The following is a 62,201-nucleotide window of genomic DNA, read 5'->3' on the forward strand; positions in this document are numbered from 1 at the left end:
AAACATAATTGCGAAGCTGTGAATCATGATACTCTAGTAGACATAGTGTTAAGGAATTAGAATACGAGGTATAACACTTATCTTTTGAACTTCGTATATAAGACATCGACATAATAATATGAATGCTATTGTGATTATGTGTATGGGTAAAAGTGAATTTTTCATCCAAAAAACAATGTTTACATTTGTTTAAAGGAAGTACATTCATGAACTTGTTTTATGAATCGAAAGGGAAATCACTAGGCTTATTGGTATTCTTATTAATTGCATATCTTTGGATTACCATTATGTGTGAGTTAGTAGAACCGATCATAACTTGTTATATATCTTGGTAAAACTAGTCATAATGCCTGACTTATGTATTGGTATGACTTTTCTTAGTATAACCGATCCTAAGTAATCACATAAGATGGTATGATCGATATTTGTAATTAGTGTAACCAATCCTGGTAATTGTTATGATCAATCACAAAAGAGTTGTGTAATCGATCCTTGTAATTGGCGCAACCGGTCCTGGTAATTGGTGTAACCGATCCTAGTGACTAGTGTAACCGATCACAAGTAATACCATGAGAATATGGTAACCGGTCTTGGTAATTGACGTAACCGATCCTGGTAACTGATGTAACCGGTCCTAGTAACCATATTAAGGTAGAACCGATCCTTGTGTTTGGTAAAACCGTAAACCCATGATTAGTATATTGATATTTGATCAATCACATAGTTGTTTTTGGAATACAGATGAACCAATTATAAACTTGTTTGGAAGTGTGATATAATCGGTTCCAAGATTGTAAATATGAAAAAGGATTTACGAAGAAAAAGATGTCGACGTACTTTTAACATGTTCAACAACTATTATCTTTTATTTTTTAAAGATCCTTAATAACTCAAGGAGATCTTGTACCGAAATAAATTAAGAATCTTTTAATTAAGGTTATTAATTTTATATGCTTTTAATTACCAGCAACTAAAATGCATATCTCTGGAAAATAAAAATTGGTAATGTGCATTTACTAATCGGAGATTTTCTGGTGAGATTTCGGTAATATTGGACAGAGCATTTCCAGGAATTATGAATACCGATTTTGGGCATTTATTGCATATCTTAAGAATATTTTGGTTTTAGAAATTCCTTGGTGTCCAAACATCCTTGGTCTATAAATACCCAAGTTTGCAGTTCGATAAAACTATCCTAAGAGCCAGCAAAACTACCTTGTTGTGTTGTTATTGGTGGAGCCATCTATTCCGAGAGGAATGTACCCTAATTAGGTGAAATCTCTTACGACCGCTCGTTTAATGACTTCTGTGGGGTCAAGAAGCTCTACGAGTACCGTTGTTTGGAAACTAGATAATTGCAGTATTATTAGTTTTAGGTTTGATTTGATTGACTAACGGTTGTTGAACTTTGATTGCACCTAGTTTGTTTATTCTTGAGAATCTTCTCTTCTAATATAAGATTCACTCAAACTAGATCAAAGGGTCGACGGGATCTTTAGAACTGTTTATAGATCTAAACACATCTTGTGATAATCCATTGTTAACAGACTCCGTTCTGTGCGTGATTGATCACAAGAGTTTTAAGTTGTCGTGTGCAGGTGTTTATTGAAGATTTAATAAGATTTGAAGACAAAGAATATTTCTTATTGGTTTCATATCTTTGGTGTGCACAAAACTTGATCGGCTGGGACCCAACTATAATCGGTTTATCCTTGATAGATTTGATTGATTAGTTGTGTAGATCGGCATCACTATATAATATCTTCGTAGATTTTATATTTGATTGCAAAATCTAAACTCTTCTACTTTGGTAGTTGTTGGATATATAGATCTATACCCGAAAAAGGGGTTTATTGGATTAAACAAGAGAGCCTTTGTCTAAATCATATCACTGAAATTGAATAGAGTTGTTACCGAACAGATTTTTTGTTCCTTTACTGTTTGGAATAAGAACCAAAAGAATTGTTCAAGTGCGCGCACTTATCGAATGTCGGAAGCGCATGGATACTGAAGAAACTAGGTGAACTATAGGTTTAATTGCTTGGTCTCAACTATACGAAGTTGGTTTGATTTTGTATAGCGTCTTAATTCTGAGAGTATTCAATTCTGGATTAGGTCCCAAGGTTTTTCTGCATTTTCGGTTTCCTCGTTAACAAAATCTTGTTGTGTCATTTACTTTTATTTTCCGCAATTATAATTGTTGTTATTATAATTTAAAGTAAATTACACAAACGTTAACTCCTTTTTACTTGATAATGATCCTATAGAGTTTGGTTAAGTCCGAACCTATTATCAAGTAATCACATTTTGATTGTTGTATTGTCTCGATCTCGTATCCATAGACGATCACAGAAAATGTGAATAACGATTTGTTGTATTGTCTCGACTCAGTCCATAGACAATCACTTTCGGTAAGAGGACTTATAGGTGGAAAATTTTAAGATTGTGGTATATTTGGGTACCCTCGTCTTTTCACATTGAGTCAAGTTATTTTTTGCTTCTTTCGAACTTTTTTAAGTCCGTTTTTAGACCCACGTTATCTTTTTCCAACGTTTTTACCTTTTCGAAAGCATTTTCTAGATCAACTTTAAATTTTTCGATTTTAACTTTGAGATTTATTTCAAATTCAGGAGTTTTACTTACCTTAATGTTCTTCAGGTTCTCTAGCTCCGTTTGTAGTTTCACTTCTTGATCATGACTTTCTTCGATTTGGTCTCTGTAATTTTTCATTGCATCAAGATTTTCTTGCCCATCGCTGATAAGTTCTATATCCTTGTACATATCATCAAGTTCTTTTTTCATACTTTCATTCTCCATACGAAGTCTATCACATTCAAAATCCTTCGACTCCGGAGTTACTTCAATATCCTTTTTCAGGCGTGCATTCAACAATTGCAGTGAAAGCTTTGTTCTCTTGATCCTTAGAACAATTAGGACTATCACCATCATTCTGATCTATCTTCTCTACACATTTCTGTGATTGACGAGAAGGAGATGATGCATCTTTAGAATAACTTCTTTTATTTTGTGTTAATAACTTTCTAAACTTTCGTGCAGTCGGATTGACACAACAATTCTCAGTTTTTGCATCACAAAAAATTTCTTCCGAAGAGATGGTCTTAGTTACAGATTTAAGGGTAATACCCACTTCATTCTTGGATTTGGTATTCAAGGTCAAAGATCTTTAATTTACCAACTAGAGCGCTTCTAGATAGTGTAGAAAGATCATTTGTTTCTGTGATGGCATGCTTTTTAGATTCGTATCTTGGTGGTAAAGGACTTAGAGTTTTACAAACAATATACTTATCTTAAATAGTTTTTTCTAAATCGTAAGAGGCATCCACTATTTCAGAAAGTTTTTGGTCAAACTCATCAAAAGTCTCTTCTTCATCCGTACGAAGGTTTTCCCATTTAGAAGATAGTGTTTGAAGCCTAACTTCCTTTGCAGAGGCATTCCCTTCAAATACGACATTAAGAATATCCCAAGCCTCATTTGATGTTTTATACGTGGTTACATGATGATGGAGGTCCCGAGTTAAAGCATGAATAACGACATTCAATCCATCGTAATTTTGCTTCTAAAGGAATTTTTCTTCATTATTGAAATTCTTTAATTCCTTTAGTCTAAACTCAGTGGTTGAGTTTTTGACAAGTACTTTTGGTTGTTCATATCCATCAATAACTAAAACACAAGTGTTAAAGTCACGAGATTGAAGAAAAGATTGCATTGCCATTTTTCACCATAGATAGTTTGAGCCATCAAACCCTGACGGTACGTTAACTGAAATAACCATTTGATTCAAAACTTATAGGTTGGATCACGCAAACAAAGATTTTTAGATATTTTGTGTTTGGCTTCTCTGATACCAATTTAAAAGATGAGGGTACCCAAATACACCACAATATTTTTGTTTGATCACAACTTATTCAATCTTTACCGTGTATAATTCTCTTGGATCAACAATCACCCAAGGAATATTTCAACATGGTGTCCACTTGAAATAGGGTTAGTCCAAACTGTTCTAATTAACAATGTGATAATATCAAAGTCAAATGGAGAAATCCAATACACTTTGTGTGATCGTCTATAGATATGTAATCGAGATAATACTACAACAAAGTATTCACTTGAAAATAGTTACGGTACAAAAACGAAACACTATAAGATCAAGATCAAGTGCCTAGTTAAAGTAAACGTGTATTTACTTTAATTATAATATAAACACAATTATAATGCGAAATAAAGTAAAGCACGCACCAGAATTTTGTTAATGAGGAAAACTACAATCTTGTAGAAAAACCCCGGGACCTAGTCCAGTTTTGAATACTCAATGAATTAAGACGCTACAAAAAGTAAACCCGCAACTTCGTGTAGACGATACCAAGCAATCTAAAATCCTAGTTACTCATCTTCAACAGTGTTCCTGTTTTGATAACATCTAGTAGAACCAAAGTTCTCGATAGACGTTTGATACTAGATATCCTAGCAAAACATGCGTTCTCTTTAAGCCTAAATCTAGTATATCTTCTTAATGGTTCACAATAACTTTTTCTACAAATCTTTCAACTGGAAAGACAAGATTCCTTTGGATCGTATTCCATACAATAAAGGGTCAAAACTGTTTGGTAACCAAACTCACTTTCTAATCACAATACCGAAATATATGATAAAGGTACAGTTACAGATCTTGTATTTTTAAGACCCGTTACCAGATCTGACGCTCCTAGGTTACGAGATCAAACAAGACAATGATTACCTAAATAATCAATCTTGATTACAAGGTTTATGATAAAATCACAAACAACTTGTTGATCTCAAAAGGCTTATGTTTATCGAAAATAAACAACCTTTTAATCCTGGAAAATCAAGTCACATAAAGTCACACCAAGATCAAAACACAAGAATAAAGTCTTCAAACTCTCCAATCTTCGATTTAATCTTCAAAGTAACAACCTGAAAGAAGAGACTTGATTCCTTATTGATTTGTCGCACAAAACAGAGTCTGTTAACAATGGAAAATCAATCTATCTTACAGATCTAGAAAAACTTAGATCCATATAAATGCTAAACCTTTGATTTAGTTTGAGTGAGCCTTATATCAGAACAGAAGGTTCTCAAGAATAAAGAAACTAGGTGCAATCAAAGTTTTAACAACCGTTAGTCAATCAAATCAATAATCGAAAACTAATAACACTGCCATTATCTAGTTTCATACCAACGGTACTCGTAGAGCTTCTTGATCCCACAGAAGTCTTTAAACGAGTGGTCGTAAGAGATTTCTCCTAATTAGGGTACTTTCCTCTCCGGAAAGACGGCTCCACCAGAAACAACAAAAAGATGAAGTTTGTATGGCTCTTATGATAGTTTTCTAGAAATGCAAACTTAGGTATTTATAGACCAAGGATGTTTGGACACCAAAACCGAAAATATTCTTAAGATATGCAATGAATAGCAAAATTTGGTTTTCCTAATTCCAATAAATGCTTATCCAAAATTTCCGAAATCTCCCAATAGAAAATCTCCAATTAGTAAATGCACATTACTAATTTTTATTCTCTAAAGATATGCATTTAATTGTTGGTAATTAAAAGCATATAAAACCAAAAACCTTAATAAAAGATTCTCAATTAATTTCGGTACAGAATCTCCTTGAGTACTAAGGAATAGCTTTGAACAATAAATGGGATTTATGCACATGTTCAAATTACTCATTATGTTGATATCTAGAAGTTTCCTATCTTAGAAAACCCTAATTCCAAAATTACATAAAACATAAAGAAATATGTGAATATTGGAAACTCGGATTTTTCTCTTGGGATCGGTTATACCAATCACATGGATCGGTTATACCAAAACACATGATATTGCTTGTGATCGGTCACACCAGTTACAAGGATCGATTACACAATACTTGTGATCGGTCAATCCAATTACTAGGATCGGTTACACCAATTACTAGGATCGGTCACACCAATTACAAAGGTCGATCATACCATCACATGGTGATTACTTAGGATAGGTTACCCCGATTAATAAAAACCAGTCATACCAAATCATAAGTCACGCATTGTGATTAGTTATACCAAGATACATAACAAAGTTAATATCGGTTCTACTAACTCACACATATTGGTCATCCAAATATATGCAATGAATAGCCAGACCAATAAGTCTAATAATTTCCCTTTCGATTCATAAAACAAGTTCATGAATGTACTTCCTTTAAACAAATATAAAATATTGTTTCCTAGGATGAAATCTTCACCGTGACCCATGCACATAATCATATTTATATATATATACATGATTATTTCGATGTCATACCTATGAAGTTCAAAAGATAATCGTTCCTAATTATATGACCAATTCTATAACCTCGCATATTATTTTTTCAATCTAAAAGACTTGAAAGAAACAAGATAGAAATGGAATAAGTCAAGTATGTAGTTACTAACCTCAAGCTGAAGGATAATGTCTTCGTTGTCTTCAATCCATCTTCAGATCTTTGTGAGTAACTGGAGCACAATATTTCTATCGTTTCTACCTAACCTAACGAAGTTGACTCTACTTCACTTATTAAGCGACTCGAGTTTTGGAACTAAATATGACAACCAAATTTGACATACCAACGCTTGGTGGGTTCAACTTAGCAGTGCTCTAACACAAAATAACAGGAACATAGGTGGAGTGTTTTGAATCGTTATCAAGGTGTCTGAAATGGGATGAGTCGGGTTGAGTCGGCATGGGAGTTTGAGGAACAGGTTCTGGAGCTGATGAAGTTGATGATAAAATTGATCTTGTCCATATCTTGATGATGATTTCTATCTTGAACTTGATCCCTTTAGGAAAGCTAGACATGCCATTAACAAGGACTATAAACAGATCTAAAAAAACATAATAAAACATGAAATAATACACAAACTACAACATAATGGTTGCACACTACAATAAAACAAATCCCCTTACACTACAAGCTAAAGTAAAAGTAAAGCAATCACATAAAACTAAATCAAGAGAAAATATATTCCAATCTCCATCAAAATCCAAGAAGCATTTAGATCTGGCCGGACTTGGTGGAGATGATGTAGTCGCCACAACTCTAGATATTGCTTCAAGATGATCATAAATCATAACGAAGGAAGAAGTCATGTTCTGATTTCTTCTCATTGATAGATCACATACCCCAACAATTTTAGATCCAGAGAAAAAAACCATAAAAATTCAAGCGACTGCAATTGAAAATAACCTAAACTGAAAGGAAAAAAAACGAGAATCAAAAGATCAAACTAGAGAAACCAAAAAAACAAGAGCATGGGTTACTGATTGATCTACTCAGATCGGCTTCAGGCTAAGAGGGTTTTCGTCAAATCTACCCATTTACAGAAAATGCAAGATGTCCCACACAACCTTCCACCATAACCTTCCCTCGTGACATGTCAGCTCCTTATTGGTTTATGCCTACTACTCCCTCAAAGGGTTCAAGGCTTCCTAATCCTAGGGTTTTGTATGGGCCATGTCATGCGAGAAGATAACGGGGGAAGATAGCGGGGGACATATAACACTTCCAAAGATTTCGATCGTGAGTTCTTTACTGAGTTGAACTTGAATCTGTTTTTTTTTATGATTAACCATATATGAGTTACCTTAAAACTTAGGATAAAAATAGTCTAAAAAGATTGCCATATCACTCATTTGAGCTAATCTGGGGGGATAGAAATAAAGTTGTACATTTGAGGCTCAGTTAAAGTGCATTTTCAAACGGAGTGCAGCCAAAATTGCCAAAATTTCCTTTGTGCTGGTTGTGACTAGGCAAGCATGCCGGCATATATTTTTTTGCCATACTTTAATGAGATTAAATCTCTAGCTTATTTGGGGCCTGCTGCTGCTGGACAAAAGGCTTTTATTATTGGTTATTGGTGCAGTTAAAATGGCCCTTATTATTGTTTGTTCAAATATGGAAGAATAGAGATAATTATTTTATTTTTTTTGCAGTGAATGAAACAAGTGGGAGGATCCCCTCACACTCTTTATTTCACACTAACACTTTTTTTGCAGTGAATGAAACAAGTGGGAGGATCCCCTCACACTCTTTATTTCACACTAACACTTTGAGAGACATTTTTCTTAATAAAACTTCACTAACACTTTGAGAGACATTTTTCTTAATAAAACTTCACTGGTAGTGTATGCGGAGTTAATATTCTAGGTGTATATCGTTTTGCAAAAATATATCCACGAGAATGAAAACATTTTGGAAAAACAAATCTCATCATCCACTAATTTTAATTTTTTAATTTAACTGCTAAAAGTACGTTGATTTTTGACGATCAAAATAAATGGCAGAGTTACACGTTTTCGGATGTGCTTATTTTTGTGTGGGGTAGGTGGAGCTTTACGAGACTAATATGTGTTACAAACGCACTACCTTATGGTTTTTTGAAAGAAAAAAGAATTAGTGCCCAAAACGTATAATAGTGTGAAAATAGGTTCATGAGAAGATCCTTCCTCATGAAATAAACATTGTAGTTCCTCCTGAAAAGTAAATAATCATTGTCATTTCTGAATAAATCTTATACTATCGTCAAAATTCAAGACCTTGGGTTGGTTGAAATTGTTGCAGACGTTTTGGAATAATTTTGTTTTGAAATCAGACTTGGAACTAAAAAAAACCAGTACTTTTGTTGACCAGTGCCGAAGAATTCAGTCACATTGAAGTGTTTGTCTCGGTCAGATCCAAAATGTTACCTTGTATTTAGTATTCAGCCAGCCAAAATGTAAGTGATTCTCCTCCCGTCCCAAAATAGGTGACCTAGTTCAAGTTTGCACAATTCATAAGATAAGGAGAAGAGGGGAGTATTTTTAAGTATATTTTTAGTTATAGTCTTATGGATGTAATCGTAAACTTTATATAAATACAACGCATTTTAAAACATGTCTATCAAATTATACATATTTCTTATCCTACTAATAATCAACTAAAAAGATAGATTTAGAAATATCTATTTTTTTAATGATATAGTCTCTTATTCGTGGGACAAGTTTAAAAATGAATAGGCTATTATTTAACTAGGGCTTATTGTGGGACGGGGATATAACACCCAAATGTTTGAGTACCCATCCCCGCATGTAACACACGGCCAACGATGTTGTAGTGCATTCTACTAAGCGAATCTTCCCATAGAATTCTTTTTAGCTCTCGTGGAAAATCATCTGGTTGAATCTCAGCTGGTCCCTCATCCTCAGGTGCAATCCTTTCTTCCTTGTTCTCAACTCCAAGTGTATTCTTTTTTTCCATTTTGGCCAGATAATGTGCAGCTTTATTATTCAAACCCGATGAAATTCCTAACACATCTCCTAGATGTCGGCCTTCAGGTGACCGAGCTTTAATTTCCCGCACATGAGGCACCAAGCTCAGATCAGAACCCTGTAACTCAAAAAAATGCATCAAACACCACCTGCAAATAGATAAACCATCTTCGGTTCTACATTTAACATTACGGCAGTTCCATAGTTGACTAATAAAATCTGGAACTATCATTGAATTGCATTGACTTTAAAATCAAAAAACCCTTTACGCCCAACATCACTTGAGTGAAAAAATATTTTCCTTGTGCTGAGAACATGGCTGAAGCAATGATTGGCTTTGCGTCTATATCGCGTAACATAATTCCATATCCTCCATAGCCTTTATCCTTACTATGATAAGCATACACATGAGCCGAGTGATAATTTTTAGCTTTCCAGGAACCAACCCATTCTTCAAGGGGTGGCGAACGGACGTCTTTACAAAGAGAAAATTCATCTTCGTCCGAGTCAGTATCCTCCTCATCTTCAGATTCCAAGGAAAAGATAATTTTCAAAGCAGGCTTGTTTCGATCTTCCGCTCCACATGTACAAGCAAAATCTTTCGACTTCGAGCCAGGAATAGGTTTTGAGGAGTCCTCATCTTCCGACTCCGAGTCAGAGATGAGATTCACAGAGTATTTCAGAGCGAGATCCTACAAAAACTCTTTATTGTTAACATCATATCTATAAATAAACCAGAAAGATAGATAAAGTTTTGGGCTGCAAAGGTTTCATATATATGTTTTTTTTATAGGAAAAGCTTAGGCCTAGAAAGGTACTAAGAGCTGTACAATAGAGTTGTATTGGCATTGGCTGTGGATGCACCACTCAGCCTGCCAGCATTGTTCTTACAAGAAAGAGCTAAACTAAAGGCATCCATATTTCGACTACATTGGATGATGCTAAGGTTTAGTAAAACAAAAGATATGGGATTTATGACCATATTTCTACTGTCGTCTTTTTGACTGTGTCTTCTTTCATAGTAATTAAGATGAAATCTTCCTTGAGCATCTTCATGGTAGAGCAACTTAAAGCGAACTAGAATGTCCATTGATTCAGCAGATTTTGCAATGCTTGTGTGCTGCATTTCTTTGGCCCACTGGAAAGCTAGGTCTTCCCCTCCTGTGGCTCTCCCTTCTCCATGGTGTCCTGGATGTCCTCTAGCGCCAATGAAGTTTCCTGCAAAATCTGTCATAGTTAGAGCAGTATAGTATAATGAATTCTCAGAGTCTTGTAGTGTGCATATACTGATATGCTTCCCAAACCTTTCTTTTGCATTCCAAGAGTGATTTGTTGCAAAGCAATGTCAGTTTCCTCAGGTAAAAGAGGGAAGTTGTTCATGATATGATCCTGCACATCGTGTATTCTATTATGAGTGCACAAATGCTGCTTAATCCTGAGAGTAGTAACTTCCACATTAAGCTGAGTTTGTTTGAATATAAAGTCACATCTAGCTTTCCAAATATACCAACACGTGGTGGCATAAATGCTGCAGGCAGAGCTAGTGTTTCAAAATTGGAACCAGGAATTCAACCAGTCAATAAAGATGGTATTGTTATCAAAGAGAGTACGAGAGGAGACAAGAATTTCCTGCCACACCAAAGTAGCAGCGGGACAATTTAGGAACAAGTAGACATGGTTTCTTCTTCCCCACTATTGCAAACAGTGCATATATGATTGATGTAATGAAGTATGCTAGCTGTTTTGGCATTAGTGGGAAGAATTCCATGTGCACATTTCCAGATAAAGATTTTGATGACTGGAGACACTTCCATGTTCCAAATGGCTTCCCAGTTGCCAGTTTGAGTGTCATTTCTGTAGAGATGACCAATTTTTTCCTTGTACATCTTCTTGACAGAGAACACTCCTGTATCATTGAGATTCCATATTATTCTGTCTTCTTCATTTGGGTGTGTCTGCAGTGTAACAATCACAGAAGCCTCCTCAATGCTGAAGTAGGTAGAAACTTGAACTTCATCCCAAGTTCCATCTGGAAGAAGCAGAGATTTTATCTTTTCAATGTACTGCAGTCAGTTCTGAGGTTTTGGTAGTCTTGAGTTGGTATTTGGAATCCATATATCTTCCCAGATTTTGATCTTCCTACCATTACCAATCCTCCAAGAGCAGTGTTGTTGTATGTTGCTTATGCCTTCCAGAATTTCTTTCCATATCCATGAATCCCCATCCTTTGATTTTGCATCCATGCTAAGAACATTTCTTCCTAAGAGATATTTGGCATCCATGAGCTTGTACCATTGGGAATCCTTATCCTTCTCAAGTCTCCATCCAATTTTTGTTATCATAGAGCTGTTGAATAGTTCCATATTCATGAATCCTAGTCCTCCCATTTCTTTTGGCTTGCACACTGCTGTCCAAGATTTAGGGTAATAACCAGAAGGATTTTCTATATTCTTTCCCCAGAAGAAATCTCTTTGAAGATTGTCGATGTCTTTGCAGGTTTTCTTAGGTACCTTAAAACAGTTCATTTGGTAAATACAAGCTGAGGATGTTACAGATTTGATGATTACCTCTCTGCCAGCAGGATTTAAAGGTGTATGTTTCCATCCAGTAAGTATCAGCTTCAATTTTTCTACTCCAGGCTTGAAATAATTGATTTTTCTTCTATGTGTGAATAGAGGTGATCCTAGGTATTTATCATCCAACTGAAGCACTTGAACTCCCATAGAATAGATGATTTGAGGAATGAGTTCTGGGTTAGTGTTTCTGCCGAAGAAGACTCCAGATTTATGAAAGTTAATTAGTTGCCCAGATGTGCTTCCAAATATCTGCAACAGCTGCATTATATTTTGAGATCCAGTAGTGTTTGCTTTACAAAATATCATGCAATCATCAGCAAAGAGGAGGTGGATGATAGATGGTGCTGCTTTGCAGATCTTGATTCCATTGATAATACCCATCTCCTCAGTATGCATGAGAGTCCTTGAGAGGGATTCCATGCAGAATAAGAAAAGATAAGGTGATAAGGTTTGAAGAATTTGTCAGGGGAACCATTGATGAGGACAGCTGAGGTGGAGGTTGAGATGCATTGAAAAATCTTGTTGCACCATTAGTCATCAAAACCAATTTTCTTCATAATGGTCATTAAGAAACCCCAGTCCACTCTGTCAAAAGCTTTTTCCATATTTTAATTTTTATCCCCATTGTACCAGAGTTGCATTTTTTTCTTCTTTTAGACCTCATGGTGTGTATAATTTCATGAGAAATATCTATGTTGTCAGATATTTTCCTTCCAGGGATGAAAGCAGATTGGTAAAGGGATATGATTTTATTTAGGAAGGGATTCATTCTCTGAGCTAGGAGTTTAGATATGATTTTGTAGGTGGTGTTACAAAGGATGATTAGTCTGAAATGACTAGGGAAAGTTGGATTATCAATTTTGGAGATGAGAGCTATGAAGGTGGCATTCATATCCTTTAGAAGATGGCCAGAGAGGAATAAGTGTTGAACCAATGAGACAATGTAATTAAGAATGATATCCCAGTTGAGTTTGAAGAAATTTGGTGGGAATCCATCTGGCCCTGGAGCTTTTTCGTTTTCCATACTAAATAAGATAACTTTAATTTCTTCAGGTTCAGGTTTTCTGCTGAGGGTTATGTTGTCTTCAAAGGTTATGGATAGAGGTATAAGGTTGATGATTTCAGAAGTGGGGTTTGTTGTTTCAGCAGTTGCCATCTGAGAGAAGTGATTGGTAAAGCAGTCTTTAACCTCTTGATACTCAGTGATCTAGTTTCCCTCCTCATTTTGGATAGATTCTATTTTATTCCTTCTTGTTCTACTTTTAGTGGCTCTGTGGAAGTAACTTGTGTTCTGATCTCCCATCTTGATGAGTTGGTCCCTGCTTTTAGTTTTCCATAATTTCTCTTCTATGTCTTGCCAATTTTTGAGCTGCCTTCTAGAATCAGCTAGGGCCTGTCCTCTGTCTTCTCAAAAGTATGATCTTTTTTCTTTGCCTTCCAAGCAGCTTTTTTCTTCTTATTTGCTTCAGCTTCCATATTTGATTTGATCTGAGCCAAAGTAGGTAGGGAATGAGAAGGGAAATACTTTGGGGTATTGATGACTGGGAAGAATTGTTCAGCAACAACTAGGTCAGCAGCAGTAGTTTCCTCATCATTCTTTCTCAGAGTGTTGTTGTTGTTGGAAGTAGTTCTTGCAGCAGCTTTCCACTTTGGAAGTTTTTTCTTGTAAGAACTATCTATCTTTTTTTCCAAGTCTAATCTTTTGTTTCTAATTTGACATGCTAAGACATTTGGGTGTGGAGACTCATTAGCTTTAGCAGTAGAGGGCTTGGCACCAAAGATGATATGGTTGTTTGATGTAGATGCAGTGTTTGCTATTGACTTTTCAAGCTCCAACCTTTTATCAATCTTCATTTTTGCTTCAAACACAGCAGCTGCATCTGCATCAGAATACTGTCTGTGAATGATATCCTTTTCAGCTTGAACCATTTTTTGTCTAGGAGTTATAGGTTCAGTTGTTGGTTGGGGGGCTGGTAAGTGGTGATAATCAGGATTGTTTTGATTTGGAGGTGATGGGAATGGAGGGCTTGGGTGATCAATAATTCTACAAACTTTGCAGAATTTGATGTCATTGAGAGCATAGGAACATTCTCACCAGTGAGATAAAGTAGGTGTTTCAAAAGCTTCTATTCCAAATTTGAGAGACCTAGTTACATTGATTGTAACTTTTACTTCCACATTTTTTTTTCAAATTTGTCTCTACCATAAGGTTTTTTTGAGCCATGGTACACACCAATTAGTTTTATGACGTTTGGTATGTATGGTATTATGTAAGTAAGGATACTCTTGACTAGAAGCCAGATCATAACCTTAGAGAACAGTTCTTCATCAATGAGTTCAGGGACCTTTTCAGGTACTCCCAAAAGTATCATCAACTTATCAAAAACCCCTCTAGTGCCTCCATTCCTCAATGTAGAATAATTTGCTTCATTTGTAGTTTTGAGGATGTAGAAGTTTCTTATTCTGTTCCAGATTTCAACCTCAATTCTGCCAATCATTTCCCAGTGAGCGTTGATGAAGTTGCTAACTCTGGATGTTTGGAAGCATATATTACTGCAAAGTTTTCCAATGAAACATCCTTTCCAATCTTGGGATTGCTTAGTTTTGATGTTCTCAGAGTTGATAAAAACTTTTGGAAACAAATCCTCAGGAATGGTTAAAGTTGTGTTCATTTTCTTTACCAGATTCTCTATGGATTGAGGATTTGAATTGGAAGAAGAGGCCATTAAGCTTATTTTTTAATACCAAAGAAGTAAAGAGGTGTAAAGGTTATGTTCACTTGGGGTATTATAGGTAAGATATAAGACAGTGAGGGTGATGTTGATGTGACTAACTTTAATTTGAAATTTTATTACGGGATGACACTGATCCTTGTCATAACTGAAATGGATAAAAATTTCCGTGAAAACATTGTAGTAGTTGTACTTGTGGTTGGTGCGGTCAGCTAAGGACTTGTTGACTTGGTTGACCATATCTAATGGCATTTTGAATCTCAACCTGTCATGTATCATATCCCTGGGCACTAGATCGTTATAAAAAACTAAATTTAAGTGAGGTTGAAGTTTTTTTACCCGTTTGCTGTAGTTGATGGCTGCCGCAATGAATAAAGAGTGCAAACTTACCTCGTTACTGAATCCTCTTACCGTGCCAAAAAATGACAAGAGGGGGGGAAATTTGGCTTTGGTACTCCTTTTGGAAAATTGTGTGTCTGCTACCAAATTTTTTTGGGCTCGACCAATGTGCAAGGAATTGTATCCCAAATAGAATACGACTCAGCTTGCGTCTGAAACTGTACGTATAGCGTAATCAGATGAATCAGAGTTGTATGTAACGCCTTGCTACGCTGAAATGGGTCCCCAAGTTGGACAATTCTCAAGAGAATAAACCATTTAAATGTATCCAAGATCTGACCCGATTTTTTGGAAGATTTGCAACTACCAAGTGTTTGATACCGCTTCGCATGAGCCAATAACATGTAGTTACTTTTACTAGATCATTGTAAATAGCCAGTAGGCTTTCCACTTTGTAAAATCAAGAAAAACCAATCTCTAGAAAAAGAGATCGTAATACCACAAGAAGAGATTAAAGGTTGTGATGAGAAGGCTGTTGCTCTTCCCAGCCAAAGTAAAAGCAAAATAGGGAGCAGTTCTTTCAGTCTCTCAGTCAGTTTTTCCCAATCAAGAATATTGTTTTTTTATGTCGAGAAAATTTCAAACCATGAATCAGGAAATGAATTCCAAAGAGAAGAAGAACGCTCAACAATGTCCTGAAGGTATTCAAGAATAGAAGAAGCCTAGATTGAGTCTTCCTAATTTCCAGGTAATGAACGTTGATATTAGAGAATAAGATGTTAATCATAGGTGTTTTATGGGTAGATTTGCTAAAGTATGCTTTGTTATTTACTAATAAGAATCTGATGTAAGGTAATGAATTTTTTTTTCTTCCACCAATCTTCTAGGAACATGCAGTTGGAGGAATCAGAACTTCTCCAGGAGGGGGTGGTGACGAGGTGTAGAGAAGCATGCATCGAGGTGGTAGTGGTATTGGTACTAGTGATGAAGTTACAGGTGGTGGGTCTGGAGATGGAGAGAAAATAGAGCAGGGACTGGAGATGGAGGTCAGAGTCAGCAAAGATAACCTTCTCATCCTGCTAGATATCAGCATTGGGGAGTTAAAGATGGATGGTTGTTGTATGCACTACATCCCCGTCGAGGCCTCTTCATTGTCAATGAGGGGGTGGTTCTGGTAGGAGATCAGCGTATTGTTTGTGGAGGTGCACGTCAGGGGTTCTTTGCAGCACCAATTCCTGAGGATGTCAAATCCCAAATTCATGAGAATGATTTCATCCCTCTCCCTGTTGATGCAGTTATCTTTCCGAATTTGTTTATGCTAGCGCCCGAGATAAGGCAGATGGTTGCATATGTTGTTGTGATAGCTAATGCAGGTATGGGAAAGGTGACTCCGCATGAGGATGTACCAGCAGATGAGCCTTTGCCAGTGACAGAAACTAGATCCACCGCACCAATACCAAAATCCACTGCACCAATGCCTGCAAAGAAAGCTACAAGTGCATCTGGAGATGCAGATACTTTCTAAACAGATAGGATTCAAAACATAACTCTGAGGGATGTGAGGGTTATGTTGAATGTAGGGAACTAAAGTTTTATTTTGGATAATGATTATCAGGGCACAGGATACTTTTTTGATGTTAAACAAAGTTGTGGTATTTAAATTTAGAGTTGATTTTCTGGGTTTAATCATGAACAAATTAAGGATGCTAAAATTATTAGTGCTTAAGGAATTAGTGCACTGCTTTCCCAGATTGGTTAGATTTGAATTGCAAATATCCCTGTAGGTAGTCCTGTAAATACTAACATGTCTGAGATAGAAAGTGAATTTAGAATGAAAGCTTTTGGTATAGAACATATTGAGGTTGTAGAGAGTTTTTAGGTGGAAGACATTGAGAATAGGGAGAGAATTATTGAGACTTTGGGTATGGTTTAGGGGGTGTAGGTCACTTAGTTTTATGAACAGACAAGAGCAATAGAGATGAGATAAAGTTATAGGGAGAGACATACCAAAATGATGAAGAGGGGCATCCAAGAAATTCACCCATTTAAGCTTGTGACCTAATTTTCTCAGTAAGAATTGAAGAAGAATGCAATTGTAGCTAGCCTGATGCCCAGAGGTTGAGCAGGAGATAGAATGTTGTAAAAGTTGCAGCTGCTGCTGAGTGTTATCTTTTGAGATTCATAACTTGTGAGATAGCATTCGTCAGTCTGGACTTGTACAGGGAGCTTTGTGCTTGAAACCTTGTAATTGATGTAGACATTAGAAGGTTAGAGTTTAATTTGCAGGGGGAGAAGTTTCTTAGACTCCTTGTGATTGAAGTAAATTCTTAATCTTTTTGTATTTGAGACAACTTCTGTGAATTGATCCTTGGTAAAGAAATTGTGTGGAGAATTCTTCTTGGAAGGGGAAAATCCATCTTCCAGACTAGAGTAATTAGTGATTTGGGAGAAATTGGTGTTATGTGTGATGCGTGTGATGTGTGAGACGCTCCTCATCTCTTTTTTTCCTGTGATTTTGTTATGAATGTGATTTGAGTGATCGGTGCAGTTGCAGTAACACTAATGTGGGTGATTTGAGGTCGTCATTGAACTCAGATAATGGAGAAATTTAGCATTTGGTTAGGAGATTTAGCATTCGAGTGATTAGTGAAGTTCCGGCAAGAGGTCCGGTGAAAGATGACCGTTGAAATAACCGTTGAGAGAAGTAGACAAAAAAATAACGGCTAGGTTTGGTCGGGAAGAGAGAGAAGAGAGCTCATGATTCTGCTACTTTCTACAAACCTTTTAAAAAAATCAAAAGAAGATTTCATATATGTGAGCAGCTAGATTCTTTGCTATAATAGTATCAAGAAAGCACTGAAAAAATTCAAATGAGTATTTATTACTTACAGATATTGATATGAATTCTTCGTTGCCCTCTGTTGCTGCTGAATTTGTCATACCTACTTCTCCGTCATCTCCTGAGCAATAATAGCCTTCTTCTGAGTAACATAAGTTGACCGAGGAGGCATCTTCTTCAGAATCCACATCCCTTTCTTCACCATAGGATAGTTGCAAAGCTTAATATCCCCGGAATAAAATAGGCATTTATAGAGAGAAAATAAGCATATAAGGAAACATGAATTAATTCCTAATATTTTGCGTTTGGGTTCCGTACGCCTTAGTTTTCGGGTCCCAAGTTTATCCAATGTGATAATACTTGCCTTAACTGGCTTAAGCCAACATATTACTGACAAGAGAGTGACAAAGAGTCCACTGTCAAGAGAATGAAACCAATAGGAACGCCTGTAAGCCAAATCCCGGAGCTGTAGCTTCTTAGCAAGACTTGTATCCCTTGCCCCTTGGGAGAAAATGTTCCTGAAGTCAGTGACTTAAGTCCTTGGTTTAGGCCTACACCTTACTGTTCGAATTTTGCCGGCTTTGCTTCAGGGTGCCCCTTACGGACACAATTTATTTTGGTGATCGCTTTTATGGTAAAATGACAGAAAATGTAATTTATTTCTATGTTAGATTAACGTTCTTGCGATTGGCTTTTTTAAACGAGCTAAAGAACACCAATTGGGTCATTTATTTTGTTTATAATGGTGGGCTTTATCGGCCCAAGTGTTTTTTTTCTCTCCCACTGTCTTACTAACCAACCGGTCTAAGAAGTATTTTCTGAATACGCACTGAAACAGAAGTTTTACTGAATCATGTTATGATGATGTTGATATAGTTATCAAAAGTTCATATTATTTGGACAACTTGAGGAACTTAGCTTTAATTACTGCGTCAATTTCATGGACAAAGTAGTAAATCAGCCAAACCGACCAGCCCCTTTTCCAACTGTGCAGTTTTCTTCTTCTTATTACCACACGAACAAGCAAAACACTATTATTATTCGCCTGAAAATAAAGAAAAGAGAAGAAGATTCGGTGGTAGCGGTAGTTGACCCCAAGTGCGTAAACATCAGTCGCAGTCCATTAACCACATAAGCATTAGTACTACCTTGCGTTAACGGCATCACCAACCACCACTACCAAACCCAACCAATCAGGAATTTCAGCATTGAAAAATATGACATATTCGTAATATAAAAATAATACATGATGACATGTAGTATTTTCGATTTCAAACCGATGGAAAAAAAAAACTGAAATTATTGAATTCAAAACAACAGAAGTCACGCCTTCATTTTACGCAGCGAGTGAGACATACAGTGAGGAAGTCAGTTTAATCATCTCACTGGTGCGACTTCTCTATGTGTGACCAGCAAGGATGAATGTTTTTATTCATTTAGTCTACAATTTTGTCCGGTGATGACTACGATTTTGAAGATGTTCCTTTCTCAACGAATACGTCAATGACAGATTTTCTACTGTTATCCGACCCTTCTTGCAAGTTACAATGCGGCCTCTAGTCTACACTGACTCACACGAAACTTCAGAAGACATTCTTTTAAACATGTTGGAATTTTTTCCTCTCTTTAATAATTTATCTTCGTACTTCGGAAAGTCATTTCTCAATAGTGGTTCTTTTAATTATTATCATTCATGTTTTCTAACTTTTCGGCTTATGCAAATCCAACACGCTGTAAATGTCATTTTACAGCACTGGCCATGCTTATCCTTACTTGAGGAATCTAATACGTCTTAACGGTAAGGAAATCATATAGCAACCTAATCATATTTGTTCAAGAAACAAAATGATGAATGTTTCCCAATTCCTTTGGATGAGTGCACGTCACTAATATCAGTACTGCATTGGAGGATCAAGGAAAAGGAGAAAAAAGACAAGTAATTTCGACAAAAATTCTGCTCAAGCAATAGACCTACAACGGCCAACCATGCCATATTGGAGGCACGCAACTTGATCCTCAGTGGCCCACCAGAGTGGAACACTTACCAGATACAGCCATAATATGCATACCAACTGTTTGATTGGCTCTTTATATGCGAGAGATTCACCCTGAAGGAGTTAATGCTTGGTTCAACTTAGGTTACCATTTACTGTAAACAGCTAGTATTGCTTAGCATGATAAAGCAGTTGAAAGAGTTATCAAATTTTACGAAAGATTATCAATTATACGGATCCAGTGGTGAAGATTGTTCTGTTTTGTACTTCGTAAAGTTTGATAAACCCTAGAGTAATCTTGGCACCGTATTTGTTTGATGTTTGGACATTCAAGTAACAAAAATTATAGCTTGATTAGATACCACTTAAAAATTACTTTCTAATTTGTAAAGCGAAAAAGTCTAAAATTAGTTTGTCAACACAATTTCAAAATGATTTCTAAAAATAGCATAATTTAATGTTTATGAAGCAAAATATTTTTACTTCCGACTTCTGAAATTGACTTTTGTTTCTGATATATCTGAATAACCTATTAACAGTGATAGTGATAACTGAATTTTATGGATTTTTTTCAAACGACAGGTTACATTTTGAAAGTACACAAATGTATTACTTATTCGTAGCTGAACTATGCACAAAATATTCAATGCCCTATGGTGAAATAATGCAACTTAGTCGAGTATGAAATTGAATGTGCAAGGAAATTAGAAGAAAAAGAATGAGAAAAATCTCAAGAGAATAATAGGAAAATGAAAATAACAATAGAAGCTTTTATGAGTACACTTTTTTGAGTCTACCTAACCCGTTTGAATAAGGAAAATTTGTTATTTGGTCCAAAGCCCAAATAAATAGTTATAGGAGGGTCCAACCCGAAATAAATACTAATCTAGGGTCCAAATTTGTCTTATAAGTGATCATTTACCGATTTATCTCTGGCTTCATACGTGCGGCATAACAAAAGCTTAAAAAATAAATTTTCTCTCCACTAAATCTCTCTCATCTTTCTTTCTTCTTCTCCATGTTGCAGATCGGCGATGGAGGATTGAAGATAACGATTACGCTGCAGAAAATGAACGGGTACTGCAAACATCTTTAGATTTGTCATAGTTACATATTCATCTCTAGATCTATCGTTATTTGTTCATTAAACATAAAATTGAGTTTCAAAACCTACTGAATACCTCAATTTCTAACAATTTTTTTTTACTAGAAACCCTTATATACGAATTCAAGCGGTAAACAAAGAAAAACCAAGATCTAAAGAACTAAAAGAAAAAAAATCTCAGGAGAAGAAGAACGAACTACTAAATCAGTAGAACAAGACCATTCTGAAGAATCTCAAGCAGCAAAAGAAGACCATTCTGAAGAATCTCAAGCAGCAAAAATGGTGTTTGTCGATATGATCCAGCAGTACATATACGTTTTACCAAAAAAAATTGGATTGGATTTTGCTATATTAATAGATTTGTCGTTTATTTTGTCATGCAATTTGATTTTTACAGTACGATCCAGCGGTATTTATGTTGTACTAAAAAATAACTGGTCTGATTTTGTTATATTTCATACATTCATCATTTCATTGACATTGTAGTTGAATTTTAGAATATGATCCAACAGTATATATATATTGTACTGAAAAACATTGGTTCAATTTTGTGATTTTCGTAGATTCACCAAATGATGTAGCAGGTAGTGGTACCAGAAGACATGATTTAGTAGTAGCAGTGGTGGTTTTGGTGTTAGTGGCGTTGTAATGGTAGATCGAGTTCTACGTTTCAGTTTTTTTTTTCTCTGTCTGTCTTCTATTTTTCTTCTTTGGTTCTACGTGTAAGAAAGAACATAAATAATACGATGAACAATACTAATTTTGTTGGAAAAGTCTATAAATATTGATTTCATTAGCATGTTAGGCTAACATAAACAAATACTGCAATTTTACAGTACATATATATTGTACTAAAAGTACATATCAACTGTACTGAAAAGAATACTGTCAAATTACATACCAGCTGTACTAAAAAGAATACTGTCAAATTTGACATGATCAAATGTCAGTACATATTGGTTGTACTGGAAAAGAAAAAAAAAACAAACTAGATCGACCTTATCAACTGATCAAGAAAAAAAACAAAGATTAATGTACACTATCAACTTTTAATACATATTGTCTATACTGAAAATAATTAATCAATTTATTATAAACTTGTTGGGTACATAATGGCTGTACCAAAAAAGAAAAAGAAAAAACTAAAATCGATATTATCAACCGCCTGGACATATTGGTCTACTTGACGGCTTGGAATATCCAGGTGACACCCCTGAGTCCCTGACTTTCCCCTTTCCTTTACTAATTCAAAGTGTTTAGAATAAATAAAAAATGGCATGCTTCAAAAGAAGAAGAAAAATGGCAATTGAAGAATTTGACCAATATGCCAAGTTCAAGCCTGTGTAAGCAACCAAAATGATCTTTGATAAGCAACCAAAAGGGTCTGTCGAGACTTCAACACTGGATTTCAGATGCAATATTGAGTACATATCTGCTACACTGCTTACAAATTTGAGTACATATCAACCGCACTGTTAGTTGAGTACCTAAATTCCTCAACACTGGATCGACGCTGAAGTCTTCTAAGTTTCCAATGACTTCAAAAAGCATTAAAGGAGAGATATCATTAACACCATTACTACACCTCCAATCCATTTCTATACAGGATTTAGTACATAGTTACTGCAGTGCATGCAAGATATATCGAGAAAAAAAAAGATTAAATTGCAACAGTGCATATACGTTATAATGAAAATTTCAGTACAGATTTACTACAATACATATATGGTATACTGAATTATCCAACAACACATATATGCTATATCGAAAAATTCAGTGCATAAGTACTACAATGGATACATTCCATAAAGAGAGAAAAAAGCGTAGAAATAAAAACTCATTCCAATCTGATACTGCTATGAATGATTGAAGAACTGAACTACCAATAACTACTAAACTGCCTGGTTGTTTTACGGTAAAAAACACGAAAAATGATTTACTCCGAGTATATTGTTTATGTACCGAGATTTTCACAGTGCATATATGCACTGTGATATCCTAGAGTAAGGGTTTATACACTGATTATTTTGAAGTGCATCACTCACGTACTTTCAAAAATTATTAATAATTAAATTCATTTAAAAAGGATGAACGCAACCTTACTTGTTTAAAAGGCTATCATGATGATATGTTAACAAGCAACTTAAATCCAAACAATAAAAGTGGCACTACGGATTCCTAATTTTCTTAAATCCATGTCCATGCTTTCCTAAATGTCTCAAAGCATAATATTAATCCAAACACCAAATTACCCTTACACAACCAACTGTATCAAAGAGTAAAGAACAAAGGAACATGGCATAAGAACGCACCTAATAAGAATCTAGAGCATAAAGAGTAAGAGATGCTCTTATCAAATTAGTTGTCGCATTGCGACCCTCCATTGTACCTCTTCCTACAATAATTAGTTGCAAAAGATACCAAAATAAAAAGAAGAAGCTAATGACAAGTAATTACTGCAATATCTAATCAACAATTCTAATAATGTTACTAAATAGCAGATAGTAAAACACTAATTTTTGTCGGTAGGACATATATGTACAGTTGGATCATGTCCACAAATAAACAAAAAACAATATATGAATTAGTAAAATTACCTAGAGTTTTTCTAGTTAAGCATATACGCACTCTCGGATCATATTCTCAAAATTCATCTAGGTTTTTTGTCAGTACAACCTATATGTACTGTCGGTTCAGACACAAAGATAAACTACAAGTAATCAAAAAGTAAAAAGACATTGATGAATCTTCGGGAAAAAATATATGCCACATTAATAACCACAACTCTGATTAAAACCCAATATAATATAATATCTATAATTCCATATGAAGAAAAAAAATCCTACCAAAATCTAGTTTGAATCTTCACCTGTATAAACCAACTCCATTTGTAACTTTCCTGCCTGATACACCCATCCATTGTAATATCATCTCAGAACCAAACCTAAAACATATAGTATGAAACTAAAATGATTAAATCTAGCAACAAAAAATAAACACAAAAAGAATTCAGATTGCAAGGTTACCAAATCACCAAATTACCAAATTGCATTGACAAAAAACACAGTACAACGTTTATACACTGAATTTTCCTGGAGTGAAGCGCTTATAGACTGACGTTTTATGAAGTGTAGCCTTTATACCATGAGAAAATAACATTGTACATCGTTTATACACTGATTTTATGAAGTGCAACGATTATACACTGACAAAATTACTTAACAACCACATTGCGATGATTCTAATCGACCATCTATAATGGATACCTATGCACAAGTTACCATTTTGATAGTAAAAAACGTATTAATTCACTGATTTTGTATCATTATCTTAATACTGAGATGTGAGAAGTCTCATTACATGAAATATATACTCACTAAGATACAAAAACAGTGGTGCAACATTGCATTTAGTATGATACTAGTTCATTATTTAACAGTACATCAATTATGAACTACTGGATCATATCCCAAAACAGCTGAAATCAACTTGAAGTTATCTTATACACAAGAGATGGATATTACAAATTTTTGTTGATAAAAAATGAGTATATTATCTTGAGTGCAACATTTATGTACTGTCAGATCAAACAAAAACTCAAAATAACAAAAGCATGATTTTAATAAATATAAAATAAAACAATAACAAAAAAGACAATCATTTGAAAGTTAAATAAAGTGAAAATATGATAACATGAATAAAAATCAGATTCAAAACAAACAAACAAAAACATACCTTATAATCGATTTGGTCTTCTTATAATCGATTTGGTCTTCAATAATTTTGATTAGTTTCAAAAGTTTCAAAAAGAAACCCAAAATGACGATTCTATATCTTCTTCTTCGTTGATCCATTTTCGATTCATCTTTTTATATTTCTTCACCATCAATTGCTTGTATTCTTCAGTACGACGTATATGTACTGCTGGATCATACAATCACGGATCTACAATCAAACTTTAAAAACTCAAATCTATACTACCAATTTGTAACTAGTGAATCTAATTACATAATCAATCATTCAAGTTTCAGTAGGAACGCCAAAATAAACTAATTATACAAATAAATTAACTCTTCTAGTGAAGAAGAATAGATTGAAAACAAAATTAAAACCCTAAAACAGGTAAAAATGAGACTAAACAAGAATCTCACCTTTGTTTTGGGTGTTCTAGATGATCAATAGAAAGAAAAGCTTGATGATATTTGATCAATCGATGAAAGACATTTTTTATTGTTTTTGTCGCCATCGCCGGAGCTCTTCTTCTGAACAGAAACAAAAAAAGAAAATGAAGAAAATGAATTACGATTTAGGAGAAATGTTTATGTATATCTAGGGTAATATGGGTATTTTAAAATTACGTATGTCTAGTGCCGCACGTGTATAGGACCTGGAATTAAAAATTTGGGTCCATTTTTCTATTTTTCTTTTATTATGGACCTCTGGTTACTGGGCTTTAGTAGGTGAACCTGCCATTAACTAAGACTACCATAATAATACCTATTGGTAATTCCTACTTTGAATAAAGTGCAAAAAGAGTGGGTGGAATTCTTCTTAATCTTAATTAAGAGGAATGGTATCATCTTCTTTATTTGGAACCATCCACAGATGATTTTGGAATTTTCCCTCCCTTTCCTAATTTTATACTATTTATTTTGAAGTTAGTAGATAAATTTAGATGAGACTTGAGAGGTTATTGTGTCTATAATTACATCAAATCAAGATTCAGGGTTTTGGTAGGATTTTATATGATTGGGGGAATTTCAAATAAAACAATTAGTTTTCTCCACCTAACCTCCTACTACTACCACATAATGCAACAAAAATTCAGTGTACCTAAAGCAAAAATTGCCCCCCTGTCCCCAAGTCGATAAAGTGAAAATATTTTGGATTTTATTCTTTTCTTTCAACACACGTGACTTTTTTTCTTCCTGCTGTTCTGTATCGTTGTTTTCCTTCTACTTCTGGAAGTAGAAGATGAAATTCTCAACTTTTTCTTTAGATTATATAAACGAAAGTATGTGAATTTACAGCTGAAGCAAATAAAGTGACAGTTTCAACTTGGCTGGCTTCAAAACTCATCATAATAATGCAAATGTTGAAAATATTTTTCAGGAGGGCGGTCCGGGAGGTAAAGAAAAATCTTTCCGGAAATGGACCAGTCTTAAGAAAATGTAACCACAAGAGTAGATATTGGTGGTTCGATTTGGAGCCCACATTTGATGTGTATATTTGTCAGAGTAATTAAGCTGCAGATGAATAGCTATTATGATTTCGTTTACATTATAGAAACCAACCGACAAGGTCATCAAGATTGTCATCGTATATCATATATGGGTTTTGTTACCTTGTGCACCCATGCACAAGATAAAAATCAATCATTGGTCTTGGAAATGATAAAAAATTACGAGAGATAATGTATTTTGCATTGAAGAAAGCAAATGTTCATAGATTTTTTGAATTTTTCTTTATAGAAGTGCAAACTTTATCTTCTCCAATACAAAATACAACATCTCTCATAATTTTTTATTATTTTTTATCATTTCCAATGTCAATGATTGACTCTTATCTTGTGCATGCAAAACCCATCGCATATATGCGGCACAAGACTATTTCTGGGATTAAGGTCAACTGGGAAGAAAAAAATAATTAAGCTAAGATTAAGACGGGTAAGAAAACAACACCATCTTTATGAGTTTCCGCACACATCTAAAAGACTATTGCAACCATCTGGAGATTTCCTTGTCGGCTGCTGCGCGAACGCATCATCAGACCAAGTCTAGTGAAGAGATCATATCAGACCAAGTCTAGTGAAGAGATCATAACGAGGTTTAAACGCTATATTTTTCAATGAAGAGCTAAGGATGGATTTTTGGTTTCTGCCAACAAACACTTGGTATCCGGACTGAATTAGAGACGTCGTCATGGTAGTTGTTTTCCCCGCCCAAAAACTTCCCCTCCAAAATATAATTTGTTTTAGGTATCCTTACCCTAGCGCCTGCATGCTCTCATGTCTTAGAAGTCTGTAATTTAAATTGCTTAATTAGCCGTTCTTTCGAAACAATTGATTATGCCATATGTTTACTCTTTCTACAAGTTACCAATTCAACTTTTTTTAGTGATGGTCGTTGACACTTAATTTGATACGCATGTAGCGTGAGTTTTCATATTTCGTTGCTAATTAATTATGATTCTGGTTAGCAAACCTTTTTAGTGGTGATGACCCATTTAAGAGATTGAATTAAGATGGTTCCAGATTATTTTTTTCCCGAATTAATAATGTGCTAGACGTTGTGTGTTCATTATTATTTTATGTAATGGGAATGGTTACCAACCACCTGGGCCTCATTGCATCAGACTTGTGGTCCACTCACAACTTATCTGCCAAATATCGTTCTTATTTTAGAAACCTAGCACGCATCAAATTTGGATAACTTCAGTTTACTAAAAATATGATCACATTAGGTTATATAAACAATTATTTTTAATTAGGTCAATTTCAGTATTTCTTCAAGTAGTGTGTTAGTTCAGCCAACATAAGTGCAAAATTTACCCATATTGGAAAGTGTACCACATGATTTGATGTTCCTTGCAAGCTTTTGGTTAGGCATTGTGTGCTAATTCATCCCATAATTTCCGATCTTAGGTGGCCTTGACATTACAATTTTAAATTATTTATTTGCTGTGTGCCAAGATCAAAGAATTATCAGACCGAACCGAACCGTTGATCATTTCTTTCGGATTTCTTTTCTTTTTGTTGCTAAAAATCATATTGTTATTTTAGTATCCTCAAGGGCCTCAACCAATAGCTACTTCATTTGATATTCAGAAAATGTTGCACAAACAATAATTTGGCACCTGACTTACCACGGAACGTAAAAGCTAATGGTGGGTTTGGATGTAGAATTCTAAAGAGGGAATTTATGGGTCCAGGGGATTTGGTAAATTATGTTTCCCTCTGTATGTTTGGTTGTTCAAATCTTTGGAATCACGTTTCCTACGGGATTTAGTTTTTCAGCAAATCCTCCATATGGAGTCCGACCCCTACCCTGTAAGATTTGCTGGGAAACTTATCAAGGGATTTAAGGACCCACTTTTTTTTTAACTATAAGTCTCATATATATGCAATTTTAAGATTTGAGGATAATTCCAAATGGTACAAAGACTTTAAAATAAGAAAACTCTATAAATCCTAGGAATTTTAATTGAATTACCAAACACACAAGGGATTTACATAAATCCCAGAATTCGTAATCTCATGGGATTATAAATTCTTGGAAACGGTGAATTCTACAAACAAACCCACTATAAAATAAATTGGATTCTTGACTAAAATAGGTTGAGAGAAAACAACTAAACAATATGGAGTAACAAAAAACCCATTAGTGCTTTGCTATTCGCATTCCACCGATAATATATGTATATATAGAAAACTGAAAATACACCAAACTTCTTGTTTTGTAGGATTTTTTTTTGTTGAAAACATTAATTTCATGGATTATAAATAAAATGTTAATTTTTATTTTTGTAAATTTATTTTTTCTAGATCACTAAACCATTAGAATTTCATTCCACATGTAAACATAGTACTTATCATATATATATATATATTGTTGTTGTTTAAGATTGCTAATAGGGGTTCCAAACTACTTGGGGGTGTATCAATATATATAGGACAAAATACATATTGGAAAGGGATTGGTACCCCAAGCAATTTGATACTGCTGATGTTGGTATCTGATCACACAAATTTTAACAACACAAGTGGAAAAAAGAGCCACAAAGGTCTATAAATATAAATACAATAACAACCTCATCTTTTTCTTTTTTCTCATTTATAAGCTATATATTAATTAATCATAAAAAGGTTTTAATCAAACCCTAATTTCATTTATAATTACCTATACAAACTAATTAATTAACTTCTAAAACTCAAAATTCCACTACTAAGCCCTAACAACTCATTATTTCCACTGCTACCACTACTATTGATGCTACTTGTAGAACTATTACCACTACAATTACACCCTGATTTATTCTGTAACCCTAAATTACAAGTAAAACAAAGAGTAGTACTCTTCATCAATAATGGTTTAACAGCAGGGTTCTGATATGGAGGACTGATTCTAAGCTCAAGATTCAAATCTGGGCATTTTAGTTTTGGTTGTAGGTTATGATCCTGAGTCATGACCATGGTAGTAATACTGTTGATCTTCTTCTCTTCCTTCTTATAGTACTGATGATGATGATTATTAAACTTGTGACTGTCAAATCCCTGAACAATTTTATTCATCTTTTCTTCAATATCTTCCACATCTTTTTCTTCTACTACTTGTTCTTCTTCTTTACTAGTTGAAAATGATATAGTTTTAACTTGACCATGATGATCAGATACAGATGATGAATCAATAATATTGGTAGTAGTGTTGATAGGTCTGTGAGTTGTAGGGTCAACTCCTCTACTCATAAGCTTTCTTCTTATATGTGTGTTCCAGTAATTTTTAATCTCATTATCAGTTCTTCCTTTCAATCTTCCTGCTATAAGTGACCACCTATAGTAACAAGAAACAAAAACAAACAACAATCACAGATGATAAGAATCAAATAAACAAAGAAATTTAAATTCTTCAGGAAATACACAAAAAAGAAAACTGGTCTTTTTTTTTTTTTTGTATAAGAAGGTCTGTAAAGAAATGAACTACTTACTTGTTACCAAGAAGACTATGTAATTTGATGATTAATTCATCTTCTTCCTCAGTGAAGTTTCCACGTTTAAGATCGGGACGTAAATAATTAATCCATCTAAGTCTACAACTTTTCCCACATCTAAGAAGTCCAGCAGCTTTAGGAAGAGATCTCCAGCAACCTTCACCATGAGCTCTAATATGAGCAATAAGTCTATCATCTTCTTCTTTTGTCCATGCTCCTTTGTTTGTGTGAGCTTTCTCACAACAAGGTGATCTCCCCATGTAATTCAATTCTCAACTGTTGTAGCTGCACCAGCACCAAGTGTTGTTAATAATACAACCAGTAGAAGTACTCTACTGGGAGTACTTATAAGACCTATTAGTTTTTGTTGTTGTTGTTGTTAGTGATGATGATGATGGTGGCAGTTGTGGTGGTGGTGATCAGAAGAGTCAGAAACTGGCCCTGTTTAAGTCCTTAAGATTTGCATTTATAAAGGTATAGACTTTTGTAGAGAAAGAGAGAGAAACTAAATGCTTCTAGATGCGAGTTGGTGAGAAAGGTGTTTTCGGAGATTGGGTGGTGATCTGTTGAGCCTATAAATAAAAGTGGGATCATAGATAGAAAATGGATGTCCTCAATTCACAGTAATTAATTAAAAGCTAGCAGTAAACAACCGCAACAAGAATCTTTATTTACCAATGCCAATATAGAGAACCTTTCATTCTAGTTTAAGAAAATTGAAGAATTTAATTAACACAAAGATAATCAAAACTACTGAATTATTCATACGCGACATCGAGTATGACAGATTAGTTATTTGATACTATATTCTTTTCTTATGCATCTACTCAGCAAAGCCAATGAAATGTGCACCAGAAGATGAAAGAAATGTCATCCACGAAATACTAAAACCTTAAACTTTGTTGCTGGTTGCTATAAAATAAACAAGCTGAATATCCGTTCCTCCCCGACCATCTGCGGGAGGAGACTGTGTGGTGAGGCATACAGCAGTACAACTAACCTGGAGCGTCCTAATGGACATTTTCCTGCTAGTTTTTCCATCAACACAGGTCACAGAGTTGAGAATGAAGTCTATAGGAGGCTTTCCTTGTCATTAGTGCATGTCTTATCTAGGTAGGTCCTACAACCTCCCCGCATTAAAATTCCATGGCCTAACAAGGTAAAAGAGAAAAAGATCAACAATAGTGAAGCTAATCAACTTTACGTGTGATCAGGGACGGACCCGGAAAAGATAAATTTTCTTTTAAGACCTTAATTTCATTTATAAGATTCCATACTTGTCGAATGAATGATCTGGATGTACAACTGATAAGATTCCATACTAAAACATTTTTGCTTTGAAGTTTTTTTTCCTCTCGATCCTGATATTTCCGCTGATACGGTTATTCTCACGTTTATCTCACAATTTCATGTTTATAACTTTGTGTATTGTGTATAATTTTGTTCCGTTTGCTCTTACCAAATAAAATGAACTTTGTTGTACAGGTGAGTATGTGTCGAGCGTATAGAGCTACATTGATCATTATTAGTTTGGTTGTACCAACTTTAGGACATTGCTATTTGCTCGTACATAATCTCAACAAACACAAAATTATATATATTGCTCTAGGGAATTATATGATACTATACAGTATTCATCTGTAGAGCAAAGACTACATATCGTTTTGATTAAAGAAAATATAAAATAAAATTAAAATCTACAGAGTATATAGCTTGGCTACATATATCTGTACGTCATATATGAGCATTAGTATATACCATTGATCATTTTATATTGTTACATTATTGCGTGTGGTTGGTATCAGATACCAAATTAAGCATTAATCAATTTAATGTTTCAAAATCTCTTATATTTTATTGATGATGACCAAAGTTAGCTAAGAAGTTGATGCCAATAGTTTTATTATGGTTCCATTTCATTTTTTTCCTCCGGAGGAGGGGTTTCTTGTTCAAATGATAGAGCCAGGTTGAGTCATCATTGATTAAGCAACATTTAGTTTAAGCTACATACCTAATCATTTCTTTAAATAGAGTTTTAAATATTAAATAATGATAAATTTTTCCTTCTAAGAATATGAAAACGATTTTAATAATTAAAAGATCCCTTCTTTCTTTTTTGAAAATTATCCTATGAAGATCACACCACTGTTTGAGTTTTGCTCAACAAGGGGAATCACTTGAAATAACATAGGCAAATATAAGTAAACTGAAGCATAATATTCTCGCCTATGTTATTAAGAAATAACATAGGCAAGAACCTTCGAAAACAAAAAGAAAATTTTGGCAAGCCTCATTAGAGATATCAAATTGCAAGCGTTTTATTGGGCCGAATCAAATACAAAAATGTTGGGGCTTACGGTAAATACAGTGATTTCTCTGTGAGATACATTTTGCCGGTCTCCGTCATAAATTATTTTTTTATGTGGTTTTTATTTGGGTATCCGAATCCCCTTTCGGTTCCCCTTTTTTGTTCGGTTGTAATTATTGGGTTAAGGTATCCCCTTAAATGCCTTTTTTCAATGGAATTTCTATTTGACCCATCAAAAAAATAAAATCCTATGTAAGTATATATAACAAAAATTAGATACTCTTTCATCTTTTTGTATCATTAAGAAAAAGAAAAAGATCACCAAAAAAATAATTTTGTTTATCAGAAAGAAATGCACAATACTATTGAGTTTTTTTGGAAGCGCACTGCAAAATGTGATGGACTATTTGAAAGGTACGAGTTCTTCTCTCTCATTTTCAGAGATATTTGTTTATTCATAGAATAGGCACCACTTCAGCGAATCTGCTCACTAAAGAGGCTAGATCTTTCTGTACTCGTCAGAAAAAAGAAAAAAAATCACCAAAAAAGTAATTTCGTTTATCAATAAAGAAATGAACAAAAAATATGTACAATAATATTGAATTTCTATATCCTAAAACGAAAACTGGTGTATTTGGGTTTAGCTAGTCAATTTTTCTCTTTTAATTTTCGAAAAATTACTCTTGTGTAATTTTCTAGCCATTCTCAATAAATATGGATATAAACCAGATATAATTTTTTTATCACAAAATTGGTTAAAAAGACCAAAATTAACAATTTCTGGGTGAAAAAGACATTTACATTTTGGTATTGTTTAAATGGACAAAAATGTAAAAATAGCAAGGATGTAAACAGTTTCATCCTACCCATTTTTAAATACTTTTTCTTATTTTTTATTTACATCAGGATGCATCCTGTTTCATCCTTGCCATTTTTTTAAGTTTAAGTCAGGATGAATTCAGTTTCATCCTTGCTAGTTTTTTGGTGTCCATTTCACTTATAATAATTTTTACTCGTCCATTTGAACCATGTTTTAAAAATATTTGGACAAATGACCCATTTTCCATTTATTTATTTATTTATGACATTACTATAAAACATAATTTACTTTCTAGATATTAGAAATAATTGACTTTATTATGGAATTCCAAACTCTGCACCCTTGTTATGCGAAAAGAGATTTTGATAAGAATTTATCAAAAAATATGGTTCCTATATAATTTTCGGAAAATGGGTCATTTGTCCAAATATTTTTAAATCACGGTTCAAATGGACGAGTAAAAAATAGTTTGGGTGAAATAGCCAAAAAAAAATAGTAAGGATGAGTTTCATCCTAGCTTAAATTTAAAAAATCGCAAGGATGAAACTGGATACATCCTGTGTAAATTAAAAATAAGAAAAAATATTTGAAAATGGGCACGATGAAACTGGTTACATCCTGCCTATTTTTACATTTTTGTCCATTTAAACAATATCAAAATCTAACTGTTCATTTCACCCAGGAATTATTGATTTTGGTCTTTTTAACCAATTTTGTGTATAATTTTGAACAGTAGGTAGTGCCTTCAAACAATTTTACAATGTGTTTGTATATCAGAAGTAGGCTTCACTAAAAATTAACCTTTCAATTTCAAAAATCGTTCTGAAAGTTTATATATTTAACATTTTGTTTTACAACTTTTAGAAATCGAAACATACTAAAATTTCATCAATAAAATTGTTCAATGTTACATCATTTTTTTCTTTTAACATCTAGAAAGTTATAGTGGTTGGAGAAAAACAGTTTCGACAATGAAGGAGTGGGATGGAATAGGGTGAAAGTAGGAAGGTCTTTTTGTTGCTATCTTCTTCTACTCTCCTCCTAGCTAGAGTCTCAGTCCTAGCTACTTTGCAAAAAAGGATGGCACTGTGTCATTTAGTGTGTTATTGCGGCCCACTACTCACATGGGGTTGAGCCCTTCAACCTACCAAACTCTAATAACTCTTTCTTCCCATCCTCTCACTTTCTACCTTCTTTCTTCTCGGTCGTGTCTTCAAGTGATTGCTCTTTTATGTGACAACAACTTATCCTCGTGACTCTCTTTATTCTTCTTATTATTCATGGAGGAGGGGCAGTACTTCTTCTTATATTTATACCAACTTGGTTACTTCCGTGTCTTTTCCTATTGTACGTATTTCACATCCCCCTAATAATCCACCAAATACGTGCTATAAGATATGGATGGATAGGGAAATGCAATAATCTAATGCATTACCAACTGGTGCGTACATCCGTTGAAAAACCAAGTGAGAAGCAGAATTCAGAAGCAAAATTATTTTGCTTCACAAAAAACTGACTTTTCTATTTTTAGAAATTATTCTGAAAAATTATTATCAAACTAACTCTTGATTTTTCGACTTTCAGAAACCACAAAAACAATTTCTCGGTGTACATCCAAACACCTAATAAGTGGCAAACCCTTTGAAATAACCAGTCCCACATGAGGTTACATATCCAAATCAGAATAGGTAGCTCTACAGTAGAGCTATAAGCCTACAGCCAGGCTACTTGTACTCAAAACCTTAAATCAGTTAGGTAGAAATTCACCTAATATCAACACTCAACAGTACTCCCAACTTTTTTGCACTCAAGTTGGCCGAATTATACATACATGGATACAATTGGAGATACAAGAACCCCTTGTAGTTGGACTTTAGTGGTTGGGTGGACAAAAAGTCGAGTTTTAGGTATAGAGGTACGGGTATATGTATTTGTATCGCCATAATTATGGCCTTTATTACCTACTCAATTGCCTCGCAACACGCAAATGGTCACGTGTTTAGGTAATGAGAACATGACTTTAGGTAATGGTCATGAATTTTTTCGCTTCTCACGTGTGATTGCCATCGCCTCTTTTTTCATAAGTCTATCTTAATTTGGGACAATGCGATAGGGACAAATATCAAACCGCTCACAGGTTGTGCGATAAGATGCACGGCACCCTCGTGGTCATAAACGAGCTCGAGCAGAACTGAACTCAAGCTGTAATACAATTATTTTAACAGAACGGTAAAGTCGTTAGATATTGAAATATCGTAATTCAAAACAGGCCGTATTTGGTCGATCATGTTTTCTAAACCATCAGTTAGTTGAGAATCATTAAAAGCAAATCAATCTTTTTGGACTTATTGGTTTTATTTTGAGGGCCAAATTCATCATCTTAAAACAATATCTGCTATATTTAAGATAAGGTTGCATGGGGACGACATGGTGACATACGGTATAATGAGCGATTAGACTAGTTCAAAAAGATTGAAAGATGAAGAGAGAAATATACTCTGTTCAATTAATCTATCTGTTTCTAATTAATGCACTTCCAAAATGCAAATTGTAACCACATGGCTCATGCTAATCACCAGACAGAAGACATAGTTACAAGTCTGACAGACTAGCTACTTCAATCAGCCTGCTAAAACAAAAGAGCATCGCAGAAGCTAATAACTACTGGCCTAACTCCTTTTTCAAGTTTTTACTTATAACTTAAGTATACTGTACATTTTTTATTATTCAATGCTGTAAAACACGGTGTAGATAACAAAAATGGACCTGGATGAACTGCCTTTGCATGTGCAAAGCTGCTTTTTGAAGTGATATACGTGGTCTACTTGCGACTAAGGTTACGTTTATGGCCTGAGTTTGTTGTGCTCGTAAGCTGGGCGATACCGAACTACTTCCATGTAAAACTCGTTGTTAGGGCAGGCTGGCATACTTTTTGTGTTGAGTACTGGCTTTGAACTAACAATGAGTGTTGGGCTTGTGACTGAGACGAAATAGAACAAACGAGTTTTCAATTGCAAGTGTTCTATGTGTCAGTTGACGGTGTACCAAGTACTAGTTTGTATTGAATGCAGATCTACCTAGGTGATTCAAGTGTGATATGTGCTGCAGTATTTCATATGGCTATGGTTTTGGTACGTAGTAGTAGTAGTACCATATTATGCGATGTGTTTCTCACTCAAGGTGCAGATTTGCCACTTTCCTGCATTCCACTAATATGGACAAAAAGTGGCAACGAGAAGTGTGGATGACAAACATCAATCACAACAGGATCAAAAAAATTTAAATAACAAAAAGGACTCAAACTCAGTCATACCTACACATTCTCTAGACCAAACCTTATTGACGTTTAGGAGTAGCATCCATGATGTTCATAAATTTAGTTTTGCCTCATTAAGGGAAAGCCTCTCATATTGCTCCCATCACGAGACTGCGTAATACAAGTAGCTAAAGAACAGCTAGCAGCATGTTGGTTACAGAAAGTTTTCTTCGTACTAAAAACAGGCTCTTCAGAGGCAAGCGAGATAGTCCCTCGCAAACGTTGATAGGCGCCAATTATGCATGGCATCGTACCCCACTGAAAAGCAGAACTACATGCGCACACAAACTAATACAAAAAACAACTGACGATCTTGTCGGTGATGACGAAGAAGGTAATCAAGAAGTTGTGATTACGGTTGCTTACGGACCCCTTTACCATAAACACGAGAGCGCATCGTGGAAGACAACAAAGGAAGTTGCATGGAATCACATTCGCAGAGCGAATAGCAGTTGTCGTTACACCAGATTTAGTTACTATTCAGTAAAAGAAAGCGACACACATATATATAAACTTTATGCTGGCGCGGTGAGAAAGGTGAAGAACCAAGCTTTAGCTCTCTATTACAAGGATGACGCGGGAATCCATCACCTCAGCGATAACGAATATCTACATATGATGATTTCCGATGGTTGTTTCTTGCTGCAATTAGTTTTGTCTGTACTTGGTCGTGAGAAAAAACTTAAACACATTATAGATCATCCGGTATTTGGACAACTTGAAGGCGACAAAGTATCCATGATAAGAGATGCAGTTTCATCAATCTTTGTGGTAGGTAAACAAATTCCTCTAATAATTCTCAAGGAACTCATGAAACAAAGTTTCTTTCAGGATGTTGTTAATGGTGGGATATGGGAGCAACCAATGGACTTGGAAAGGTCGGTCTTATTTGAGCTCCTGCTAGTTCCGTCTTTGATGGATAGCTCTGGTGGAGTGAAAATGACCCTTTATTCCTTTGTTCGGGTTGGGTGGTTTTGGGCGTGAGCTAATCGCACCGTTTAGACCGTGAGTGCTGCAGACATTTGATGTCCCGCCGGCGTGGCAGGACCGCCTAAGCGCCCTTGTTGCCAAGGGGAACACTCTTCGTTCGACCCTTCGCGATGCCGATAGTTCGGCTTTCCTTCTCGTTTTTTATACTCCGCTTTAGTCCGCTCCCCGATGACACCCCTATCCCGTACATCCCGCCCGACCGGTGATGTCCAGTTCGGGACAGCCTCCCAGACTTAATCCATCGAGCCGATGTTCCGTCCCGGCCATCAACGGTATCCGATCTGACTTGCTTGGTTCCGTAGATGAAGATTGTGTTGGGCTGGCCAATGTAGGTCCCTGTATCGTCGTAGATGTACGGAGAAGCGGAGATCTTGATGTCTGGGGAACAAGATGTATCCCACCTGACGTGTCTCACAATGCTTGACTTCGTATCTACGCACACTTCATGGGATTGCTACCCTTTGGCTCAGTCCGTCGATTCCCTCCTAGAGGACAGTTAGCGGACGCGCGAGTCGAAGACGAACCCAGTGCGTTGTTGGCACCAAGGACAATAACTCTGGTGGAGTATCATCATCGAAATCAGCAATAACAATTCCGACTGCCTCTCTAGCTGAATATTTGCACTGGCGGAGGACTGGAGGTAATACGCTTGCAATTCAAAGTAAGTTCTCCGAAACCAAGAAGAGGGTCGTTTTAAAAGAAGTCCCTATAGACCTCCTTCACGGGCTTTGGCTATTAGTGACAGGGTCATCTGATCAACCCAAGAAAGATGGTTGCGTTGGTTACATATTTGCAGGAGAAGATGATAGTACAAGTAGAAGTGACCATATTTACGATGTGGTCCGTCAAACAGTGAGGAGCGCAACGGAGCTTAAAGAGGAAGGCATTATCTTTCAGTCCGATGAAGGGACAAGAATCAATGGAATTAAGTTGAAGCAAGTTATGTTCAATGCAACTCTAATCATCCCTCCTATCATAGTAGATTCTGAGCAACATCTTTATAGGTTGTTCAGTAACTTGATCAGATACGAAATTACGCACTTCGGGAAAAACCAACGTAAAGTGTGCGAGTATCTACAATTGATGCGTGGACTCATTAGATCAACGGACGGTGTTAAAGTCCTTGCTGCTAGTGGAGTCATTATTGTCGATCCTAATCTCGAGGAAAGGATTCCGTTTCTCTTTCGAGATTTACCGATTCCAAAAGTGATGAGAAGCCATGGTGGTAGTCTTAGAAGAGTTAGAGATGAGCTCAATAGTTATACACGACCCAGTCCATTTAAGAAGTTCGGTGAAGTTCTCTCCATTGTTGTGCTTCTTAGTCCAATATCAACTGTGTACACTATGCTTAGTGTTCATTTGAAGAACTAGATTAGTTTTGTGATCTTTTTCATTTCATATATTGACAAACGAAGGAGGGCCTTCTATGTAATGAAAAATCTGCTTTTGTGGATTCATGTTTGTGTTTAAATTTTCATCTCTCCTGATTCCTAATAATTTTAAAAGGACTAACTCAATAGTCCCCCACTCCACACATTGAATGGTGAGAAATCTCACCTCAGAATTCAACAGTGAACACTACTCACCTTTAATATTACTCAAAACAATAATTGGTAAAAGGAAAAATCAGAGTCGGACTGAGTTGAGCTCTGCAAATCGGCGACTGACTTAGTTCCAAATTTTCTCGATCTTCAATCATTCTCTTCCTTCATTAATCACTTGCCATTTACAGTTTCAGGTGAATTAGGTGTTTTTCAAATAGATCTGGTAATAATGAATCTTCATTAGCAGTCGTCAGAATTAAAACATGGATTGTGAAATGCTTCACGAAGATTCTGCAAGTGGTTCTAGGGTTGTAAATATCTCAGAACCAACTGAGAAATGTCCTTCGATTACTTTAATTGATGATAAGGGTGATGATAGGTATGATTCATGGAAATTTTCATTAATAGGTAGATTGGATTTTCTTCGAATTAAATTTGCTGATGCAATGAGTATTTTGAGAAACCAGTGGAAGTTAACAGGTGATTGTCCGTTGATCCCTTTGGGTAAAGGTTTTTTTCACAATATGTTCAGGATCAAGTTTTGAGAACTAGAAGCTGGATTCCAAACTTTAGACCTGAAAATCAAAGGACCTTTCATTCTCTGGTTTGAGTTTCTTTACCAGGATTGAGTCTTGAATACTGGGATGAGAAAATTTTATTTACTATCTATGATGCAATTGGAAATCCTGTTAAAGTTGATGAAGATACTCTCAAATATGCAAGTGATTATGCTGCAAAAGTGTTGGTTGAATTAGATATTGCAAAGACAATTCCAAACAAACTATGGATTATTATTAAATATGGGAGTTTCTCACAAGGTATTGTTCTTAATAAACTTTCCAAATTTTGTTCAAAGTGTTGGTCACTTATTATCTGAGTGTAGATTTAATAAGAGTACTTCTATAGAACATCCCACCGAATAATCTGTTGGGAGTGTTGAGAAAGCAATTGTTAGTCCTAAGATGAAACAAAATAGCCTTTTGATATTTGTCCACCTCCAACAGTTCAAATCAATACAAATATTGGTGATCCTCAGTCAGACAATGAGATACTTATTACAAATGGAAGGTTTAGTTCATTATAAGATGATGAAGTGGTTTTGGAGAATACCAGTAAGGAGAGGAAGTTGCAAGAAATTCTTACTCCAACCAGAATTCTTAAAGTAGTTGAGGAAAATTCTATAGAAAAAAGTATTGTAAAATCCATTAATGACAAAGATGGTACTGTCTCTTATGAAAGGGTTCTTGTTACTTCTTGGTCTAAAGTGGTTCATAAGCCTTCAACTCCTACCTCAATTGCTTCCACTAGTACTGGAAATAAAGACTTAACATTTGCACATATAACTCATAATCAAGTCTCATCTAGTACTCAAATTCCAAGAAAGTACAACTTTAGAAAAAATCAAGGAAAATGAGGCACAAAAAACCTCCAATCCAAACACTGAAAGTTTTATTTTGGAACTTAAGAGGCCTTAGAAGAGCCAGGTCTCAAAACAAATTATGGGATCTAATAAATCAGGTTAATCCTTCAGTAGTATGGGTTGCATAACCTAAAGTTGTTTGTAGTTCTTCATTACCAGGTATGCAAAGCATGGTAATTCATAATTCTATCTCAAATAAAAAGGGTAATATATGGTTATTTTGGAACAAGAATTTACCTACTCCCTCAGTGGTGTCAATGTCCAGTCAAATGATTACAGTTAATATTGGTGGTGTTCTTATCTCTAGTATACATGCTCATGTTGGTGTTGTTCAGAGAAGGTTCTTGTGGTCTGAGATGGAGGTTATCAGTGGTTTGAATCTGCCTTGGTTAGCCATAGGAGATTTTAATGTTATTACTTCAGCTGAGGAAAAAATTGGAGGTAAGAATCCAAATAGAAGAGCAATGATGGACATTAATGATTGTTTAGACACTTGAGAACTAATGCAAGCTCCTAAAACTGGTCTTCAACACTCTTGGTCTAATTGTCAACATGAAAGCAAAATAATATTATGTAATCTAGATTGGGAAGTGTTCAATCAGTTATGGTAACAAAAATTTGAAGGTTGGGGTTATAAAGTGGGTTTGAGAGTAGCCTCAGATCATGCTCCTTTGCGAGGAGGATGTGCTAATAAACAACAAAATGCTCCTATGAGATTCCAGAAAATGTGGATATCACACCCCAATTTTATGGAAGTAGTTGAAAAATGTTGGTCTGAGATAATAGAAGGTGATCCAACTTTTATTTTTCAGCAGAAATTGAAGAAGTTAAAAAATGATCTTAAGGAATGGAATTGGAATGTATTTGAAAATATAAATGTGCAAGTTAAAAAGGCTGAAGCTAAAGCACAAGAAGCAATGACCAGTTAAGATAATAATCCATTTGATGAAGAAGCTCTTAACACTTTGGTGAATGCTTAAAATTTGTATAGTTCCAAAGAAGTACAACTGAACACTTTTCTGAATCAAAAATCTAGAATTATGTGGATTAAAGAGGGTGCAGCTAATAATGTTTTTCTACATGAAAATCTTAAAATTCGACAAGCAATGAATATTATAAGTGAGTTGGAAGATAGTAATGGGGACATTATTTCTGATCAAGGAAGAATAGTTGATGAATTGGCGAAACACTTTGAGCACAAATCTAAGTTTAAGAAAGTGGAAGTAGTAGAGCGCATGTTAGATGGCATTCCAGAAGTGATTACCGGAGAGGATCAGGAAATGTTAGAGGCAATTCCAGATGAGAATGGAATTAAATCATCACTCTTTGATATGGATCAAGATAGTGAACCTGGACCTGATGGATTCTCATGATGTTTTTATAGAGCTTGTTGGAATGTTATTCATAAAAAAGTTGTTGAATCCATTAAATTCTTCCGGAAAAGGAAGTTTATCCCTAAAGGTCTTAATTCTAACTTCTTAGTTTTCGTTTCAAAAACTGAAGGTGCAAGAAATCCAAATGAATTTAGACAAATTGGTCTTAGTAATGCCAGCTTCAAAATTTTAACCAAAATTATATCTACAAGAATGGGAAAAATTATGCACAAGTTAATTTCACCTCAGCAAGTGGATTATGTCAAAGGTAGATGCATTCAAGATCGGATCCTACTAGCTTCTGAAATGATCAATGAAATGAAAAAGAAGAGAAGATGTGGAAATGTAGGTCTTAAGCTTGATATATCTCAAGCTTATAATTCAGTTAGCTGGGAGTTTTTAAGGTCTTGCACAAATTTGGTTTTTCAAAGAAATAGTGTGAATGGATTCATATATTATTTCAGTCAGCAAAAACTTCTGTTATGGTGAATGGTGGTCCTTGTGGATTCTTCTCAGTTGGAAGGGGTTTGGGACAGGGAGATCCTATATCTCCTATTCTCTTTGTTTTAATGAAAGAGGCATTGAGCAGAAGATTAACTCAATTGGTGAATGAGGGTTTAATCTCTCCACTGGTTGAAAGGAAAGGTATACATCCAACTCACTTATTCTTTGCAGATGATGTTTTCATTTTCTGTAAAGGTGCTAAGAAAAGCATTTTAAATCTCATGAAGCTGCTAGATGAATACCAAATATGTTCTGGTCAAATTATAAATAAAAACAAGAGAAAAATGTTCATAGATGGTACTTCTGAATTGAGGAAAGATCAGATTAAAGACATGATTCAAATGGAAAGAAGTGAATTACCTGAAAAATATCTTGGAGTTATTCTTATTGCTGGAAGAGTGAAGGTCTCAACAGTATGGCCAATGGTAGAGTTGATGTAAAAGAAGCTAGATACCTGGAAAGGTAAATTATTATCTTTTCAAGAAAGGTTGGTGCTAATTAAATATGTTCTATGCAGTATACCAGTATATAATATGGATGTTTACAAATGGCCAACATCTGTAATAAATATTTGTGAAAGGATCATAAGAAACTTCCTCTGGTCAAGTGATTGGGATACAAGAAAGTACCTTAAATTTTCTTGGAAAAAAATGTGCACTCCATTTAGTGAAGGTGACTTAGGCATTCCAAAGCTTGAAGTTGTGAATATGGCTTTTCTTATGAAGATGATGTGGAAGATTGATAATTCAAAAGAAGACTGGGCACTGTTTTTTCAAGCTAAATACAAGGATAAAAATGGTCAGTGGAGTACAAGGGGGCAACTGTCTTCAGTGTGGCCTGGTTTGAAATGGGATTGAGAGGCTCTTAAAGAAAATATTAGACGGAGCATTAATGATGGTGCAAAAATCTCTGTCTGGTTTGATACTTGGATTGGTGATAGTCCTCTAATTGATAAAATTGGATATATTTCTTATATAGCTGACAATATTCACTTAAAAGTTTCAGATATGCTATTAGATGGAGTGTGGTCTCGTACTACTGATCTTCAACAGATTATTCAACCTCTTAGGTTGACAGGAATTCTTGGAAGTGAAGATGTACTAATATGGACAGGCAACTTAAAAGGAGAATTTTCAATTCCAGAGGCAGTAAACAAACTAAGGCACAAAGAACAATATGTGAATTGGTCCATGTACACATGGAAACCTTTCCTTCATCCTCCTATTGCTAGTAATGTGTGGAAGCTCATTTAGGGAGTTTAGACAGATGATACTACCATGGTTAAAAATGGGTATGAAATAGTCTTTACGTGTTGTATCTGTGAGAAAGAACAAGATAGTATGCATCACTTACTGTGGGAATGCAGTTTCAGTATTGGTATTTGGAGGTGGATATGCTTAATCTTCAAATTTAATCATATTAAATCTTTTGATGATATATGGAAAAGTACATCAAAGAATAGCTCTCTGTTAAACAAGTCTGGATCACTGTTGCTTGTATCATTTTAAAGAATTGTGGTTTTAAAAGAATAAGAGATTCTTTGAAGATGTCAAGCCAAATGTACAGAATTTTAAATGTAGAGTTCTGAAATTAGTGAATGAATGGGGTTTGGGAATCACTGGGACCATATGGTGTCAAAACTATGATCAAGGAATCATTGCAAAATTTGGTTTGGGAATCACAACACAACTTATGGAGTCATGTGTGCTTTAGAACTAGCAATTCAATGGAATATGCAGAATATCATTATTGTGTCACATTCAAAAACAGTGCTTACAGAATTTTCTCAGGGTAAAGTGCCTTGGATTATTAGGGGGAGATGGATGATGGCTATGAGGAAAATCAGTCAGATAAAGTATAGACATTGCTACAGGGAGATCAATTTTTCTGCTGACAACAATGCAAAAAAGGGTGCCTCTTTAGTTGCAGGTGAAACAACTTCACATTGGAAAGCCTCAATGTCTACCTAGGATTGAAATGCCAAATGTAGATTATTATAGGTTCTGTTGAAATTATTGCTTTCAACTTTGATATATAGAGTGGTTAGTCTTAAAAGTTAGTCTATTCTTAAGTTTGTTTTTGTTCAATTTTCTTATTTATTTTGAGTTGTAAGAATTTTTCAATTTTAATAAAATTTATGTGATTTAGCAAGCAAAAAAAAAACAATTGGTTAAAAGAGAGCGATTTTTATCTTTTCACCACATAATTCATATCTTTTCTTAGGAAAAAAAGAATAAAATTCCACGTATTTCCTAACTCCTATCTTTTCTGAATTCCTTTCAGAAATAAAAGAAATAAATAAATAAAAATCCCACATATTCTTTTTTTTTCTCCACGTATTTAATGCATGGGGCGGGCCACACCAAATTAAAAATATGGTTAATACAGGAAAACCGGGCACAAATCTAGTTTCACTACAAGCTCAATATAATTTATTCCAAATTCACTACAATTCTTTCAATTTCTCTACAACTTTTATCAAATTTAGGAAGTCTAGCAGCTTTAGGAAGAGATCTCCAGCAACCTTCGCAATAACATTATTCGCAAAGTGAAAAAGAAAAAGAATTACAAAAAGTTTCGATAAAGAATACTACTTCATATCACGAATATTATATTAAGGCACCGACCCCACAAGCTCATGAGTAGAACTCAATTCTAAAATCGTTTTACTAGTTGAATGAGCACACAAACTTATAAACTACAAAATTCTAACCATCTAAGCAACATGGGACTAAGGTCCTAAAATTCCACCACGCTTCCAGACCCAACGCCCTCGCTGGCCCATTCTATCGACACTGTGCCGGTGTTAGCCCTTTCCTTGTGACGGTTCCACTCGACTACCAACATTTAATGCAGTGACAACTACATCCATACATGGCCGATCCTATATTTTAATCCATATCCTATAGGCCACCCTTTCGTGGAGCGGGCTTGGATCGTGGTGGTTGACTCTGATACCAAATTTTAGGGTATCTGCTACAATTAATTATAAGCTCATGGGTAGAACTCAGCTCTGAAACTGGTCTACTGATGGGCTGTCGCAGGCGCAACAAATTAATCAAGATATTTCCCACTAATTAACTGGTAATATAGCGGTAGTAAGAGGTCGTTCCCACAGAGAGCTATGTAATTGATAGGTTATTTGTATTAGCAAAATAAAGTAAATAACAAAGGGGGGTTTTGGTTGTAAGATAAATAAAGATAATAAATAAAAGAGATGATCAAGGAATCCTTCGCTGTTACCAAGCGTTAACAGGATTAGAATACTTATCTATTGTTCATAAGAACCATTCATCACCAACCGTAGAATAACAGCTAGATCAGTGTTATCCCCAAAACTCCTTCAATCACTGGATACGGAAGTTCTCGACTACCAAGTAGATCACTCAAGGTGTAATCCAATCGAACGCCTTAAGCTTTGTGAATTTAGGTTAATCCCAGTAGTTAAACTCTTAGATCAAGGTTTACTTGCTGGTGTTGTCTGCACACACGATTTCTCCACAGAATCCCTTTGTAAGGTCTCGCGATTTCTACTTGTTTAGATAGTTAATCGACGATTACTTATCTCATAACTTCTACTAGCGATAGAACAATCAATAGACTAATCTAGTATGCACCCAAAATAAATTTAAGAATCATTCATAAACCCTAGATATGGTAAAGAAAAACGAAGATGATAAAAACTCTCAATAGATTTGTATTATTAATAAAGCTTCACGCTTAGAACATTGAATTCATCCTTAATCAATAAAGGATTTAGTTTCTCGTGATTACACAATTACCCGGTTTCCCCGTAAAGGGGTAAACCCTAGGTTTTAGATATAGAACTTGTGATATGAGATGATCGATCCTATTGATTGAAATACCTAATACCTTTTTATAGGTTTACATTGCTTGGCCATCAAGTATTTAGTTCTGTTCAAGAACCCGAACCGAAAATATGAAATAACGACCCCAAACGTGACCTTAGGCCTTCCAAGGTATTAATACACGTATTGCACTTGCTAAGTACGCGTACCCAGTACAAAAACTTCAAATTCCAGCAGAAATTTTCGGAATTAAAGTACGCATACCCGGTATGCGAAACTGTTATACGAACCTTACTGTCTTCGGTATTCGATAAAAACTGTTTTGACCACAACTTCTTCATCCGAATTCGGAATGACCTCATTCTTTTTGCCCTATTTTTGTATTTCAATTATCTTAAAGATGATGATGATAAATTCTTAATTTGAATGAGTTAAGATCGGTCTTTGGCCTTTCTCTTGATTTTGAGCGTTTTGCTCCTTTTCGTCGCACTTATTCCACTTCTCTTGGACTTGGGCACTTAGATAGTTGGAATACTTCTCTTATTGATCTTTTAAGCGCTTTGTAGCTCCTTTTTGGATGATTCACCTATTAGAGGCAAATAAGAGAAAACAAGAGTAATAACACAAATACATACAAGAATAATAGCTAAAACAAGTATGGAATGGATACTAAAATCATATGAATTATGCACTTATCAAATTCCGCCACACTTAGATTTTGCTATTCCTCGAGCAAACTAAATAAAACTAATCATAAATACAACAACTCCATCTCGTTGAGAATACGGTTACACTTAGCATGTATAAAAAGCCTTTAAACCCCTAGGTGTCCCTAGTGGACGAGTTATAGTCTCGTGAGGGCTTAGGGCAACTGCAGTGGTGCGATCAAAACCAAAGATCAAAGATCAAAAAAAAGACCAAATTTTGGGTTTAGTCCGTGTTGTGACGCAACGGTACAGGATTAAAATTTCGTCAGGCGGACTTTAAAAGTCCGCCCCTTTTTTTTTTTCATTAGGCGGACTTTAAAAGTCCGCCCCATTTATATTCCATCAGGCGGAATTTAAAAGTCCGCCCGTTTTTTGTAAAACTCCATCAGGCGGACTTTATAAGTCCGCCCATTCTTTTCCAAATTCCATCAGGCGGACTTTAAAAGTCCGCCCATTCTTTTTCTTTTTTATTTAATTTCAATTTTCATCGGGCGTAATTTAAATCTCCGCTCGTTAACAAGCGTAAATTTATGTTACGCCCAGCATCAAACGTACTTTAAATTTACGCCCGACTATATCAGAATTTGGGATTTGGTCGCGACCATATTTGGTCTGGAATTTGATCTTTGGTCCAAATTTGATCTTTACTCCGTCCCACTGTGTTAGGATCTCATCCCATAAATTTGGTTATACTCGCCCACTGTGGATGCTCTTACAAGAGGTATATCCACAAAACCTACTCCAATTTATCGCCTTGAAAGAACCACTAAGGATAGACACAAAGTAGTAGCTAATAAGAAAATCAGCATACATATGTTCTTTAGTTGCAAACATTCCACATACATTCCAATCATCATACATAAACAATTACTTGCGTCTGGCATTCAACCTGATTGCAAAACTCTACTAAGATAGTCATCGTACTTGTTGCAACGTTTTCCACAACACTCGCATACTGAAATCACATGGATAGATAAGAAAATGGAAATAGAAAAGTGAAGTGTGCAAATGTTGACTAAAGTGATGTTACCCACAATACTTGTATGAATGTCATCAAAGGATTCTTATTTATAGCACAATAGTTGAGAGAAGCACCCATTTAACTCGACCACATGATTAGATAGTCTAAGCGCATGTTCCTTTTCAGAAAGTATGTGATAGTTGCCTTGGATCCTGCATTTCACGCTTGCTTAGGCGACGGAGACAGGGACAACGTTTCACACATACTGCTATCAAAGTGTCAAGAACCTCATCAATAGTCTTTTTGACTTGCTATATAATGATGATATGGTTTTTGTTTTTATCGACTATGATTAGTCCGAAATTCCGGACCTATCATTTATTAATGTCGATAAAAGAAGACGAGCCTTATATATATTTTCTTTTCTTTTCTTTTTTTTTTTTTTTTTTTTTTTTTTTTTTTTTTTTTTTTTTTTTGGTTCACTCTTTATGAGTGTTAGACAATTGCCTATGGGGCTTTCAAATACTCAACCAATGATTACCTTGCTACAACATCCACGGTAGTATTAGGATCCCACCAAATCACTTTAGAGAAACATAAAACTGCAAAAATAAAAAGAAAGTGATCCAGTAATGATTAATTGCGAGGATGACTCTTTCAAACGACTACCATAGCTTAGTTTTGCATTCAAATATGAACGTATATATCTAAGGATTGTAGAATGGTAAAATGGAACTCAATCTATAGTCGTAAGAACTGTTTCAACCTTAAAAAGGTTTAGTGTGCCATCTTAAATAGCTCATAATTAACTTCAAAAGATGAAGTCTTAAGAATGCAAGAAATCAAAGAGTATTATTTATTTATCTTTATGCAATCCAAACATGCTTAACTACTCCCCTACACTTAAACTCAACATTGTCCTCAACGTTCAAAACCGAAAATTTTGATTTCCGACATAACAGATCCGAAAAACTCGAAAACTGTACAAATGGTTAGGGAACTAGGAAAAACATCCTGAACTAAAGTTTTTATCCTACGTCTTTTATATAAAGTATCAAAAGGGCACAGTTTTCCGATAAATGGTCTGACTTTTATGGCCTCCAGACTGACTGTCATGCAATCTGAAAAAGTTCTGGAAAATACCGAAACTCAAATGTCCAGGCCTATCTCTCCAACTTAACAGACTCCGAATTGATATTTTCTTTTTGAAAAGTAAAGATGAGTCTGTCCTCTTTAAAAGTTGGGGTCAATCACTCAAATCGGACTCCGTATGAAGTCTCGAGAGTTGTTTGCGTAACAAGTGCGCAGTCAGAATTTTTCTGAAGAGAATAGTTTCGTCAAAACTTTCATTATAGAAACAGGACTTTGTAAAACTTAAGATGGGAATGCAAGATATGATATGAAAAAATAAGAAAAATAAAAACAAAATAGATAGAGATACAAAACCGATGATTTGCCTCCCATTAAGCGCTTGGTTTAACGTCGTCAGCCCGACGTTATTGTTATCGTCCGTACACCAACAATCTGAAAATTTGGTAATCCTTCCAAATAACAATCTGCAATTGAAATAACAGCTTCACAAAAACATTATCTCAGAATATAAATATTGAAGCTATTACTTTATTGAAGTTTCCCCCGCACTTAGCCCTTTCTACACTCGGAAGTGGATAGAGAACATAACATTCGGGAACTTCAATAGGTTCCTCAGCTTGATGAACCTGCACAATACTCGAATCAAACACATCAAGTGGTGGATACTTAGAAGAAAAATAATACGTTAAAACTTTGGAAGCACACAACTCCAATCCTAAGTGAGGTATTTTCTTAAAAGTTGGGTTAACAACTCTTTGAAAAGCTACTTCGATTAGAGGAAACAGATCAATAGATATAGAATTATGCAAAGGATTAGACAAACCTTGTTTCGGATCCTCATTAGATATCTCCAATGAATTATTTACCTCAAGTATATCGTGGTCCTCTATCAAACTATTGTTATCTAGCTCAATTGGGTTTTCCAAGATTGTAATCAAATTGGTTTCATTCTCAATCTCTAGCTCTTCAACAACCTCGTCATCGGAATCGGAATCCTCTCCTAAAACATCTAGTTCATTGATGCAACTCCTAATTTCTTCGTTTGAGTACGTTATACCATTGATAACAATAGATATGTCATACCCAATCTCCTCCTTTTGAATAGGCGAAGGATATTTATTATGATCCGGAGTTGGAATAATTGTATCATTGTTACAAGAACTTTCCAAAGGTTGCTCATCTTCATCAGAATCTTCGTCAACCTCATCATCTTCCATATCCCAACGGCGTTGAAGTTCGGTTCGTATGGCTCTTTCAATTTCTTGAAGAGTCTCTTCCGATGCTCCAGTTTCTTCCAGGTGATTGTATCGCGCATATAGTTTTCTAATTTTAACACGCCTAATCCGTATCTTTTCTTTTGGAAAGAGTGAAGGAAAAGCACGATAAAGAGGAGTATGTCTTGTTTTTAGTTCCAAACTCTCTGTCATCTGCACATTACTAGAAAACAGTTGATCAGAAGCATAACTATCCTTCCATCCTCTTGATTGTTCACTTACATTCCCGTCATAAGGTTGTTGACATGTATGAGAATATCCATAAGGTTCTGTGGGATATTGATCATAGCCAAAAGATTGGTTTTTATTATACCCATAGGATGGTTGGTAGTTGTCAAAATATTTAGATTGAAAACCATATAGATTACCATTGTTGTATTTGTAATCTTGTGCTCCGTATATGTTATTTCCGTAAGGAAACATAAAACAAAAAACAAGCTGAACAAATAACAAGTCAATTAGCGACTGCTCCCCGGCAGCGGCACCAAAATTTGATGGGCTGTGTAGGCTCAACAAATTAATCAAGATATTTCCCACTAATTAACTGGTAATATAGCGGTAGTAAGATATCGTTCCCATAAAGAGCTGTGTAATTGATAGGTTATTTGTATTAGCAAAATAAAGTAAATAACAAAGGGGGATTTTGGTTGTAACATAAATAAAGACAATAAAGAAAAGATATGATCAAGGAATCCTTCGCCGTTACCAAGCGTTAACAGGATTAGAATACTTATCTATTGTTCGTAAGAACCATTCATCACCAACCGTAGAATAACAGTTAGATCAGTGTTATCCCAAAAACTCCTTCAATCACTGGATACAGAAGTTCTCGACTACCAGATTCTATCCAACGAACCACCAAGTAGTAGATCACTCAAGGTGTAATCCAATCGAACGCCTTAAGCTTTGTGAATTTAGGTTGATCCCAGTAGTTAAACTCTTAGATCAAGGTTACTTGCTGGTGTTGTCTTCATACACGATTGTTCCACAGAATCCCTCTGTAAGGTCTCGTGATTTCTACTTGTGTAGAGAGTTAATCGACGATTACTTATCTCATAACTCTTACCAGCGATAGAACAATCAATAGACTAATCTAGTATGCATCCAAAATCAATCTAAGAATCATTCATAAACCCTAGATATGGTAAAGACAAGCGAAGATGATAAAAACTCTCAATAGATTTGTATTATTAATAAAGCTTCACGCTTAGAACATTGAATTCATCCTTAATCAACAAAGGATTTAGTTTCTCGTGACCCGGTTTCCCCCTAAAGGGGTAAACCCTAGGTTTTTGATTTAAAACTGGTGATATGAGATGATCGATCATATTTATTGAAATACCTAATACCTTTTTATAGGTTTACATTGCTTGATCATCAAGTATTTAGTTCGGTTCAAGAATCCGACCCGAAAATATGAAATAATGACCCCAAACGTGACCTTAGGCCTTCCAAGGTATTAATACACGTTTTCCACTTGCTAAGTACGCGTACCCAGTCCGCGAACTTCAAATTCCAGCAGAAATATTCGGAATTAAAGTATGCGTACCCGGTATACGAACATGGTATGCGAACCTTACTGTCTTCGGTATTCGATAAAAACTGTTTTGGCCACAACTTCTTCATCCGAACTCGGAATGACCTCATTATTTTTGCCTTATTTTTATCTTTCAATTATATTCAAGATGATGATGATAATACTTAATTTGAATGAGTTAAGATTGGTCTTTTTCCCTTCTCTTGATTTTGAGCGTTTTGCTCCTTTTCGTCGCACTTATTTCACTTCTCTTGGACTTGGGCACTTGGATACTTGAAATACTTCTCTTCATAGCTATTTTCAGCACTTTGTAGCTCCTTTTTGTATGATTCACCTATTAGATACAAATAAGAGAAAACAAGAGTAATAACACAAATACATACTAGAATAATAGCTAAAACAAGTATGGAATGGATACTAAAATCATATGAATTATGCACTTATCATCTACAAGTTGAGGGAACCCACGTACTTATAAACTACCCAATTCTACCCCGTCAAGCAATGTGAAGCTAAGGTCCCAACATATTATCCACGGTACAAATTATAAAGTACTATTTCAGGCATTCTACCCCGTCAAGCAATGTGAAGCTAATGTCCCAACATATTATCCACGTTAAAAAATTATAAAATACTATTTCAGGCAGACGTAACCGTCTTCATTAATTCAGTTCTTCAATTATACTCCGTATATCAAATGCAATGTTTGGTTGCTCCTAGATCAACTTTGGATATAATTAATGAGACTTCTTGGAATATCTGGACGACTACAAAAGCATACACACAAAATCATAGTTGGCCATTTGTAAATCAAAATCCCTGGGAGAGCTAGTAATCAGAAATCCCTACCATTTCAATATAGCAATTATCAAAAAGCTAGCACCAAGACTGCTCCTTGAACCTCACCGAGTACGATATCAGATTCAACAAAGTAAGACCCCACACCCATGTAATCCACTCATCCAAACAATTCAACTTATCATTTATTTAGTATAGCATTAAAAAGGGCTTGCAATTCTCAAGGAAAATCATATCCGTCAGAACCTTCCACCATTAAAATTGTCCTTCCATGATTTATTCCAAATGCACAAGTGACACGAAACTTAGAAAATCTACACAATAAAACTTGCTTTAAAGACTATATATACACATCATATTTATTTGCGCATATAAATATTAGTGTAAACCATAGATCATTTTATATTGTAAGTGTGATTAGTAAAAATTTAGTGACACACTCAAGTACAATCTAACGGCCACAAAAGAGAGAGATAAAGCACATAACAAATACATGATGAGGATATGATTCCAAGTTATCAATTGTCTATGTGGTTTGGTATTAAACATAGTCAATTGAGTTTCAATCTGATTAGGCAATGAGTTACAAAAGTAACAATGGATTTATATGAGAAACAATGCGAGTGAGGTTCGATCATACATATTATTGTCTCATAGGCATGTTATCGCAAGAGTTTTTCCAATCATGAATCCAATCTATCCTTTTATAGCCTTAATAAGACTGTGCCAAATAAATTTTGTTATAATTTTTAAACCATCAAGCTTTGTTATCCGAATGATGTATGCGGTCTAGGCAGTTCTCATTCATCGAGCGAGTCGCAATTCGTATCTGTCAGAAATAGGATCCCAACTTTCCATGTAACCTGGTCAACCTGGGCTTTCGTGATATGATCATTCAGAACCATCGTTAAATGCATTACTATCCATTTCAGACTTCACCGTCTATATCCTACTAACTTCCACATGGTGACATTCTATGTAAGCGGTAGATATCTTGATCTGAGGGTGAATGCGAGCAAAAATTTGATCCCATACTTCATCGCTTCCAACTTTCTCATCTTCTTACCTAGCTAGATATTTCTATGTACGTGGCCAGCAAATTATTTTCCCTCATGGTTATATTATTTACGGGAGCAGTAAATTTACAGTTCCACTTATAGCTTCTAATTTATTTTATGTCTATTTTATTTGATAAATCAGTGAACTAACAAAGCAAAGCAAAACAAAACAAGAAAATACCTACATGGAAGACTTAATCGAGGTGAACACATAGCCAACTCTGGATTCAATTTTTAATCACTAGAAGTATTTCAATATGAAATTAGAATGAGATAAAGTCAGATTAATTAATTACTAATTTATTTAGAGGAGAAATTCGAAGACTCTTAACCCCAATTTCATGATTCAAAAGAAAACAAAAAAAACAAAAAGATGTGTACTATCAATATTGAAACTTCTTTGTCTAAAAATGGAAAAATGGTGTATTTCGATTTAATTAGTCCATGTTTTTCCTTGCGAGTCTTACTATATATATTTTTTCTATCCGTTCTTGGTAAATATGATTATGTAATTTTCAATAGTAGAGAACATCCCCTGACAATTTTAAAAATCCCACTAAAATTTCATCCACAACATGTGCAGCTTTACACTATACTGCTTTTTCTCTTAACTTCCCAATACATAATAGTTGAAGGTCAGAAACAATTTCAACTAGGATAGAATTGGGTGAAAGTAGGAAGGCATTTTTGTTGGTATCTTGAATTGCTCCTAGCTATAAAGTCGAGTTCTAGCTACTACAATATTTGTATGGATAATTGTGGCAGTTGAGTAGAGTTATAACTAATATTTGTATGGATAATTGTGGCACTTACCTATTCAAATGGCTCACATACGCAAAGTTCACGTGTTTAGGTAACAAACATGAATTCGTTGTCTTAAAAATCCTTACTTACCTAATTGTTTTCCCTCTCACATGTGATTGCCATGACCACCTTTGTCTAAGTTCATCTTAATTTGGGAATATGAGATTAGGAAAAAAATCAAAAGTGTGCCTTCCCGCTATAATTTTTCTTATTTTTTTTCCTAATTAAACAACACTCATCTGTTATTCCTTGTTGCTTCAAAAGGAAATATATATTATTCCTCCAGACAAGTTAATTACATCCAGGTCTTTACTATTAGAAAAATCATACTTTTATGTTTTTCTTCTGCAACAAAAATATTAACAATGATGAAGAAACTTATTTGAAATAAGTAAAGTACAAACCCAAAAATAGACCAAACTAATCAAGGAACTAGTTCCATCACGTAGCTGAAAAAAATAACTTAAATAGATTACACAAAAATTTATCCCCAATAGGGAATTACAGTACCCAAAATACTCCTTTCAATGCCTCTGAATTTTTGCAAGCTTGACTTTTCATATGTTGTATAACCCGCTTGCATCGAAAGTAGAAAATTTGAAGATTAACTTATTTCTAGGGACGGAGCTAGAGTGTATATGCTATAGGGTCAAATAAATTTTGTTCTGATGACACTCGCAAAAAGATTAAAGTTAGATCATATTCAATTAAGAAAATTCATTTTCAAAGTTTGCGTACAATTTTGATCTCTTGCTATCCAGAAGATAACTAATGATGTACTAAAAACTAACTGTTCGAGGGTGTCAGTGAACTTTATTATCAATAATCAAGTGTCGAACTCAAATGTTTGAGGGTTTACCACGAGTATTTACACCCACAACCCGCTAAAATTACAAGGAGCTTAACCCCCTCCTTACTGATATTCCAATTGTAGTGGGTACAAGTGACCCCACTTGCACCCTCTCCCTCCATCACTGCTTATTTTTATGTTTCTAGATTGTCCATGAAATGGATGCTGGAAGGGATCTTCCACAACATTTGACCCGCTACAGAGATGTTTTCAATCCTCCAACCTTTAATGTTACAATCTTGCATCACCCACTCTAAGTTCATATACGACAGAAAATAACTCCCAATACTAGATGAAACGCTATAATGGAGAAGAAGTGTATAGCGGATTTTTCCTCTTTTCAATAGAGAAAACAACGATCAACTACTAATGCACCTTTCTTGTAGAGAGTGTCCATTATAGATGTTTTCATAAGATAAACCTACTAGAGAAAGAAACCAATTTTATAGGGCCAAAATCTTGACCAAATACTCAAGTTTTTCAAAATTTTATGGTTTTTTTTAAACTACATATAAACCGATTTGACTGAGAAGTTTCCTGACTTATCATGAGTCCAAACTAAAGAGTCTTCGTCAGAATTCAGGGAAATGCTCTTATGACAATAATTAAAAAATTACTTCCATAGTTTGGTTGTTGTTTAGTCTTCTTACACAACCTAGGTTCCAAGGCGCACCATTTGATATCGATTCTGCACATTTAATGATTGTACAGTTCTTCGCCGAAGAAATGAAATAAATTAATGGGTATTTCAAACTAAAAGCTTGATCTCCCACCTAACTATCTTTCAAAAATCTGTTAGTGTTAACTTTTGGGTTCTTTGTCTATGTTAGATTGTGCCACATTTATTTAAAGACAATCACATTTTTCCATAAGACAAATTTCTTATCGCTAAAGCGCTAACCTCATTGAAAGGCTAAGTTCTATTCAGCTTCAATGATCTAAGACCAAACCCACATTTTATTAGAATACTTGATAAGAAACTCATTGCAAGAGTTGACTTAATGTAATGGCCTGACCCTCGACCTATATTGTCCCCGCTTAGCCATTGCGATTATCCGGTAGTATGGGGTTTTTGATGGGCACCGCAATGGTCATCCAGTAGAATCTTCCTAGGATGTCACCCATTCCCGGATTACTCTCTTCCAATCACACTTAGTTATAAAGTTTTCTGCCAACTCTGGAGCCAATTGTGCTGAAAGGGGCTCGGTGTTAAGAAGGACAAACCATTACTTATATTTTCATTTGCGAACCCTACACTTCGAGTCTGAGTATTACCAATACCACCACCATAAATGGGAGTCGTCCTCAGCTCCGAAATACATACACACATGCCCAAATCTACGACGCTCCCTTCCAATCATCTGACCAGTATATGATATATCTCGTACAATTTACTCTCCCACCCTCGATAGTTGACCCACCGTCAGCTCTGATACCATTTGTATTGAACCGACCCTCCACTGATATTGTCCCCGCCTAACCATTAATTGTGGTTATCCGACAATGTGAGATTTTCAACGGGCATTGATGTGATCATCTAGCATCATCTTCCCAGAAGGTCACCTACCTCTGGATTAATCCCTCCCAAGCATGCTTAACTGCAAATTTCCCCCCCAACTTTAGAGCCAATTATGTTGAAAATGACTCGGTGTTAGGAAAGCACAAATCATTACTTATATTCCCTTAAACGAACCCTACCTGTCGAATCAAGGTATTACACTACATATCCTCAACGAAAACAGTCTGCTTTTGTATTTCTCAATGATATCCTCTCATTTTTGCTCATCAACTGAGTTCTTCCCAAGCAGAAAACTTGAATAACTAGAAGGAAGTAATTCAGTCTTATAACCCATCATTGATGACATAGCTTCCAAATTACTTGCTCTTGCAATACATAAAAGATTGCATTTCTCAAGTTATTTGCAGACCTGATACCATTTCGAAACCCATACGATAATATCTAAGGTGGTTCACTTTATCGATTGAGTCTTTTAAGAAACTAAAGTATTATCAGCATAGTGAAGATGACATATTTTGATTTCATTTGTGTTCATTTCGAACCTCCTAAATTACCGGATTCGTGACCAGCTTGGGCAAAGAATATTTAAAGCTTCCGACAAAATAGGAAACTAAAAAAGGGTCACTTTGAGTAAAACCTTTACGTGTGGTAAGTTTCTTATGCGCTAACCCATTGATAAGAACTGAAGTCAGAGGGTTGGAAATGCATCCTTGAACCCACTTCCAGCACTATTTACAAAATCCGATTTTAGCAAGAAATTCGTCAACAAAACTCCCATAAAACATGATCAAAAGCTTTCTCAAATTCGATTTCAAAAATAAAGCAAGAATGCCACTTTTGATTCTCGAATCCATGCATTCAGTGGATAGTAACGCACTATCAAGGATTTCTCGCCATTCAAAGAGCCGACTGTTGTCGAGAAATTATAGAAGGAAGGAACAGTTTCAATCTCTCCGCCAATACTTTATTGATTATTTTGTAAACTCTGTTATTTGTCAAAAAAAAATTATCTCTTCGTATCACTGGTTTCTTCGAAATCAAAGAAAGAAAAGAATTCTTAAAACACCAATTTAAAGTGCCCCAGATATTGAAATCTCTGACTACTTTCAAGATGTCGACTCTCAAAAAATATAAACATTTTCTTATGATCGTTACTTGGAATCTGTCTGGAATATGAGTTTTATCCTGACCTAAATATTTTAGGGCCATTAGATACACATCCTCTAGAAGGATAATCTGAATAAAGTTAAGAAACAAAATTATACTTCTTTTCCCTTCACCACTTTACAAGCTTATCAACCTGAGTATCAGTAGTATTACTCCTAGTTACATGAACTATCTTAGGCCAAATACTATGGTATGCCGTTTTGCTTAGCTATAGCTTAATTAACAGATAGTTAGACAAAAAACTAGTATGGGTCCTCTTTTTCTCTTAGCTTATATAGGTGAAAACTGAGTTTACATCTATAATATCTTTGGGTCTGCAAAAAATAAAGCAAAACTAGAGATTTTAATTATGGATCCTAAAAAATACTTAATGAAAACTCAGTTTCCATAAGAAATTTTTTAAACTCATCGCTTAGCTTAAGATTGAATCAGTTGTAATCGACTATTTAGCGAAGCGAATGGATTTTGTCACATTAGATCCAAGCGAAACCCCATAGTACTTCGCTTTCTCTATAAGCTATAGCTAAGGGAAATAACATACCATAGTATTTAGCCTTATAATTTTCTAAGACATTAAGTGTTTTCATATAGAAAAGTTTTTGCTCTCCATGAGCAACTTGATATGGCCCTTAATTGGGATACTCGTTTGCAATCACTTTGGATGTGTCTAAAGTTTTTCATCACAATGTTAGAGCAATGTTTGGTTGAACTCGCAAGTTTTTCTATCTCAAGCTCGTTGTCAATGTTAGATGCACAAAACTATATCTTGATTTTTAATTTACTAAAGCTAGGTCTCGGATTAGGATTAGAGTATGGTAGTTGAGTATCAAACATCACTGATTAACCCTCGAAAATTGAGGACTGAAGATCACACGAAGACATTTGAAGAACTTCATCAATAAAGAGGTATATGAAGACCGAACCATTCTATTTATTCACGACATTACCATTCTATCTATATGATGCTATGTCGTATGACTTCTAGTAGATTTAATATTGCAAATAATAATTTTTGATTAAAAGCTTGTCTGGTTAAACATCACGAAATATGATTTAAGAAATCGATGTTCATAGGTTTTTAGCAATCTTGGTTCAAAACAATTTATTGTTCGACAACTATCTTTGTTTTAAATGGATTATTTGGAAATTGCCCAAGCATATGACATTTAATATCTATGGAAAATGGGAATATTTAAAAACATGAAAAGGGAGTTTTCAGAACTACTGAAGTCTAGACACGAGATAGGTACGCATACCCAGTACGTGTACCCTAGATGAAAAAGCAAGGGTCTAACAACTACACCCAATATTTCTCTTAGCAATCTGTATGGACTAACTCCAATATACTTTTAAGAGAATCAACTAGATAGTCAGAATCAATCTTAACAAAGATATATCAAAGAGTTATATCTTAATTCCTCAATTCAATACTTACTCAAGCAAATAGAAATCTGCGAGTCTAATTGAATACAAGAGAAATTAACTTGAACGGTACCAAAGACCAATGTTCAAGTATCAATCAATTTCAATCAACAACCAAAGTTTGGATTTACCAATTGATCGGTTCAATGCACAACCTGTGATATTTCATTTATATAACAAAATATAATGCGAAAAAGAAATAACATAGACACCAGAAGTTTTGTTAACGAGGAAACCACAAATGCAGAAAACCCCCGGGACCTAGTCCAGATTGAACATACATTGTATTAAGCCGCTACAGACACTAGCCTACTACAAACTAACTTCGGTATGGACTGTAGTTGAACCCCAATTAATCTCACACTAATCCAAGGTATAGTTGTGCTCCTTACTTCTCTGATCCCTGCAGGATAATACGCACTTGATTCCCATAGATGATCTCACCCATGACTAAGAGTTGCTACGAGCCAAAGTCGAATACTTTAATGAACAAATCTGTATCACACAGAAAATTCTACATGAATAGATAAATCTATCTCTCACAGAAATACCTACGAGTTTTGTTCCGTCTTTTGATAAATCAAGGTGAATAGGAACCTATCTATAACCTGGACTTATATTCCCGAAGAAAAGCCTAGAATTATCAATCACCTCACAATAATCTTAATCGACTAGCGAGACAGGATATTGCGGAATCACAAACGATGAGACAAAGATATTTGTGACAAATTTTCTATCTTTCCTATCGGAGAAATTAATCTCAAGCCAATCTTACGATTCTACTCAAATACGATAGAAACAACAAGATCAGATCACACAACCACAGAGAAAATAGTTGGGTCTGGCTTCACAATCCCAATGAAGTCTTCAAGTCGTGAACCTATAGGTTCTCGATAGAAACCTAAGGTTAAAGGAAAATCAACTCTATCTTAAAACTAGTATCACACAGGAGGTGTAGGGATTAGGTTTCCCAGTTGTTAGAGTTCTCCTTTATATAGTCTTCAAATCAGGGTTTGCAATCAATGCTACCTTGGTAACAAAGCATTCAATATTCATCATTAGATGAAAACCTGATTAGATTCACGCTAATATCTTCCAACCGTTAGATCGAACTTAGCTTGTTATACATACATGAAATGTAACTTCATTTAGGTTTGAGTAACCGTACCTAAACATGTACAAGTCGTTGGTTCAACAGTAGTTAACCATAGGTTAGCCATATGAGCACTTTCATATCAACCTTATTCTTTTTTACCAAAACTAGTTCAAATGACTCAAATAAACTAGTTAGAGAGTTTTTCAATTGCTTAGATCTCATAGAAGTATACAAGACATAATCGACACAAATACAGTTTTGATTCACTCGAATCAATTCATGAACATTATAGCCACGGTTTGCAAAGATTGCGTTCCTTAAAATATAAATGTCTTAGTTCACGAATTAAGATGTTTTTTAGAAAATAACCTACTTAAGTACGCGTACTGTTACGTGGACTTAAGTACCCGGATTAAGTTTGTTTTCAGTTCATAAACTCCAGCAGAAATTCACGGGATGTGAACTTTCGGCAGTACGCGTACTGGTACGCGGACTTTAGTTCCGGTTATCCTGAGCAGCAAAGTACGCATACTTTGGTTCAAGGATATTGGACTTACACACATATGAGTTGTCTCACAATTTTTATATCCATCCATGGTTATGTATTCTAAACTCTCATTTCAATCATTGAAACATTCTTAGAGGACGTTATATAGTTGTTGTTCACAAATTATTTTTCGTCAAAAGGATTTTCAAGTAATTGAAACTAATATGACTTTCGTCACTAGTAAAGATGAACTTGTCCAAAGTGAAATCTTACCAACACATATTTCCTGAAATAAATAAGCGAGATAAACTCAGCTCGAAATAGTACATGTGTATAATCATAATCTATATAGTAATAGGACTTTTGCCTCAAGATAGGAGATAAAGTGGACTTTTAAGTGATAGATAAGTTCAAGTCTCCACATACCTTTTTGTCGATGAAGTTCCACCAGTTCCTTGAGTAGTTCTTCGTCTTTGCATGATGAACATCGTGGAGTCTAGAGCTCAACTACACTTTCTATCCTAGTCGGAGACTTAACTATTAGTAGACTAGAAATCAAGACTTATAGTTTTGACAACTAAACTTGACAAACAAGCTTGAGATAGCAACGTTTGCGAGTTCGTCCGAGCAGTGCTCTAACAATCTCCCCTTTGTCAATTTTAGTGACAAAACTATCAATATATATGGAATACAAAATAAATAAACTTCGCAGCTTCTCTTCCACATGCATGATTCTCTTGGTTCTTCAACATTACTCGAAATCTTCGTCACTTCCAAGCACTCCAATGATTCTAAAGATATTCAATGCAGCATCATCGTTGTTGAAGATCCGTAGCCATAACAATGAGAAAACAAAATCTCTCGATCATTGTTACACAATGTCATAGTATTATTACACAACATCAAAGTTCAATTGCATCACAACTTCGCCAACAATACTATGGTGATATGTATCACCCCCCCCCCCCTAGTGAATACTTCATCTCACATGAAAACCACTCCCGCTTACACAATGATCCGAAAACCATATGTATTTGTAGTGCGAACTACACATTAATTCTCCCCCTTTTTGTCAATAAAATTGGCAAAGGTACGAAAACTAGTGGGATCCTCATGAAATTTCCATAGAGACACTTCATGACCAAAAGAAAGTACATATCAACTTTTTAGATGCAATCATATAGCCGAAGATAAATGCATTCACCAAGGAGTTTATAAAGATACAATACAACCCCTATATTATTCCACATCCGTACCTCCCACAAATATTTGGAAATTAAGCACAAGTTCAATTAAGAACTCTCCCCCATAAAATGTCATTCTCGAAAGAACAACAAGAGCGACCTTACTTTCACAAGAAAAGAAGGACTTCTTTGGACATTAACAAATCACTTAAGAGTATGAATTTGTATCCAAAACCTCAATTAAATTAACCACAAGAGAACCCATGAATTAATTAAATCGGAAATACTCAACATAAGAAAATTATTGAGCCACGCAGTACACACATAAGAAATATGGATCAGGGAAGATCAATACTGTGGAATAGACAAAGATTCATTCTATTTTTCATCACCATTTGCACAATGACATATAATAGGCATAATCTTTGTAAACAAAAGCTAATCCTATCTTCCATCAATATTTTCATAATGACATACAATAGGCTTATCTTTTGTTTTGTCAAAAGTTCATCCAATCCTTTATCAATACTTGCATACCGACATATGAAAGACTTAACTTTTGA

The 62,201-nt window shown here is 35.1% G+C and overlaps 2 protein-coding genes across 2 annotated transcripts; one reads left to right on the forward strand and one right to left on the reverse strand.

The window, feature by feature from the left end:
- Window positions 1-28,677: 28,677 nt before the first annotated feature.
- LOC113288937 (myb-related protein 308-like) lies at window positions 28,678-30,124 on the reverse strand. The gene is made up of 2 exons (XM_026538097.1): window positions 29,596-30,124; window positions 28,678-29,441 (listed from the first exon to the last, which is right to left on the reverse strand). The coding sequence occupies exons 1-2, from the start codon at window positions 29,856-29,858 to the stop codon at window positions 28,808-28,810; spliced, it is 897 nt and encodes a 298-aa protein (XP_026393882.1). The 5' UTR covers window positions 29,859-30,124; the 3' UTR covers window positions 28,678-28,807.
- Window positions 30,125-41,582: 11,458 nt separating this feature from the next.
- LOC113291343 lies at window positions 41,583-43,126 on the forward strand. The gene is made up of 4 exons (XM_026540889.1): window positions 41,583-41,714; window positions 41,834-42,309; window positions 42,391-42,713; window positions 42,852-43,126. The coding sequence occupies exons 1-4, from the start codon at window positions 41,583-41,585 to the stop codon at window positions 43,124-43,126; spliced, it is 1,206 nt and encodes a 401-aa protein (XP_026396674.1).
- The last annotated feature ends 19,075 nt before the right edge of the window (window positions 43,127-62,201 follow it).

The sequence above is a fragment of the Papaver somniferum genome, chromosome 6 (assembly GCF_003573695.1).
Source record: "Papaver somniferum cultivar HN1 chromosome 6, ASM357369v1, whole genome shotgun sequence".
Classification (NCBI taxonomy): Eukaryota; Viridiplantae; Streptophyta; class Magnoliopsida; order Ranunculales; family Papaveraceae; genus Papaver; species Papaver somniferum.

What these genes read in the sequence shown, in the direction of transcription:
- LOC113288937 (XM_026538097.1), bottom strand. Translation starts at nt 29,858, where the DNA reads ATGGGGAGATCACCTTGTTGTGAGAAAGCTCACACAAACAAAGGAGCA. An exon ending in CATAGTCTTCTTGGTAACAA is followed by an intron (nt 29,442 to 29,595) that starts GTAAGTAGTTCA and finishes TTGTTACTATAG; the next exon opens with GTGGTCACTTATAGCAGGAA.
- LOC113291343 (XM_026540889.1), top strand. Translation starts at nt 41,583, where the DNA reads ATGGGAAAAATTATGCACAAGTTAATTTCACCTCAGCAAGTGGATTAT. An exon ending in AGAAGAGAAGATGTGGAAAT is followed by an intron (nt 41,715 to 41,833) that starts GTAGGTCTTAAG and finishes ATATTATTTCAG; the next exon opens with TCAGCAAAAACTTCTGTTAT. An exon ending in ACTGTCTTCAGTGTGGCCTG is followed by an intron (nt 42,714 to 42,851) that starts GTTTGAAATGGG and finishes TTTCTTATATAG; the next exon opens with CTGACAATATTCACTTAAAA.